The sequence below is a fragment of the Salvia hispanica genome, chromosome 2, assembly GCF_023119035.1.
Source record: "Salvia hispanica cultivar TCC Black 2014 chromosome 2, UniMelb_Shisp_WGS_1.0, whole genome shotgun sequence".
Taxonomy (NCBI): Eukaryota; Viridiplantae; Streptophyta; class Magnoliopsida; order Lamiales; family Lamiaceae; genus Salvia; species Salvia hispanica.
Window position 1 is genome coordinate 12024889 of NC_062966.1, and position 69382 is coordinate 12094270.

Here is a 69382-nt window from a genome sequence, read left to right on the forward strand (position 1 = left end):
TATCTCCGATGAAAGCTCGTGTCTCCTCTCCCCTGCGGCAAATGTGTGAACCCTGTTCCCTTCCTCCACCCAGCTCAAACCCGGCTCCTTCTTCTGCCCGCGGTCTCTGAGCATCTTCCTCGCCCTTGCAGCCTCTTGGAACCTTCCAGAAGCCGCATAAGCATTGGATACTAGCATGTGTAGGCCCGGGCTCACATGCCCTAACTCGAAGACCCTATCAGCCACAGAGCTTGCCAGCTCTGTATTTCTATGAATCCGACATCCAGTCAAGAAAGCTCCCCAAACAGCCTCAGACGCCTGCACAGGCATCTTCTCGATTAATTCCAATGCCTCCTGCAATTTCCCAGCTCGGCCAAGCAAGTCCACCATTGATGCATAATGCTGGCTTCCTGGCTCAATTCCGTAGTCCTTCATCTTTGCAAAATAATATTTTCCTTCCTTCACTAGGCCGGCATGGCTGCAAGCATAGAGTATACATAAAAATGTGATGAAATTTGGCTTTGTTCCCTTATTCACCATTTTCTCTAACAACTCAAACACCCTCCTTGTATGAGCATGCTGCGCCCAAGCAATCATCATCGCGTTCCACATCCCCAGATTTCTGTCCGAAACCTCGTTGAACACTCGAGAGGCATCCTCTATCACGCCACTCTTTGAGTACATAGAGATCAAGGCACTACCAACAAAGCTAGTTTCATAGTAATACATCTTCAAACATAAAGCATGCATTTGTCTCCCTAATTCATACAAAGTCGAATTCCCACAAACTCGAATTACACTCGAGAATGTGAAGTCGTTAACATCCAAACCTTCCCATAATGCAGCCTTGAAGAGTCTCAAGGCCTCTCCGTCCTCCCCTGTTTGGGCATAGCCGTATATCATCGTACTCCAGGATACCACATTTCTCACAGGCATTTCGCTGAACACCTTCCGCGCATCACCTAAACTCCCACATTTTGCATACATATCAACAACAGAGCTCCCCACAAACACATCCGCATCAAACCCAGTTTTCACCGCGAGACAATGAACGGATTTCCCCATGAACTGATCGTTACTCATACCACAAGCTTTCATCACACACGGCAAAATATAATCATCAGGAATCATCCCATCGTTGCGACGCATCAGCTTGAAATACTCAAATCCGTGAAAGGGAAGCTCATTTTGAGCGAAACATGATATGATTGAACTCCAAGTGGTGGAAGATTTGAATTGAGTTTCGTGAAATATTCGCTCCGAGCAATACGGGAGCTGGAGCTTGGAGTAGAAGTTGATCAAATGGTGGCAAACGAGAGGTATCAAATGGACCCCTGATTTAACGACGTAGGCGTGAAGGGATTGGCCTTTGAGGAGATTCCTGCCGCGAGTGAATCCGAGGAAGTGATTGCATATGATCCGGTAGTTTGATTCAAAACTGAGTTGATTGAGTGCATTCTGGGGATATTTTTGGTGAAGCGGCGGCGGTGGCTGTGACAATGGTTCTTCATGTGAAAGGCGAAGCATTTAGGGCGATTTGGGCGTATTCAAGTAGATTTTGGGGGTTTAAAGGTGAAGCTTATGCTGTAATATAGTTCATCTTCAAGTTCAAAGAATGCATGCGTTCCTAGTTTAAGCAGCGACAAATCCTCACACAGCCCAATCACGTGAAATTCTACGCAACCGTATATCATCACACCACCCTTCTGTCAGGAATTTCATCAAACACTCTATTCGCATTGCCCAGACCCCGAATTGAGGAACGCATTCGCATCAAAGAGCGTCTTCACCGCTGGACAATGAACAGATTGCCCCAAACTTAAGTCTTTGACTTTCGCACACGAAATTCACATCACGCCGCAGCATCGACTCAAATACCCGAGTCCGCAGCGAGGTGTTTATTCAGAAATCAGACGGCGGAGGATTCACTTTTTTGTTTGGGGGCGGGGTTCGGTGTATTGTTTAAATTTTCAATTTTTTTATGTATATTTATAGTGATTATCGTAGGGAGGGAGTGTTATTTTGCTAACTCAATACCTAATTGCTAATTACAATTAAATAATAGTCATTAGATATTCAAATTAAAGGCCTAGATCATCAATCAAGAAATATCAATACGATCAACAAAAAACGTCAATAAAGTCATAGGATTAATTCCATAAAATATCAATAGGGGTATTAATGCCAATTAACTACATGTTTAGTTATAACTAACTTTTAAAAGAAATCCCAAAACTTTGAATTCATATAACATATATCAAATTAAAGATAATTTTATAAGGATTCCAACGATATCATATATGCATATGTTCCGACGTCAAAATTTGAAAAAAAATTCAAAAAATTTTCAATTTTTTCGTAAAGCAGAAATGTCAACATACTATATAAAATATGTCAATATAATACATGTAGAATGTCAATATAAGTAATGGGTTAACATTCTTAAAGCATCGTGTTGACATTCTCAAAGCATTGTGTTGATATTTCCGAAACACTATATTGACATTTTCATCTAAAACCCTAATTTGACGTTTTTTTTAATCTTTTTTGATTTTATTAATAAAAACGAAAATTACACGTGACAAATTGTTGACCACACGTTTTCTAAAATCCTATGGCCTTAAATTATTGTAGTTAGCAATTAAATGATGAGCTAGCAATTGATCACTCCCCTATTAGATGTAAATTAAAAGTTTTCTAAATAAATATTCCACTAATAATAAAATGAGGGAACATCTTTTTAGGTCCACGAACTTTGCCAGAGTATTATTTTAGGTCCGTGAACTTTAAAAATATCATTTTAGGTCCGCCAACTGCAAATGAATATCATTTGAGGTATTTTGAACTTTTTCTGGACGAAAATGCCCTTAAGACATTCAAAGGTTAATTTGAATAATTCTTTCACCACTCATCTTGCGTCAGAGACCTAGAGTCCAATAATTTTTAACGGTAAATTTTTATATTTAAATTCAATTTGGATGTTAATTGATCTCTATTCTGAAATTCATATAAATAATCTGTTTAATTTCAAAATATATAAACTAAATATAATTCACAAATCACCTATAGTAAATTTTTAAATTTTGGATTAGATTTAAAAAATATTAAATTTTAGATTAGATTTAAAAAATAAAATAAAGTATCAAGTTCCAATTCACCATCCCTAAATAATTGGTTATCTAATAATTGAAAAATTAATGCATTTTCTACGGCAAATGTTAATTATATTTAAATTCAATTTGGAGGGTAATTGAATTAAATAGGATTAAAAAAAATTATTGGACTCTAGACCTGTGACGCAAGATAAGTGGCGAAAGTATTGTCCAAATTGCCTTTTGAAGGCCTTAAGAGCATTTTCGTCCGAAAAAAGTTTAAAATACCTCAAATGATATTAACTTGTAGTTCACGGACCTAAAATGATATTTTCAAAGTTTACGGACCTAAAATGATACTTTAGTAAAGTTTGTGGACCTAAAAAGATACTCCCTCTAATTAGGGGTGGGAATACGGGTATCCGTGGATATCCGACCCGAAAAAACCGGGTATCCAAACCCGAAAAACATCTAAATGTCTATCCAAAACCCGATCCGATATATTTTCGGGTACTCCAATACCCACCCCGAATATCCATACCCGACGTATCGGGTACCCAAATACCCGATTCTTTACATGTGTTAATAACTAATAAAAAAAATTCAAATTTATATACTAATATAAATATAGAAATATTTAAATTGACTAATATATTTAATGTTGCATATATTTTGTAGTATAACACTATTAAAAAAATGAGTCACTTTTATTTTAGAATATATGATTATATTTATGGGGATTGGTTATGCAATATGAGTCGGTTATTCAATACGTAAAACTTGAGAGTTTGGAGAAGCCGTGACCTAGAGTAAGAGAGATTGACTTATTTATATAAGTTTAGAGAAAGTCAACCTATTAATTTTTAATTACTAAATAAATTAGCCTAGCTCTCAAAGCCCAAAATGGCTAAACCTAATTTAAAAATTGCTTTAAATAATAAATTGGATATTCGGGTAATATCCGATACCCATTCAGGTTACCCAATACCCGATTTATTTTAAATTTCAATATCCGATCCCATAAAATTGGATATTGGGTATCCAATAATCGGCAGATATCGGGTCGGGTATGGATAAACCAAATACCCGATATCCGTATTCCCACCTCTACCTCTAATAAAATATAAGTACTTAGATACAAAACTGGATATCATTATCAAATAGTATAAACTAAATAAATTATTCTAAAATAAGAAAAATATTTATTAGCAAAGTTAAGAAATTATGAATCTTAGAAAATTGAACTATTTTCTTCAATGTTTGAATTATGTACTACGATTTTATTGTATATTATCAAATTTATTTTGCAAATCAGAATATGTGCCAAATAAATAGTACTACTATGTTCTTGGTTATTGAAAAACAATCTAATTTTGCTAATTAATCTTCCGCTTTAAGTTGTTTTCCCCACTTTATCATATCTTACATTGGTTTCTAGATTTATAACAATAAAAAATTCAAAATTAAGTTTATCTACTAAGGGAGCATCTGGTAGTGGGTAAAATATTTAACATGGATTTATGGTAAATGGGCTTTAATGATTTGGTGGATACAATTATAGGGTGTTTGGTTCAGCCCAAGCAGGATGTTTGGCCCAATTTCGATTGTTTGGTTGAAATGGAGAACGAAGGAAACAAAAAATGCCCTGACTAAATTGCCCCTCTTCTTTATTTTAAGTTGCTCCAATAAGTTGCTCGAATTATTAGAGAAAACTAATATTCACTTCTTTATTTTAATACTGATCCGTTGAATCTTCAAATTTTTATCACTCACACAGCCACACGGTCAGGAGTAAACCCTCCAGTTGCAGCCTTGTACTCAAACCTACAAAAGTAGTCATCTATGCCGGCATTTTCAAGCTTTGTGTAGTTCTTGAAGGAATGTACAATGCACTTTCCTTGGGGAAGTGTTAGCACTCTGCACATCGAAGTGGTCAGATAAGAAGAGCTCCTTCGCGCCATGGAACTGCCTGCGACCCCTGATGGATTCCTCAGGGCGGTAGTACCACCTGACCCATACTTTCACATTGTTCCTATGATCAGCTTCGATGTTCTCCACTTTGGCCACATATGGAGTCTTGTTTGAGTCAAATGGTCTCATCAACACACAATCTCCCTCTACAACAACACCCACATGTTTTAGTTCAACAAACTCCAAGATTTTATCTCGAATGATGCAAGATATGCATACAATGCACATGCGTAAACACATATATATCATTATAGGCATATTGTACCCAAAAATGAATACGACCCAGGAGTTGAAACACAACAAGACTAGTTTTTTTACAAGAAACATGAGTCAAACAAACAGACAAGACCATAAATGCAGAAACTATACAATCAATAACCCCGAGATTCAAACTAAACTCTGAGGCATACACATGTTATCTGCACGCCTGGTTAATGTCCTCGATCATGACTACTGCGGCCTCGACCTCCTTACGTTTTCTTTGTCTGGGGTCTTCCATACTGAAAATGGACAGATGGAAAGTGAAGCATCAAGGGACTACAACATGCAATGAGGAACAAAGTTTACTACAAAAAACAATGAAAAATGAGAGCTCGAACACAGAGGGGGTAGCTTGATGGAACTGAGGGAATGGAGTGTAGATGAAAAATGTAAAAAACGAATAAGGACCACATTACTCACTCTCGACTCACACCATTCATAACTCCGAAATCGAAGAGGTCAGATAAGTAGAGCTAACAAAATAGTCACTGTACTCAACAAGTCAACCAGTATCCGGCTGCAAATTTGAAGCACAGTCAGCTTATGGCAGATGCACAACAATCTCCTCACCAATGAGTAATAAGTTTTTTGCGGAACGAAATCAATTATGCAAGACAACCAAATCGAAACGCAGAAAATAAAGCTACAGACGCACACCAATATTGGCTCAAATCAGACCAAATTCTATTAAGCAACTAGACCAAATCCATCTTCAAAAAATAAACCATCAGATCGAACTCCCAAAAACACCATAAATCGACACTACAAACAATAATCGAACATTCGAATCAAAACATACCCAGACTACGGTAAGCCCTCAAACGCCGATCTGAATTGAGTGGAACCGGGGAGAGACAACTGTCGAGCGTTGAAGTCCCCTCGACGAAAATTGAGTGACCAACAGTAACAAAGATGAAACGGTTGAAAAATTCGGAGGGCAAAATCATACAAATGAAACGTTTTCAGCCTAATCGTGAAAAGCCCAACCCTTATACTTGCTCACCACCGTGATGGAGTTGACACAGAGAGGCTGATAGTAGTATATGTAGGGATGAAACCTGACGTATGAATCCCGGATCACTGGAATGGTGTTCATGCTACCAAACCACAGAAATGAAGGGTAGAGAATAGTGTTTCACGCCTTTTATGGGCTACCTGACGAGCCCTAAATTAAAAGGAAGGGCAGTGAATCGCGCACCAGCACATTCCTGCACCCTATCTTTGACAGTTCCTTGCACCCGACTTGTCACGCCCGCACTACCTAAGGATAGTATAGTACGAAAATTCGTGACTAAAAGGGAAGGGTTAAGAGAAGTGGGGATGAGAAATAGGAATGAGCAATAACAAGTACAACTCAAATTGGAGATTATCAAAATATCATGTACTATATCCTGGAATACTTGAGTAGGGGTTTATACAGGACCAAAAGATAGAGCTATGATGCGAAATAGGATTAGTAGTTCTAGCTTTCACAACGGAAGTAAACAACACGGTTTCATGTATAGAGACATGAACCCCAGAGGTCTTATTAGATCAAACTCAAAAAGAACTTTCTCTCAACACCCTTGTTTCACCATTTTGCAGCTCAACCTGCACATTTAGAAATACATGCATGGCTGAGTACAAGAGTACTCAATGAACACAGGGCCGAAAGATACAATTATACATTTGAAAGTATTGTCAAGTCATCACAACAACACTCATGGATTTTCACTTAAAAGTCCTGAGCTTGCTAAAATTCTATGTTCAACCACGGTCTAAGTTCCTTTACCATATCTTAACATTTGTGTACCGGGAAGATGGCCACCTTCCACGACGGTCACATGACCGGCCAACGGCTCACGATCCATTTGAGTACACTAGTCCAAGCAAGGTTTGCAGCCTTACTTGAACCCGAATTCGATTATAACATATTTGGCATAACCAAGGCAGATAGGCATAAATCATTTATGACGGGACAATAACATTTGACGAGCATGAGTTTGGATTTTCACAAAAACTCATCTCAAAATTACTTTGGGATTTTTATCCACATTAGTATGTAGGATAGAAAGCTCACCTTATTCACTTTCCAAGATATTGGAAATTACTCTTTGTCTCAATGACACTTTCCTTCCATTTCATCCCTTCTTCTCGTTCTAGATTTCAAGGAGTTATGGTATATTTTGGAAATTTAGATGATGTCTTTTGTTCTTTTTTTTTTTTTAAGTCGGGAGATGAGGGACGTATACATATATATGTACAAGATTTTGATGTTACACGTAGCTTATGCATGGTTGATATTACTACGTGTATATTATTTGGTACCTTTAATAAGCATTGCATAGTTATGTATAACGATGGCTTTTTTTTATCATTATCCTAATTTAATATTTGATGGATGTATGAGTTTTGTTATTCCTTCCACTTTTTATATTTTATGTCTTTTTTATATTGAATACTAGAGATTATCTAGATTCACTATTCATCACATTAATAATATTGTTGTTCAATTTAAAAATATATCGACTACTATATTCGATGCTTAAATTTGGCCAACAATTTTTTTTTTTCAATATTTAGTCAAAGTGTTGGTGTATATATATATATAAATAAATAGAGGTGTGCATATCTAATTGATTTATATGGAACTTTCGAACATGTATATGCGAGAGTTATATTTTTCTTTTTGGGGTTATTATTATTTTTTTAGAGTTAAGCATTTATTATAATTGGTGGCAACAACTTCCATAACTAACAATTGACAACGAAACTTTCTACATGGCTCGCCCTGAACTCACAACTTTATCATAGAACTATATAAGGCTTCAAGTTCATAAAAAACAAAATTCAATTTTCAATTGTTATTTATATACTTATTTAGCCGTCACTTCTTACATTTATAATATCAAAAGTTCGCGTCGTCACACGACTCCAACCCGACAATAAACTTGAGTAACATTATTAGGTACGGACACCCAATAATCCAGTGCAATAAAATTTGGCAAATAGCAACTAAGAATGGCATATAATAAAACTAATGCAGCAAAATAAAAAGTTGGGTATAATTAAATTCAATAGCCCAATTGATGAATTCAGAATTCAGGTAGCGTTTAAGTGAACAAGTATTCTCAATAAACAAACTTAACGAAATGAAGCGAGGGTTAGAGATGGCAAGTCGCGAATAGGGGTGTCGTTGCGAGGTGAGGGTCGCGACCAAGAGGTTTCTACATGAAGGGTCACCTAAAGGGGCCACAGGGCGAGGTTGGTGGCAACGAGTGGAGGGTCGTCGGACTATTAGAGTTGTCAATCTAGTCTAGGAACTGAAATGACCGAGCAACGAGCGAGCAACTGAACAGACTTCAGAGGTCGCAAAGGGGCGAGGTCGACGATGCGAGGCAGATTGTAATCAATGCTCTATAAGTGAAAATATAAAACCAAATTACTTCAATCCTAAATGAGTCGGTAATTATAGCATGAATTAGGTATGATCGTGTCACGACCGCATTTTGCTAAGGATAGCGAAAGCGGGTAAACCGCGACTAATAAGAGGGATTAAAGAAGCGGGGAAGAAAAAGGGCAAGAACTTGAGAATTTGCACAAAGGCCAAGTCAATTTATATCAAAGAAGCCGAGTATTTCATTACATGATCTTGAAAACAGAATAAACATCTCCTCAAATAAATCAGAGTTGGTGGTGAGATTCTACAATTCTCACATCACAAAAGAGCAGCGGAATAAGTCCTTACTAAACGACTTCGTGTATGAAGACACGAATCGTTGGGAGATCAACTTGATAACATCGACTCCGATCATCACTCCATCCTCTTGACGTTCAACCTGCACATTTATAAATACATGCAGGGCTGAGTACAGGAGTACTCAGTGGACACATGCCGAAAACAAAACATACATTATATAGTTGTCAAGCCATCACAGTAACATACGTGGGTTTTTCTTAAAAGGCCCGAGCTTACTAAGTTATTTTGTGAGCTAAAAGTTCGTCTCTAGACTAAGTTCTTTCATAAATCATCATTCATCATTAATCATTCATTCCAGTCAAGTGCTGCTCCAACGGTCACCCATCATTCCATGACAATCCATAACAATCCATTCCATGACAATCCGTGAAAATCCATGACAATCCATTCCATGACATTCCGTGAAAATCCATGACAATCCGTGAATATCCATGACAATCATCAAAACAAAACATTTTATGGCATGACAACAATTTGAAAAGAATCATAGCTCCATAATTTCGCAAGTATTTGATTTATATCCACACTAGTGTGCTGGATAAAGAAAGCCCACCCGATATGTTTATTCTTCAATTCGATTATTCGCTTTGACTTCACTTGCCCTTGAGCATTTTATCCTCTCCTTGGCGATTCTCGTTTTACGGCTGCCTCCGTGTTGCCGCTGCCTCTCCTCGCCCTCCTCTCTACTTCTCGCTGAAATTCTTAAGTTGGTGAAATTTTGGGGTGAGAAAGTGGTGGAGGAAAAAGGAGTGGGGAGGCAGTTTATATAGGCCTCTTGTGTTGGAAACTTGGGGGCAAAGCCTCCTTTTTTTGGCTGCCAGCTCCATCTCTTTCTTAGCATCATGTTTCTTTACTTAATTGTGCAAGTCTTAGGGGCAAAGGCTCCTATTTTTGGGGCTGCCAGCTTATCTCTTCTATGTATTACTCCAATTGTTGTTGCCTTTTTGGTGAAACTTTGGTGAACTAGATTCACTCACTTGGCCTCGATAATGGGAACTCTCTACTCTTTCTCTTTTGAGCTTGTGTCTCCTTCCTCTTTACTTAGGTGTCCTTTTTCTAATCCTATTTTCATGTCAAGTGCAGGAGCTTCCTTGGTGTCCAAGGCTGTCGAAATTTGGAGTCTTATGGGGAGCATTTTTCGAGAAGGATGGGGAAGAGAAAGAAGAAGGATTTTATTTCATTTTCTTGATTTAGTTCCTCCAATAGGCTAGTATCCAAGTACTCTAGTTTGGCATTTTTGAAATGCTAAGTTGTAGCTTCCACTTTTGTATTTCCACATGTAACTATTATGTAGCAAAATCTCACACATCTCAATAAGATTGTGTAGTCCTTTTCCATCTATCTCTCCAAGATTTGAAATTCCTCAACACAAAGTATTGTGCTAATTTATTCTCTTTTTCTTCTCCAATAATTGTAGTTTACAAACATAAATTTCCTCGCACTTTAATTCCAATCGTCTTTTTGTCCAATTTATACTCTAAAACTAGTGCACGAAAACTCGGGGTGTTACAGATCGATACCTAATTTTTTTTAGCATTTTCACACTGACCCCAATGAATACATGTAGGTCGGATTGGATGATAACATATTGAAAAGCCTCTCTAGTGTACAGTGTGTTCAAAAGGAAATAACAGGTTCCCTAGGTCCAGCAAATCCACTAGATCATGCGGTCTAGGAACTCGTTGGTCGCAGGAAATCCCGGTCGTCGGACACACAGAGCACTTTTTTTCAAAAACCCCCAACCACTTTACTAAACCTAGTATAGGGAAGTAGGGATCGATCCCACAGAGAAGGATGCGTAATACTCATGTTCAAGGATTTGGGTGTGTTTTTGGTGTTGGCTGCTGCCACGCATTTTTCTTGGGTTGAGGAAAACAAATTAAACTTGACTTGGGAATCTTTAAAACTCCTAAGCTAACAGCTAGACCTAGGCGAAATTGTAAGAGAACGTTGCAAAGGAAATTAACTGCTCAACACTTGATCTAAGAAACTACTTCACTACTAGACCTAAGAAACAAACCGACTGTGGGGACCATGACTGAAAAAGCAAGGTACGAATGAAAAGCTGACAGAATAACTAACTCTCGTACTAACTAACAGCGACATCGTCTTCTACAACCAAATTGCGTAAAACTCATAAGAAATTTAACATGAACGAAATCAAAACAGAGCAACTAATTTTAATCAAATTTATGCATAAACAACGAAGAACTAAACAGATCTGCAGACACTAGACGAAGCAAAACAGAAAACAAGAAGAAAACTCGAATCCATCTAACAACTATCTTTCCTCACGTCGAATCCAACCTCAGACGCTAAATCCACTCCGGATCCAAGCGTCCAACACGAACTCCAACCAACAGAAACTCTTCATCACTTCAGATTTGAACAAAAACCTCCAAACAGTCAATAAACCACAGATCTATCACCAAATTCCCATATCAAACACCACAACATCAAAATAAAACAGAGATCGACATAATACTTGTAGAAATAAACTACCAGCAAAGAGATCTACGCAAATCGACTTGAAATTCAACTGCTAAACGCAAATCAACAAAGCGGAAAGACAATAAGTATCATCAACAACCAGGTCGACTCCCAAAAGTGAAGTTCGACAGCAAAAACGAGCAAAACAACGGAAATTAAAAGGAATTGTATCTTCGTCCACACTCGGACGGTGTTACCAACCGCGAAACTTCTAAAGAAAGTGACCTTCGTACCCGACTACCCCAGATCTCCCATTCCCAAGTGTGTGTAATGTGTGTGAGCTAAGAAGAGTGAAAAAAGTGATATCCCCTTGTGCGTTGCATGCTCTTCTATACATATAACCGATGCATGAAATTAGCCTTATCACCTATGGGTGGGGATCCTCTGTTGTGCAAGTTTGCACAGCAGTCCCTGCTATTACATATTTGATTTTATTCATATGAGTGTAATAGCAGGGGCTGTTGTGCAAACTTGCACAACAGAGGATCCATAACCTATATACCTAGGGGTGGCACGGTACGGTATACCGCACCGAGAATATCATACCGCATACCGTACTGCAAATTGCGGTATGAGAAAATGCCATGTCTATACCTTTGTCGAATTTTTTGGTACACCGCAATGCGGTATACCGAAAAATTCAGTATGTTATTTCCGATACTGTTACCATACCGTCTACGCGGTATACCATACCGTTTTACGGTATACCGTACTTTTACGTTATACCGAAATAAGGTATGGCATACCGAGTACGGTATACCAAAATAAGATATGATATACCGTTATACCTGTGTTTCAGACCAAAAAAAATTCTATTATAGCAAAAAATTTAAAATAAAATTTCACCTATTTAAATAATGTTCAAAAGATTAAAACTACACCACAGTCAAATCTATAAAGTGGACTTGATTTGCATCTCTACGTGAGTGTGTTTGGGGTTGGGGGCGGCTGAACTAAAATATGGAAGTAGGGTTAAAGATTTTAACATATTAACTACTCTCTCCGTCCCATTTTAGGAGTCCCGGTTGAGTTCGGCACGGATATTAAGAAATATAAAGAAAAGTTGGTGAAAAAAGAAAGTGGAATGTGAGTCCTACTTTTATATATTAGTTTTATAATAAAATGTGAGTGGAAAAGGGTGAGTGGAATGTGGGGCCTATTACCAATTATGAAATACTCCAACTGAGACTCCTAAAGTGGGACATCCAAAAGTAGTAAACCGGGACTCCTAAAGTGGGACGGAGGGAGTATTTTTATATAAATTTTAAATACTACATATATATCAAATTTTTTGCAAATATCGTAAATGCGGTATATTGCGATATACCGCGGTATAGGAAAATCTATATCTTTACCGTACCGAAATCTATCGGTAAGGTATCATACAGTACCGCAACTTGCGGTATGCCGCAAAATTCGGTATTTTCGGTATTTTTTCGATACGATAAGTGTGGTATTTCGGTATATATTTGGCCTGCCCTATTATACCCACTAATCATTTTGATACCCGTATATTAAATGTTAGTAGTAAAAGATTTAATTAGAGTAAACTAAAGTTTTTAAAATTCGTATTGGGAAATTTGAAGAAAATCTAGAGGACAGTTGATAATTCTGAAAACTTTGAGGACTCAATTTGTAATTTCACCCGCCGTCGATTTTACAAGAAATGGCCAGAATTGAACTTTCACATTCTCGAACATACAGAAATGGAGCTGGAGGAGGAGCGCGAGATAATTGGGCTGAGACCGGGCTCGGGGTCGGGCCCGGTTGTTGCAGCGACCGTTGGCCGGGCCATGACCACTCTACTCAGTTTGAAGCCGAAGAAACTCCAGGACGCCATTTCAACCCTTAATCCCTCTCCCAATTATGCTCCAATCACTGGTAGAAGCTGCAAAAACATGTTCAACGATTTTATTACTATTTTTTTCTTGTGCTTTTTGCCTTTATCAATATTTACCTTGTTGTTATAATGTGTAAGTTTCTGTGGAGCAATCGCTGTGGTTTCTACACAAGTACGTTGGAGAAGCTGCCGAGAAAGGCGATCATTTGGACCATGTTCTTGTTCCCATGTTTCAGCACGTAAGCATTTGTTTCTTGTTTTAATTCTTTGTTAGTTTTATTGATCGTTTTTAATCTATTAGCATGAGCTGTTAGGGATATGTTGATTCAACTTGTATAGTAGTATTTGTTTCCGTCGTTTCTCCTGTATAGGTACGAATTTAAGGATATTTTGCATCCTTCCTAATCTAAAGTATGAGCTTAGAGCTCAGGTTTACTAATTCTGGAACAGTTAATGTAGAGGGTTCCGAAGATCTAAACAACTTCATCTCTAATAGTGCTTGAAGAATGGATACTACTTTTACAAGTTAATGTTAGTGTACATAAATTCTTCCTACACCTTTTATTGTTTCTGTCTTAATTTCAGTCGTTGATGGTGAGAGATTCAAAAAGAGGAAACCAGGCTATGATACTTTTGAATTGGTTTTTTCAAGACGAGACTTCTGTAGAAGCAATTCTGAGGAATGTCTCAGACATCATCTCAAGAAGGGATGATCATTATGTCGCGCTTGGGTGGTGCATTCTTGCACGCAGTCTCATTGAATATGAGAATGTCGTAAGCGATATTACAACAAATGGTAATTTTGTTATTTATGTCTGTGCAAGTGTTTTCCTGTGCACTCTTTTTTACTCAACTTTCTGTGTGATGTCAGTATATGTTACTTATGTATGTTTTCCTTTCTCCCATTTTTATGTCCCTTGTGATTTTAAGCAGTGCCAAATGCCTCATCTTTGCTCCTCTAATAACTCTCCAAGTACAAGAAGTTGGTAGAAACTGATTTGTTTGTACTTGTGCAGCAATAAGGCAGGCACATGATATGATATTGAAGACATTAAGTTCTTCTATTCCCCATCTCTTATCCAAACTCAGCAACGGAAGGTATGTTGTCCTTGTATCAGCAATCATTCAGTCAAATACTCCCCAGTATGATATTGTGAATGGTACTATCATTTTGTGGACTATACAGATTTCAGTAGCTTCAGCTTTTCATTTAATGGAAAACGTAGTATGTTAAAGTGTCTCCTAAATAATGTTTCTGCTGTTGACTGAATGTTTGATCATCTGATTTGCAGCATTATGCGGGATGGATTCGAGTTGCCAACTCGCCTTGCAGTTTCTGCTGCTGATTTCGTTTTATCTCTTACTGTAGCATTGACCAGAAAGGATCCTCCCTCCAATGGCAATAACATAACCAAAAAGCTGAAATCATCTTTCATTGGTGCTAAAAGTCAGCCTTCCAATTCGTTACACGCTGCTACTATTGATAGAAATGAGAATGCAATAAGGGAAACTTCCGAAGTTTCCTCCACCCCGGATTTGAAGATGCTTCTTTGGAATAATCTTAATGAGCTTATAACTCTTGTGAAGAAACTTGCAGATGTACAATCCCAGTCTTTTATTTTCTTCGATTCACCAACAAGATTTTCCTTTTCTGATATTTGAAGTTCTACTTATTAATTTGCTGATTATCTGTGCTAAAATTGTTTTAACATCAGTTTGCCCTTTTCCTTTTCTGATGTGGATCTACATTTTTGCTTTAATTGGTTGTCTACTCACTTAGTCTTTTATTTTTGAAAAACAATCACTTAGTGGAGCAGGAAAAGCCGTTATTTGCATGGAGAAGGATTAGAGAGGGTATGTACATGGCTGCAGGAGCTGAATCAGCAGTATGATTGTTTTCAAAAACAGGCAGGTCTTACTTCATGTTATCTGTATTTCTTCTGTATCTTTTGCTCGACGTTCAGTTCTTATATCTTATATTTCTCATTGAAAGACAGAGTTGCATATGTTGAAGACTGGTTCTTTACTTCTCTCTTCTTGTTGGAAACATTATGGAATGCTTATGTTCTTAGAAGACAGCAAATTCTCGCAGCAGTATAAAGAACTATTAGACCAATATTTATCTGGTATAAAGGTAAAAGTATTTCATGTGGGCGTTATGTTTACACTGTTGCTGTTGAGAAACGTAGGCAAATTATTATCAGTCTTGAACCGGATTATGTATTACTCCCTCCGTCCCAAGGAAGATGACCCATTCTTTGGGCGGTAAAGGAATTTATGCAACTTTATTTTGCGTGTGAAGTGGAGAAGTAATGTAAGAGAGAGGAATAAATTAGGGATAAAAGTTTTCTATTTTTAATGGGTCATCTTGGTTGGGACAAACCAAAGAGGAAAGTGGGTCATCTTCGTGTGACGGAGAAAGTACCTTTTTGGCTATCTTATTGATGGTTAAAATTTGTATTACGATTTCCTTTACAGGTATTGAATCTTCAAATGTTTGAATCTCATTCATCCTTCATATTCTTATGAACATTTGCAGTTTTACGCTGAGAACCAAGCCGAGGAACCTGATATTGGCAAAAGCAGCAAACTAGAAACAGTTAATTTTTTCCTGAATTGCCTTATGCTTTTATTGGGCCGACTAAATGGTCAGCAATTTGAGAACGCAATAACAGAATCTGGGCCTCAACTTTCTGAAATTCTCATATCTCAGGTAGTGTAGTGAACTTCTATATTGAATTGTCTGCATTTCTGATCATTTAGTTTTAGTGCTATCTTGCTAGAAAGTTCCAACTGGAAATATCTCCCATTTGACTCTCGCATTACATTTGATTTATGTTAGCCTCATTTAGTGCCAATGATGTTCTACAGCTGCGATGTGCTGATGAGGACGTGATTGATGGAACTACAACCATTTTTAAAGCTGTCATCTTGAACACAAATCATATGTTATCCAGGAGAAGTCTTAGAGATGATAGACAAATAGATGCTTTTCTCCCAACATTGCTTAATCTTTTGGATGAGCAAGATGCAGCAGCAAAAGCTATTGTTAAGCTTCTTGCAGAATATTGCTCAATGTATGATCGATCAAGGGCCCATGTTGTGGTTGTGTTTCATTTTTGTTTTTTCTTTTAATAATTTATCTTGCACAAAATCTCCGAATGTTGTTTAGCGCATTTTAAATTTAAGAGTAACTCTAATTGTTATGTGACAGATGTTCAGATAGAAAGTGCCTAAATGAAGTTCTAAAGCGCATTTACTCTAAAAATTCAGTACAGAGGAGAAATGCAGTTGATGTTGTGGCATATCTCATCCATATAGCTTCTGGATCAGAGGACACACTTTCAGAGGTGGAATGGTAAGTTGGTGAATTGGTGAAATATGATTTTTTTTTCTTGACTTTGTATTCCTTTAATGTCGTCGTATTTCTGAATTTTCTCGTTCAGGCAAGACATTGCAAACCAGTTGTTAAAATGCTTTGGAGATGAAGATGAGGCCATACAGAATCAGGCAGCCAATTTGATTCCCAAGATTGGTTAGTTACATTAAGATAATTATAGGATTTTCAGACAAACAGTAACAGAATTGGGTAGAATTGTGCGACTTACTGACAGTAAATTGCAATTTACATAGTCATATTATTTCTCGTCAGCACATAAATAAGTTTGTCTCCTATCACTAGTGCAACAAAAAAGATTGTTAGAAGTTATTTTAACGTGCTCGTCATAATCACTTAATACTATATACTGTTGCAGATCCTCGTTATGTTTTGCCTAGGCTTGCTGAGCTAAGTTGTTCATCACATGAAAACATACAGACATCGGCGGCTATCACCCTTATAACCTTGCTAGTCAATCACAAAGAAGAATCTGACATCTTGTGCATGCTTCTTGACTGTCTCAGGTACATTGGCAGTTTGGTGATTATTGATGTTAGTTTGTTTTAATTCTACCCCAACTTATACTTGAGAGTAAGATTTCAGTTCAAACCGATAGGACTTCGTAGGATAAAAGGAATTTGGTAAATTTAAAAGAATAAGAGAACGTCAATGTCTTATCTATACTACTGAAAGGGAGAGTTGGATGGAAAGTCAATATTGCCCTTTTTGGAGGGAAAATATAAAGCTATTTTGTTTACCCTTTTGGTCATTTTGAGAAATGACAACTATTGGATAGAAAATTGGTCCAATTAAATGTTAGCTTCTCAATCAAGATTTGGAACAATTATAATAGTATGTATTTTTAAAATTAAATTTATTTTAATTTAATAACTGATTTATTAAATATTTTTTATAATCCTTTAGATATTAAAATTATCGTATGCAATCTTAAAACTAAATTTATTATTTATATTTAATATTAAAGCTATATAGTAGTATGTAAATATATTTACATTTAAATTTAGTGTACATAATTACAGAATAAGATGAAATTATATATATTTAAAATTAAATCTAACTTATAAAGTTTGTATAACTTCTTAATATAAATAGTAGTGTAAATTGTCGCATTATTCAAAACAACCAAGATGCATAAAATATTATCGTAATTTTAAGTGATAATTTATTTTTTATACGTATATGTGGCGGGAAGTAAGAAATTTATTATATCTGATATTAAAAATTCATTTAGTCTTTGGTCATGTATATCAAGTTATGCTATGGTCCGAAATTAAACAGAAGAAATAAATAATCAACTGAAGTTGATTATTTGATAATACAAATTTTTCAACTCGACTTCTCAAAGAAGTTTTAAATTATTCATATATTTAATGTGGATATGTTTAATATTCCAGAAATTTTTCAATTAATTTTTTTTAATTAGGCTATTAAATTTTAATTTACCTTTTATTTGGACTAATGACTACCATAGCATTATCAATAAATATTTTTACTCACACATATTTTCTTTATTTGTATATCTTATGCTAATTAAGTCATATTCTTTGAACATAGTTACACATTTTCTTTTTGTCCTTAATTTTTATTGTTTTTACTCCATTTAAATTATAAATTAAAATTGTATAGATATTTCATTCTTTAGGAAGTTAGTAAATTCTTCATTTAGAGTTAAACAAGATAAATACATTTCTATTTTTTTAAATCATCACATTGATTAGAATTTATATTTTCTATATATTTGTTATATTTTGTATTCATTATTTGAAACTCTTTATGTCCTGTGCATAGCACAGGTGTTAATACTAGTACTATAAGAAAACTACAACCTTGTAACTAACTATATTTACATTTTCTTTTACAGCAAACTTGCTCAAAACACAGATTCTGATGCTTCTGTTGTTACAAAAGCAGGTATGCTTAAACATCTAGAGCATACTTTTTGATATTTAACTACTTCTGGTAAAGGGCAACCGGTGCTTAGTGGTCTTTTATAGATTAGTTTTCTACCAAAAACAAAGAAAAAAGAGAGAAAACGAGAACTTCCTTTTTGCATAAAATACTAGTACTCTATTTAAAATGGAACTGCTTTTCAGGACTAACGCTGGATAGTGATAGGCTCCTCAAGTTGCTCCCAGAGTGGGCAAAACATGTAAGTTGCGTCTCCAATACAATTCAACGAACTTATGCAGTGATATTCTAGACTACATTTATCCTGTGGCTGATATCTGTAAAGATTGTATTGCACATTTTATTTGGAGCATTTGATCCTTAAGAGAGAAACCTTCACTAGCTAAAACTGACTTATGTGAGTTAGCTATGTGATAAATATCCCAAAGTGAATGACTCATTTGTTGCTTGATGTGATTCTGCTATATCATATTTAATACTTTGGCTGTTTCATTTGGTTGGTTTTCAAATATAATATGCTAATGTTAATTTTCAGGTTGAAGATTGGCATGTAATTGTTGGCCCTTTAGTTGACAAGATGTTAGCTGAACCATCAAATGCTGTTATCGTCAGATTCTTGAGCCATATAAGTGAATACCTGGCTGAGGCTGCGGATTTAGTCTTTAATCGACTTATATTGTATATGAGTGAACATAATGAGTGAGTAGCTTTGCATTCCAATCCTCCTGTGTTCATGCATTTCTATGTTCTTTAGATTTGTGAATGCTTGTACCTTTTCTGAGTTATAAAGCAAACAAGTGTGAGCACTAACCAGTATTAATTGATGAAAAATAGAAAATAGTTACATATGGCATGTGTCATATGATCCCATTTATTACTTTCTTTCTCTTATGCTAATTAATTTACAATTTGTTTTCTTGGGCAGTGTAAATGACTCCTATTCTAAAGGCAAAGGGGAGAGTCGGGAGACAGATTCAAACACTGAGGCTTTGAAACATGAGAATCTGTTTATTCGCCTTTGCCCGTTGCTCATAATCAGACTGCTTCCTCTAAAAGTTTTTGATGACCTCAATGCCCCTCTTGTATATGGCAAAAGTCTAAATAATTCAGAAACTCAAGGTATATGTCTCTACGTTAGAAATTGTTAGCCATTTTTTTTGTTCCATGATAGTCATCAAGGGGGTGTTCGGTTGGCAAGACTAAATCTCATGATTAAATATGTATCATGTTTGGTTCATAAGATTGACCCCCTCAACTTAATCCTAGATGGATAGTCTCATGATAATTAGTCATAGCCTCCCCCTCCAACTAAAATAATCCCACAACTTAATCCTAAATGGATAGTCTCATGATTATTAGTCATGACAACCGAACGCCACCCAAGTGGATAAATTTCAAGAAATTATCAATAGAAGTTTTGGGTAGTAGTACATAATTGTGAAAGTATGTTTGATAATGGACACAAAATGGTAAGCATGGTGTTACAATATACATTTTCTGATCCAATAACACTTTCTGATTCAATAACACTTTCTGATCCAATTACACTTTCTGATTCTTGATTTCATATACATTTGTTCCCTCTTTTACATTCGCTTGCCTTATACATATGACTGCTGCGTGCTGATCTTCTTGTTGCTCTTGAAACCCGGCATTTTTTCATTGAAGACACTGGATGTATTACTGCTTTGATGATTAACAGGTCTGTCTGACTAATGAAAGTATACAACACTTTTAAGGTAATGGTGTTTCAGAAAAGTATCTAACATTGGCGTTTAATATTTTTCTTAGGGCTTTGAGTAAATCTGAATTTGAAGATGTTCGGAAGCTTGCTGCAGAGCTTTGTGGAAGACTTCACCCCGAGGTAGCCACAACTTCGTACTCAAACTGATCTTTCAGCTAATAAAGGAAATATATCTTCACTCACATAGTCAACATCTCCTTAAAAAGTGAAGTAAACTCTACATATATATCATATGTGAGGAAATTGCATATACTGTCTGTTCAGTTCTACCGGTTACAACAGTGCCTATTTAGTATAGTAATTTATATGATCCGAAAACTTGCTCAACTAAGATAAATTTACTTGTTTTGTCAATTGCAGGTCCTTATTCCGATTTTGTCATCTCAGTTGGAATCTGCTACTAATGCTAAAGACACGTTAAAGATCAAAGTTTGCCTCTTTTCCCTTTGTACATGTCTTATGGTAGGAGTTATCTCATGCATCCAATTTGTTATGTTATATACTAAAACGAAAGTATGCCTTTTTATCTCCAACTATGCATTCACATTAACTGCTTGTTCACGTGATTAGGTTAGAGGCAACAATGCTTATAGACATCCTGATTTACTCAGAATAAGAAAAACAATAACAATTGTACTGTCATGGGTATCAGCAGACGGAGATGAAAGTAAGCAAATACTTTACCTTCTTTGCTGAGTTTCTTCCTCACTCTAACAGATTGCTTTAATGGTTTTCTTCAGTTTCAAAAGCACAACATGGCTGCATTGATTCTCTGGCTCTGATGGTGTGCACAGAGCTACAAGCTCCAGAATCCTCAAAAGGCATAATAAACTCAGAGAACACAGTTTTATAATTCAAGAATCTCCCTTTAACTATCTCGAGTTTCATTCATAGTTCTGAAAAGCAAAGAACATTTGGTGCAATATTGCAGGCACAGTCATTTCCGGTGATTCTGTAATTGCATACGTGATAAATCAGTTGACCGATGATAAGGAGCCTATTCATGCTGAATCTATTGGTGTTGTTGGGAGGGAAGATGCAGCTACCCGCCTACTCACATTTCGACTCTGCATGGCTAATGTCCTTATAAGCGCCTGCCAGAAGATACCAGAAACTGGGAAAAAATCATATGCTAAGAGAATCACTCCACGAGTAATCCGTTCAATCAAGGCATGATACTCTTTCTATTGTCGAGATGAGTTTCTGGCATGATTTGCTCTTGCTGCCTTCGTTAAGTCTAATCTACTTTTTTTTCAGGTGGTGAAGGATGCAGAGATAAGGGCAGCATGCATCCAGGTTCTGTTCACAGTGGCATACAACTTGAAGTCTTTAATACTTCCATACTCAAAGGACCTTCTGAACATCGCCCTCACTTCACTGAAACAGGGATCTGAAAAGGTAACTAAAGTTGGTTTGTGTTAAATTGTGAGAAGTAATTAGTGTTTGAGAGACTCATGTTCTTGGGTTGCAATGGATCGAGGACTTGGTGTTGACGGTGTTGTTGCTGTTGTTGACAGGAGAAGATGGGCGGTGCGAAGCTGCTCATGTGTCTAATGGCGAGTGAAGAAGAGGTGGTTGAGAGCATATCGGGTGGGTTATTAGAGGCCACCATGTTACTCAGAAATCTATCTACTACGGATCCTTGTGCACAAGTAAGGCAAATGTGTCTGCAGCTTCTTGTATGTTTAACTTCTCTTTAGATTTTCATTTTCATCTTTTTACTTGAATCACCATATCTTTTTTGAAGCATCAACTTTCACTTTTTATAAAATACTCCTATAAAGCTATTATTGAGAGCTTTTTGTCAGAAAACATAATCGAAACTTTACGGAAAACAACATGAAGTCATCTTTGGGAATGATTTTCTGTTTCTATTGCTACATAGTATTTCTCAAACTAAGCATCATTATTATAGCCTTACTGCCTTAAGTCTTAAATTAATTTTGGTATACAAAATCAAATACAATCAATTTATTTCATCCTTTCATGCTTTTCCTTCTTTCAGTGATCTTCCTACATATCTTCCATGATTTCCTCTTGATTGATTCATTCGGATTGACTCATTCCAACACTCCCCTCAGGTTGAGTATCGAGCTTTTCGATACTGAACTTGCACGTTATTCAGTTTGGTAAATAGTTAATACTCGCAGTCAGGAGGCCTTCAATTGTCATTGACAATTTATGCTCGTATCATAGAGCTTCTTCAATTCATCATTGATAGTTTAGATTCATATTAAAGAGTTTTTTTTTTTGCTTCATTGAAAGTTTAAGTTTGTTTCAGGGAGCTGCTTCAATTTTCACCGAAAGTTTAGGTTCATATCAAGGAGTTCTTCAATTTTTGCTCGACAGTTTTTACTCGCGTCAAGAGATTGACTTACAGTTTTTGCTCGTATCCGAGAGCCACTTAGATAGTTTACGAGCACTTCAGATTTTTTTTTTCTTTCTTCACTGTTTCAGAAATCTGCATTTGAAACAAGCAATAACCACCATCTTCTTCTTTATCTCTTTTTTGGTTGACATCGCAATGACCTTCTTGGTCTTGGCAGCCATTACAATGACGACCATCTTCTCGATGGTGATTTGGGCTCGTCTCTTGTCTGATCTTCCTTTCTTTATCACCTCTCTCTCGGCGGTCTCTCTAATGCTCAACAAATATGGGAATTAACATCTCTTTAAGACCTTCAAACTCTTCAGACTGGACGTCTGCAACTTCATTATCACTTTCTCCAAACACGAGCTCTCCTTCCATAATAGATGTGGATAACACACCAAGAACATCACTCGAGTACTTCGCCAATATGATCTTGAGAGAACCATGTGATCGAAGCCCCTTTCACGGCAGGCCTATTCTTCTCGACCATGTTCCATCTCTTTTTCACCTAATTCTCAACGAACTCGTCATGTAACCAATTGGTACAAAAATGACACAAAAATAGACTCCAAATTATTAATCTCGACACTAAACATATCATTTAACTAGTAAAAAACATATAGTACAAAATAACGATGTTATCATAACCACAGCCACACGATTCACCGCGTGGACCGGAGTGTCTAGCCGAAGGGGAGAAGCCAACCCCTGCGGGACGATTCAGCGCATGGACCCAAGAAAGACAGTGGTGAATCGTCTAGCGGTGGATGTCCTCTCCCCTTCATCCAGACAATTGATGAAATCTCTTTTTTTCTTTTGTTCTTTTTGTGTTTGATAGCCATGAGGTTTGGTTTGATTTGATTTGTGGGGGGATGATGATATGATAAATCGTAGTGGGTGTTGGTGGTGAAGAGCACTAGAGAGGTTTTTTTAACCGGTGGTTTGTTGCTCCCTAACACCAAATTAAACACGAATCTGAATGAAAAAAGAGCATAAATCTGCGGAGTTCTTTTGATAGGTATGTTAACAATTGGTTTTAAAACAAACTAACAAATTAGGAATCGTTAGCTGCTCTATTAGCAAACACAATCGAAACTTTGCGGAAAACAACATAAAAAGGAAGTCATCTTAGGGAATGATTTTCTGTTTCCATTGCTTCATAGTATTTCTCAAACTTATACAGTACATCATCTATAAGTTATTACCTTATGCTAGCATGTTTGGTAGGGGTGAATCGGGTGATAACTCATATAGAGATGGAAATCTATTAACAAAATAAACATGGCTTTGTCTTAAACTAATTATGGTATACAAAAATCAAATACATTCAATTTATTTCATCTTGATACTTATTTTCTTTTGGTGATCTTCCTTGATATATCTTCCATGATTTTCTTTTGATTGATTCATTCGGATCGACTCTTTCAACACTTATCAATGGTACTGTTGAATTCCATCGGATTTCGAATTTTTTGGTTATTAACAAAAAATGTGTGGACACGTGTCATATTAAAAAATTAAAAACTCTATAAACAAACATTAAGTAATTTAAAAATAAAAAATTACATACAATGAATCTTTGTAAATTCTAATTGGGCCGCTGAGTTGGTATATACTACAATCTGGACCCGATATGGGATATGGCCAGTTTAACAGGCACTGAAAATAATTAGCTCATAGACTGAAATAAGAGCATCTGCAATGACAATAGTTCAGTCATAGATCAGTAATAGCCTAACCAAAAAACTCATCCTGCTATATCATCAAGGACTAGAAACTGTCTTACATATCATCAGGACAAGAAACTGGACAAGCAATAGTCTAGCCATAGACCAGCAAAATTATAAAAAACAAATAAATTACATTCACGCAAATATGGAATTAAATTTTACGGCACAAATACGGGGACAATACAACCATTTTATTTAAATTAAAAAAAGTACATCCTAAAAAAAATTACATAAAAAAAAACTATCGCCGCGCAGTCTTCCGCGCCCACAACTCTTCAATTAAATCCTTTTGGAGTCGAATATGAGCATCTACTTGGCGCATATCGTTATGTGCCTTGAGGCGGTCAGCTTCATCGTGAGGTACCCCCATTCGTATGTTGGGGGTGGCTACGTCGTGGTTTGGACCAGCTGCATCAGCATCGTCGTTGGCCCAACTAGTCAGTTGTACACCTTCATCTTCGACTATCATGTTGTGCATGATAATACATGCGTACATTATATCAGCATTGCAGTCGACATGCCACAAACGCGTTGGACCTCTAACTGCCGCCCATCAAGACTGGAGCACACCAAATGCCCGCTCCACGTCCTTGCGCGCCGACTCCTGCCGTTCCGCAAAGTAGGCCTTCCTTTCATCAGCTGCGCATCTGATCGTCTTCACAAAGACGGGCCACCTAGGGTATATCCCATCCGCCAAGTAGTAGCCCATATCATGCCGTTGCCGTTGGCGACAAAACTGATGGTCGGACGATGCCCCCACCGCACTGCTCGTTGAAAAGGGGCGACGAGTTGAGGATGTTGCGGTCGTTGTTCGACCCGGCTACGCCAAAATACGCATGTCAAATCCACAGCCGGTAATCAGCTACGGCCTCGAGGATCATCGTGAGATTCTTTCCCTTGTAGCCGGTCGTGTAGAACCCTTTCCAGGCGGTGGGACAGTTATTCCACTCCCAATGCATACAGTCTATGCTGCCCAACATCCCTGGGAACACATGTTTCTCCCCGTGCATCTGCATCAGATCCTGGCAGTCTTCGAGGGTAGGGCTTCGAAGATACTGCTCACCGAATATTTCAATGACGCCCCGACAGTAATACTTCAGACAATCCAGGGCAATCGTCTCACCGATTGGAGGTACTCGTCCCACATGTCTGTCGAGCCTCCGTAGGCCAACTGCCTGATTGCTGCAGTGCACTTTTGTATAGGTGTGTGGCCGGGCTTGCCAGCAGCATCGTACCTGAACTGGAAACACAGATATCGATGCTCTAAAGCATCAACGATACGCATAAACAATGGCCTACGCATCCTAAAAAGCCGCCTGAAATGGTTGGCCCCAAACCGCGGCTCCGGAGCGAAGTAGCCGTCATATAGCCACCGATGTGCATCAACGTGATCCCGATCAACCACATATCGGCGGTGGACATTGGGTCGAGGTATCACCGGCTGCTGCGGCTGCAAGGCCCTTTGTATCAGCCGATTTATCTCGCGGGACGTATAGGCCGCCAACTCTTCGTTAAATCGCTAGTAGAACTCCTCAGCATCATCACCACTACCACCCACGCCATTGCCACCCGCATCACTCATTTCGCGATATTGCTCTTGTACAGAAATTAAGAGAGAGAGAAACTCGTTAAAATAAGTGGTGCGAATGAAAATGACGTTAAAATCGCGTATATATATAGTTTCGAAAATATATACTCCCTCTGTCCCACTAGAAATGCAACGTTTTCTTTTTGGATTGTCCCATTAAAAATGAAACGTTTTTTAAAATAGAAATAACTTTATCTCTACTTTTCTCTCTCTCTTACTTTACTCTCTCTTCTATAACTCACAATACAACACTACATAAAATCCTGTGTCGAAAAGCAAACGTTTCATATTTATCGGGACGGAGGGAGTGTAAAAAAAAACGGGGCTGACCGATCGCTAGCCGATCGAAACCCTACAATGGCGACCAGCCGACCAGCTAGCTAGCGCCCGCGAATCGGCGTGGGCTAGCTGATTTGCCGCTGGCCGGTCCCAATGGTCGGCTAGTGGACCGGCCAGCGCCCGCGAAGCGACTAGCCGGCCCGCTAGCCGCCATTGGAGATGCTCTAAATAGGATCTATTTTTCCATTTTGGTCTCTATTAAATGTTTCATTAATTTTTATTATTTTGGATAATTGTGAACTTGACACTACATTAATTTATTTGTTCACAATTTTATTACTATAAAGTATGATGGCGAGTCAAAAGGGGACCATAATGGGGACGGAGGGACTAGGGTAGCTATAGGCTAGAATTAACAGGCGAGGAAGAAATTGAAGCAAACTAGTTGCAATGATGTATTTAAGGTTATCAAAAAATATCGAGAGAGATGCATGGGATAGAGGTGATGAGGAAGGAGGCAGGCCGTGAAAATTCCGTAGAAACATGTGAAATCTGCCAACCTCGTGAATGTGTTTGTGAGAGGTGCTTCCTCTTCCAAACTCATTAACCCACTACTGTCCAAAACCACACCACATTTTCAAACTAAACTCATCTTTCAATTTATTCAACTTTTTTTCAGGATTTTAAAAAATATTAGAAATAAAAAAACCTTGGATTCTTCCACAGTCGGTCATAACACCCTAGCTCAACTCAGCAAGAAAACTCATACTTGTCACGTGTTTGCATGGCTGCACTTGTCAATCCCACAATGTGAAGTGCATTATTACATTTGGTAAAAATCAATTTCTCAGATTTTCAAGTAAAGTAGAGTTGAAGCAACCAAACAAGTAGTGCTTTACATTGATATTGTCTTAAAATTTGATATTCTCCCATCCCATTAATGCCGTACTAGTTGTATGAGCATTGAAGGAGCCAAAATGTGTAATACTACTGTATTGTATTTACATTTATGTCTGATGGATAATTGATGGCACAAAATACATGAATAACAAATACGATGAAGCCAACCTTAATAGCTAACTATTTTAAACCCATCTCTTATTCTCCGCAACTGATTTGATACGAAACAAGGCTAGTTGAAGAAGGCATGGGATGGGACTTTTATCAACCAAATTAGGCCATCAGAGATGGGAGCCGAAATTAGAAAACAGAAAATAGAGAAACATGTGACTTGTATAGCTCTAGAATGACACTTGACATTAACAATGACCAACAGCAAACGGTCACATGGGGCTTCAAATTCTTTTTCCAAACGTGAACACATTTAAACCAAACACAGCCTATACACTATACATACCCCGCGCCACTCATGTAACAAACTACTCTACTCCTCACTCACTCACTCACTCACTCATGGACAACTGCAGGAAATCCCCCCTCAAGCCATGGAAGAAAGGCCCCGCGAGGGGTAAAGGCGGTCCTCAGAACGCCACCTGCGAGTACCGTGGCGTTCGACAGAGGACTTGGGGGAAGTGGGTGGCCGAGATAAGAGAGCCCAAGAAGAGGACCAGGCTCTGGCTGGGCTCTTTCTCCACCGCCGAAGAGGCTGCCATGGCTTACGATGAAGCCGCAAGAAGGTTATATGGGCCAGAGGCGTACCTTAACCTGCCCCACTTGAGATCCAACTTCAATCCATTGAGCAAGTCGCACAAGTTCAAATGGTTCCCTGCCAATACCTTCCACTCGAAGCTGTCCACTACAGGACTGCTGAATTTGAATGCGCAGCCGAGCGTCCATGTGATCCACCAGAGGCTGCAAGAACTCAAGAAGAGTGGCGTTCTTGGTCAGGATTATTCATCAAGTTCATCATCCAGTGATCCCAAAAACGACGTGCAGGTTCTAAGCGAGGAGCCACAACTAGAAATTCATGACGCAGCGGAGAAAGATACCGAGTTTTCATCTAAGAGTAAAGTGATTACCTCTGAAGAGAAGCCGCAGATTGATCTCAACGAATTCCTCCAGCAGCTCGGAGTACTAAAAGGAGAGGGACATCAGCCATGTGAGAGTGATAACGCATCAAAGAATTTCACGGAGATGGAATCATTATCATTCAAAGATGATGACGAAGATGCATTCGGTACCTGTGCAGCTAACCATTTTAACTGGGATACACTGAGTGAAATAGCTGAAGCAGATATACATCTAGGAGCAGAAACCACCAATTTCCATGTACGTGATAGTAACGAAGAGATGTTTTTTCATCCATCAATCTGGAACTTTTAGGGGAGTTGGGGATTTTTTTTTGTCATCACAGGTTTCAATACTATAGGAATATTTCCCTACATAGCTTAGTTTAGCTCATGTGCAACAGCTCTGTTTTGTAGTATAATATAGCAAGTAAAAGTCCCTAAAACACATGACAGCACACCGTGAGACGCTGTGTCTTAGAAGTAGATGTATGACTTAGCTTTCCCTGCCTTTTCTAGCAGTTTCATTGGCTTTATACTGACATACAGATGAGATGACGCAAACACTACCAAACAACAGTCTGTTTCACATGTTCCAAAAGCGTATTTTGATACACACACAACGACACAATGGGAGACAAAGCGAACCTCCTGAGAAGCAGCTTTCAACTTCCATGCTACTTTGATAAACTGTGACAAAATCATTAAGTGAACATGGTGAAAGAGAAGAATAACCATCCCCACCCCAGGTATATACTTAGCTAGTAAATAAACTTGTGTATCTGTTCTTATACAAATCAATAGAATGATATGATATCCTCATTAAAGGAACTTCTGCACCATGTATTTCTAGGTGCTACATGATCTACTCATGGCATGTAACATTCTTAACAAAATGGCTTCAGTTCATCGAACGCAACCAACTCGCAGAAAGTTCCTAATTTATTGTGTGCCATACTCTGAAGCACTCAAATATTCGCCATGTTCCTCAAAGTACTCAATCAAACGCTTCAAGAATTTATCTCCAGTGACAGTCTCCGTGTCACAAATAATGCAACATTGCCTCCTTGCTCGCGTCACTGCCACATTCATTCTCCTACGATCACTTAAAAAACCAACCTAGAAAAAGGCAAATCTCTGTGTTAAAATCTTAATGCCTTTGATTGTGTCATTTTGCGATTGGCACTAGTATTACCTCTTTCTTTGAGTTTGAGCGGACCATTGAAATGATAATTGCTTCCTTTTCACGGCCTTGAAAGCCATCAACTGTAGAGATTTCCATATCTTTTAACTTGTCTTCTTTGCTTCTCAACATTTTCAGCAGCACAACCTGAATGGACAGTAGAAATTACTTTCCTGTTTAATTAGATAAAGATAAAAAAAAAAATCACGAAAGTAAAATACCTGTGCTGCATAAGGTGCAATAATTCCTATATTGGCAGCTTGAACTCCACTCTCCACAAGTCTCTTAGCATGTGCTATAGCGACGGCAGCTTCCCCTTCATTCAGTGTGCTATCTTCTTCATCCTTCTTCTCTTCCATATCACAACTGAAAACAATGCTTGCCACATCAATAACAAGGTGACCCACTTAAACATTACAATGATGGAAAAAGCAAGATCCTCTGCATTTAGCTCGCTATTCTGTTCGCTCAAGATTTCTAACTGATGAAAATAACACTTTACCCTGCTGTGTCAATAAGAAGAATGGTTGGTTCTGTTGATGATGTTTTATTGACACCCTCCAGCTCATATAAAGTATGGGCTGCAACACTTGAATGGGCTTGAATCTGTCATGCAAGGTGAAGTAAACAAGCAGTGCACTACTTAATCACGAACTCTGAATTACAACAAAGTTTCGAGAGATTGTCTTTAAGGACGATCTTGATAAGAGAGAGAGAGAGAGAGAGAGAGAGAGAGAGAGATGTATCTGAGCACCTTTCCTTGGTAGAGTTCTTCAGATGACCAATTCATAATAAGTTCATGCATGCGGTACTGAACAGTGAGCATAGACATGACATCATCTCCATACAACTCTGCAAGACGTTCAAATAGGGTTCTTCCTAACCCTTTCGTCTCAGCTTCAACACTCTGGATTGTTGGGGGAAGCTGGAGGTGATCACCTACTAATATGCATCGGGAGCCCTGGAAGGGACATTAAGTTTTAGTGAGTCCCAGAACAAAACATATTTTGTGAACTACAAGGAAGGAGACATCGTAGCTCAAGGGCTCCAGCCATGGGTTGCCCAAAGTTATTGACCAATCTCAGTGAACCAAAGTAAAAGAGCACGTCATCTTCTTGTGCTGACAAGAAGTATATGTTCTTTCTTACTGGTCAATATCATGACTAAGAAGCATACAGACATATTTCAGATACACCCGTCCCACTATAGTGGAACTTTCTTACTGTCGGAGTATAAGTGGAAAATGATGTCAATTCTAGTTCAATTTTCACAGGCCCACTGTAATCTACTAAAAGATATAAACTCTGGCAACTTTCTTTAAAATCTACAGATAGATTCAGCACCTATAATACCTTCAGAAGAGCTATCCAGCATGCTATTTCTAATGCTTGGGCAGCTTCATCAATTATAACCAAATCAAAGGAAAAGCCATCCAGCTTCTTAGACAATGCACCAGTCAGTGTTGTTAATACTACATCTGCATTCTTAATCACATCAATCACTGCCAGCTGCTGCCTTTTACGTTCCTCTTTTGAGAGAGTCTTGAGTTCCTTTCTAATATCTCTTTTAGTATTTCTATCTTTGGCTTTTAAAAGTTTTCCATTCAAAGCCTGCAGAAATTAATGAGACATTGACAAAATTATCGAAGATTACTTAGGTCAGGTCAGTAATATATCAATATTCGTTTCATAGGAGAAGGTAATATATATTGTTTTATCATGTACCTTCATTTCCTTGCGAATATCATTTGCAAGTGCACTATTATCCCCACGCAGGACCTATATGAAACCAAGAAGTTAATAATTCGTTCCTCTCAATAAGACTACAAAAAATCACTCATTGATGGATGAGCAATTTTGAAACTTGAGTAACAATAGGCGGAACACATCTCAAAAGAAAGAGAGATAATTTCGGCTTATTACAAGTCAACACATTAACACTCTTGAGTCCAGATTTTGGTTACAGGATGGTACAAAAACTACCTGAGCATCTAAAGCAGTATCCAATACTTGAGGAAGTAAGCGAGCAGGATGTCCCACTCTCACCAGCTTAACTCTGTTACATCCAAAAATGAAGTAAGTAGCTTTGATGATTAGGATGCACTGGTCACATTAGAAGCTTGAACATGTACCTATGAGGCACAAGTCTCTCCACAATGTTATCAACTGCAATGTTGGAAGCAGCACAAGCAAGAATTTTCGATCCACGCTTGACTTCTTGCAGAATAATTTCAACCACAGTCGTAGTCTTCCCAGTTCCAGGAGGTCCATGCAGCAAAAAGAGCTCTTTGGATAATAGAGCCTTTGAAATAGCACCTTTCTTAAAATGAAGACAACTTATTTAGTCAATATTAAGAAAACTCTATAACGTGCTGCAGGATAGGAACACAAATTTAGAAGGCATCAACACAGATGACCTCATTAGTACATGTTATAAAACTTGCAACTAATGCAAATCAAAGAAGAAATAATATGCATAATTGCTGCAAATATAAGGCTTTTAATGAGGATAGTTTTTGGGATACCTGTGAATGATCAAGGTTTGAGTTCAAAGGAGTGAACTTGATTTCCTTTTTCAACACAGTTGGTGACCTCTCACCAAACAGAACAGGAATTAGATCGGCAGCAGGACCTGTCGGTACACCTTTGCTTAGCTGAACCAACGTTTCCTTCATCCTACGATAAGTTACCTACATAACACCTATGCCTAAGGGTATCTTCTAGATGCATATACAAAACCATATGATCAAATAATACAAGTACAAAACCTCATTTGCCACTTTTTCAAGGCGTAGGGGACTATTCAAACCTTCCTCCGGTATGTCCTCAAAGGCAACAGTGATTGACGTGTCCTGCTCAACAGAAAAAGGTGCTTACACTTAAATAATCAATTTTAAGGATGTATAGGATAACCTTAATATTGCACAAGCTATATTATACCTTTATTCTGTAAACAACACCTTGCCCAAGGGGAGGAGACCCCAAGTCCGATTTGTTTGGTTTCAGAACCACAACATCATGAGTTCCAAACTGTATGTCAAAGACAAAAGAAGATAGTCAAGATGCTTCCAGAGGACAGATTACTTTTCGATATGTAAATGAACCAGAGGCCCAACTTTTTTGGCATATGGTAAGATACATATGTTAAACAAAGGAAGGCCTTCACACGACAAAATAAAAAGTAGTACTACTAGAAGGTATTTTACAGCAAACATCGGTATAACACTTGGAACTACTCCACAAAAATTGTAAACTGCTAAGCTGTGTACTGAGATAACCAAGTCAAAGGAACACCACAACTAGTCAAACAGAACTAGAATACATCAAAAGATAAAATATACTCCTAATAAAATGCATCAGTATTAGATGGATGAAATTTGTAAGAATTGCATTTGAACTATCATCATCATCATCATCATCATCATCATCATACATTATGCATATGATATAGAAATGCATTACCCTATAGATATGAGAAAAATAGTTGACTAAATAGACCAGCAGTACCTTGTGAGGAGGAAGCACATCCCCTTTATTAGATTGAAACTCAAGAAGACTTTTCCCCATCAACCCTGTCTATAAAAACACACATTCAGATTAAAAACAGCAAAATGCAAAACCACATTTTGAATTACTATTACCTGAGCATCTACACACTTCAAATTGAGAATGGTCGATCCCTTCTTTTGAGCACTCTCCAAACTTCTGGTTGCGCCGGAGCTCACAGACTGTGATATCTCGGCTTCCTAAAACAACCACAGTAATGGAAGATATTTTCATCAATGAAGACATAATCATATATATCACCACAAAATTAGCAAGTGATTAGGTTAAAACAAATAAATGAAACAAAATTGGTCTCAAATTAATCATTTTCAATCATCACTGAAACAGAAGGATATATGCATAAAAAGAGACGCGAGAAGGATAGGTTGAAGTACTTTTTCCAAGTCTAGAAGAGGAGCCGTAATGGAAACGAACTGTTGGAGTGATATTTTTCCATGTGAAGGATTGTTTCTGGTCTGCTTTCCTTTCTCCTTCTCCATGTTCGGGGCTTACCGCTACTTACCGACTACTGTGTGTGAATGTGTGAAATTGAGTTTTTGTTACCGATGGAGAAGACGAACAAACACGCTATTTCAATGCTGCCCCGATTTCTTCAGTCTTATTAATTCACAGTTTAATTTAATCATTTTAATCTTTTCAATAAAAACAAACATTTTCTTTATTTCACTCTCTCTCTTTTTTTATTTTACTCTTTTCAATCCATTAAATACAATTTTCTTAAATTTCATATTTAAAAAGAAACGGTCCAGTTGCCTGTATTGATTTTAACAAAAAAGGTTAGTATGGCTATTTTTTGTTGAGGGAGCAGTAATATATAGTATTTTTCATAATTTTCAGTAAGTTGATTTTGAAATCCATTTTTCAGGTACTGAAATTTCAAATTCTCAATACCAATTTCAAGTTGACCACCTTAAGAAAAAGAAAATAAACTGGAGTAATATATGTCGAGATATTAAACTAATATTGGATTCTGATTTTAGCAATGTACTTATGTACCATCCTCTTTTTACGCTTTCCTTTTTGTCGCAATATTTTTTTGATAATTTTGTCACTTCATTGCAGTTCGCATTTATATGCTTACATAATTTACATCATATTCATCCTTATCATTGGAGTACAATAAATATTCCAGCCTCATATAATAAAAACTAAAACATCCATAGAATAACAGATATACACAATTCATTTCACCAGCTAAATAGAGTACTACTACTAGTTAAGTAGTGGAGTATAGAAATAGATATAGGTACAGTTACATGAACATCACCAAAAAAAAAACCCTACTTCATACCAACAATGTGTAATAATACCATTTAATTTGTCCATGCAATCTATCTCATTTTTTTTATACTACCTTTTTCAGTAGAAGTTCTTCTGTACATCATCTCGAGCAACGATGAGTTCTACTAGCCGATCAGCGTCCCCGGCATCGGTCGGCACCAAGATGTCATCCTCCGTCGTGAAATCATAGCGCTGCCCGACGGCTCTAAGGAGCTGATACACTTCAAACATGGTAGGCCTCTCTTTGGGGTTGGCTGGAAGCACACAGTTACAAGCAATTTTCAGAAACTGGAAAAGCTCGCTGTCGTAACCCTTACCCACCAACGACTCATCAATGGCGTCGTTAAGCTTAGACGAGGCAGAGACTTCCGAAATCCAGTCCACCAGGCTGCCTCTGAAGGTGTCCGGGGCTCTTGCCACATGCGTCGCTTTCTCGCCGGTCACCAACTCCAGCAGCACCACTCCAAAACTGTAGACGTCCCCCTTCGGGGTCGCCATCAGAGTTCTCGCGTATTCAGGAGCAACGTAGCCCAAATCTCCAAATTCTCCATTCACGAACGTGCTCAAGTGTGTATCGATGGGATTCATGAGCCTAGCTAGCCCGAAATCAGATATCCTCGGTTCGTAGTCTGCATCGAGCAAGATGCACTGCGAGCTGATGTTCCGGTGGATGATGCGCGGATTGCACGAGTGGTGGAGGTACGCGAATCCCTTTGCTGCCTTTATTCCTATCTTTAGACGAAGAGGCCAATCCATGACTCTAGTGCCTTCATTCACGGGATGTAGCCTGTCGTGAAGGGAGCCATTCGGGATGTGCTTATAGACCAAGAGGCGCTCCTTCTTCGCCAGGCAGAAACCGAGCAGTGGAACCAAGTTCCGGTGTTTGATGCTTCCTAATGTAGCCATCTCCGCAGTGAATTCATTCTCCGAGTGTTGAGTGTCCAGTAATCTCTTCACCATAAGTGAGGTCCCATCTTCAAGAACCGCCTTGTAAACTGTTCCTGTACGTCCCGACCAAATGATATTCTCATTGCTGAAATCATTCGTCGCCTTCATGAGATCTTTCAAATTCATTTTTGAAACTGATTTCTCGAACATCGATAGCTGAAAACAGAAACAATTTTGAGAAAACTATCTCCACAAAAGTTAACAACGTGTGAGTACATGCGTTTAAATAAAGGGTTAATTGCTTCTAAAATCATTAACTTTGGCTATTGCTTGTTTTTGCAATGAATTTTTATCTGTAACACTAGTAACATGAACTCATGATCTGTTGCAAATTTCCACCAAAATGGATATTCGCCTAAATCAAACTCACAATGGGAGGAGTTCAGCCTTTAGAGCACTACCATCCATCACATATGGTTTATACAGATGAGGTTTTTAGCATATTGCTAGAACGTTTTAGAATAATTTGGTCAGATATCAGTTTTAGGGGGAAATTGCAACAAAATATGGACAAAATTCATGATTTTAGAAGAAATAAACCCTTTGAATAAGTATCTATTTCTCAGATAACAGACGCATGTACTTGCCTTGATGCGTTTGGCGCCCTTGATGCTCTTGGCCCATTTGTTGCCGAGAGGATCTTCTTCCTTCTTCCTTCGAGACATCTTACGCATGTAAAAGAACAAAGCAATAGCGACACCGAGAGCTGCTACAGTGATGCCACCAACTGCTCCTCCAACGATTGCAGAAGCATGAGATTTCACTGAACCGCCACGACAAGGAGACAAGGGCTTCCCACACAGACCTGCATTTCCTTCATAGCTCTCAGCAGAAAAACTGGCATTTACAAAAAGGGGAATTGGACCGGTCAATTGGTTTTTCGCAACACTAAATGACTTGATCCGGTTGAGTAGACCAATCCGTGGAGGAATTTGGCCGGTCAACTGGTTGTTGTCGAGTTTAAGCACATTCAGAAAGCTGCAGTTCGAAATATCAACTGGGATTTCTCCGGAAAATTGGTTGGAGGAGAGATCAAGTGTAGTTATGTAGCCAATTATCTTAGAGATGTTACTCGGAATGTTCCCACGGATGCTATTGCTAGAAAGATCAAGGCCAGTCATGGCAGCACAACCGGCAATGCCTAGTGGGAACTCACCCTTGAGCCCCATGTCTGAAAGCCGGATATTCAAGACCTTGTTATCATCCTCGTGCCAACACTCTATCCCAGTGAACTTGCATATTGATCTCTGGGAACTGTTATCAAAAATCCACGTTGCTAGGTAGTTGTTCGGGTCTTCCAACGAGTTCTGTATCGATTTCAGGCATTCAATATCGGAGGGAGTGGCATGGCCAGGGGCGAGCAGACAAGCAAAGATAGTAATGAGAACAGAGGCTGCCCTAAAACCCGACACCATGCTCGTTGATTATAAGGTCGAAAGACCAAAGAACATAACCAAATTCAAGATTGCTGGTACATAACAAGACTCATACTTAACTTCCTGAAACATCAAAAGGGGCAAATCACTTACAATAAAACACTTTCTGCATAATCTAAAGATCATAAATGGTAATAACAGAGGTGATCAAACACTAAACATACAATTCTGCAAAAAAAGAGACTAATGTACAGTGCTTAGAACTACAGAGAAACCCTAAACAGGACTACAAATTCCAAGCATAAGAAACGACAAAAAGCATGGAAATGCATACTTTTTTAAAAATTAAACTACACAAACAAATCGAAGCTTCAAATTTCTACCTTTAATGGAATCAACGCGATCATATAAGCAGATAACAGAGTACTATCTACTACCCAAATCATCCAATTCCACAAACAAAAAGAAAAGAAAAAAACAAAAACAAAATCCAAACTTTGAGGTTAAACCCCCCCAAAAACACCACAAAAGCAAACTACAGACGAAAGGAAATTACCCAATCAAGACACTCAAACTTCAAGAGAAGTAAAAAGGAAGCCCTTTTTGAAAAAAATTCACAATAATCACCAAAATCTAGCTAAGAAAACAATAAAAAAATTGAGAGAGAAGCTTCACACTAAATAAATGTTGCATAATCCAGAAAGAAAAAATCAAAAGGCACGCACAAAAAAAGGAAATTCTTACCTTTTAGAAAAGTTGGATCTTCTTTCCACATGAAGACTTCGGGCGTTTTCGGGTCGTATAAGGAGACAACTATCAATCTTCCAGCAATTATTTTTTCTCTGTTTTTTTTCACTTTTATTTTCTTCTCTTTCTTCGCTATTTAACTGGGTTATGCTTTTTGGCAATTTCTCGGTAGATCGATCTGAAGACTGAAACTCTGCAGAGAGAGAGAGAGAGAGAGAGAGAGCTGAAGACTTGACTCAAAGAGAGACTTGTGGGTGGAGCTGAAGAAGTGTGACCACGAAAAAAAAAAGAAGAGGAAACTTTAACAGCAGTAACGACCACAATGCCTCCAATTCTTCATTTTTTTTTTTTTTTCTCAATTTTTCCCAGTGGGACCCACTGGGAATTTTCCACTCGATTATTGGCAAGATCAAATCATAAACAAAGAGCAGATTTGACGAATAGCAAAGAAATTCGTGAGTTGGGATCAATTGGAGGGGGGAAAGTGAAGATTTTGATCGGATTCCCACTACATTACATTACAAATTAACCAACTGAATTAAAACAAGAAATCTGCAATGGAATTGCTGTAGAAATGGCCATCCAATTTCATTCCATAACACTATATTACTTTATTGTTTATCATCAACCATAACAAACAAATGAATCAAAAAGCTTATTCTACTTTTTGTTAGTATATTGTTTCTCAATGAATAAGAACTCTTATCTCCTACTATGATATATGCAAAATTCAAGAACCACAGAAAGTGAAACAAAAAATCCCTTCTTCTCTACATATACATTTCTTTCCTCAAATTCTGGCTTTAAACTCAACTTATTTGTGGCTCCAACACAGTTCTTGCAGAGACGTCGTGGGAAGAGTTAGCAGCTCGATTTTGAGCTATGCAGCATTGCCACAGCTTTTCTCTTCTGATGTCTCATGCAGTTCATGGTGATGGAGGAGTCATCAATCATTCATTTGGTAGACCAAAGTTTTTCTTCTGGCGAGCCGAACGTCTCCAAGGATCATTATGCAGCTTATAGTGTAGTATCTGTGATTGTTCTAGGAAATTTAGCTCAAAACAACATACTAATATCCCTATTTCAGTTGCTAGAGAGTCGAGATTACCTGCACTAACGTGGTGAAGGCATCGTCTCCTTCAATTTCTTTGAATTTTGCAGCCCAGTCTTCAGTGAGGCCAATTGTGGCGTTCTGCCTATCAGCTTCTAGCATGACTGAATCGCAATACAAGAATCTCTGCCAGATTTTTCTCACATTTGCCAATTTGAGTTCTATTTCAGCTTCATTCATGCTCTGGTACCAATAGAATTTGCTGTTAGTCGAGACGAATGCATCCAAATTCAACATCCAAGACTTCAGTAAAAAAGCATTAACTACGTACCCGAAGAATATTTATCAGATTTGGGATCTCATCCTCTCGTATCCGAACAGCAAAGCTGTCGTAATTGAGAAAATTCTCATATGGTAGGTAGATTCCATCCTGAAAAATTGGAGCAAACAAGATTTAGACTCAAAAGACTGTCTTGGTTTGCCTGATTCAATTGGGCTAGCTTAAACCTGAATAACGACGGGGATGCACCCTTGATGTATACTATCTTCCATCCGACCACTCCACCCGTCTCCCGGCATAACTCCACAGAAGATGGAGCTCGCTATTTCTAGATGATAATCCTCAGCTCGTTTGGATGTCACAACTACATCTTCTGCATGCTGCTTGCCAAGCTTCCCTTCCTTATCCGGACTCGACCCGAACTGCTCGGCCACCTTCTGCCTTATGCCCATGCTATACCTGCAACCGAATATACAGTTTCAGTGGATCCATCTATCAATTAGATAGCTTTGCATTCTTAGCATCTTACGTAGCTTCAGGCCTTCCATGCTCGTATGCTGGTCCCAGATTTCCGTTGAAATAGAACAGCGTCTTTCTTTCTTTACGAGGCCTACACGAATGAAAACCATTAGTGAAATTAAACCACAGTGGTGAATTACAGAACAGACATGAGTTTATAATTATGAAACATGTGAACCTAGTCCAATATTTTGCAGTTAGAGAGCCCTCATCAGGGCGTTTCCATGCAGGAAGCACAAGATCTTTCTCTGGGTCGAAACACGTGTGGTTTCCTCTTCTCTCGGAGGATATGGTACTCCAGTTATCAGCCCAATACGCTGTTGTCGAGCCATTATGCTTTGAATTTGTGTTACCCCAATGGACTAGCATCATACTATTCCATATTTCCTTGGGAGCATAGCAAGCACCTTCGTCCCATGAAAAGAACTGCCTTAGAGAGAGACGTGGGAAAATATTGTTAGCCCAGACAATAAAGGATCGACAGACGGAGAGGTAAATTTGTTTCTCAAATTATTCAATATTCAGAGCTTTTATGTTAGTAGCACATCACATACCCAGATATGATCCTTTCCTTCTGTCCGGTTCCAGTACGGATACTGCAGCATAATGTGCTCATACGCATTCTTATAGAACTCGAGTGTCAAGGAACTCCGCAATCCATGGTGATCCTGAACGTTGACAACATCACAGATGATTTGGTATCTTCAACAGGATGCATAAATCCTTCACATGCAGTCAAGAAAGATAATGTATTTACCTTCATGGTCAAGTGAGGTGCATCATCAGCCCTAGTTATGATACAAGAATCGAGCACTGGAACGAAGAAGAAATCTGCTTCATCACCATTTAGGGTCCTGTGAGGACTTGCAAGCATACTTTCATAGATTGCCATCTGTGGAAAAGGAACCATAAATTGATTTGATGCCTAAGCAAAAGAAGTATAGTTGGCTATGTTGTTATAAACGGCACTTAATACCTGAGCACCATACAGTTGCTCGGTCCATATTGTTGCATTTCTGTCGTCATATATTCTGTTAACGCACTCCATCTTGAAATGCCGTCCCTTTAGTGGGAAGAAAACAATGAAAACCCGACATTCTTTCACCAGAAACAAGAAGACACTACTGGTTGGTTCAATGACAACTTACCTCTAGGAGAAGACTATTGAAGTCGGGGGGCAAATCGTATACATATATAAGAGGTCTTTTCTTCTCAACTACAGCATCAAGATCGAAAAGAGTTCCTGTGAGCTGTGCACTGTCTGGAACATCGATATGACTAGGTCGAAGCCATTTGGGCCACTCCCCAATGGATGATAAAACAGAAGGAATGCTACAATCTACTCCATACCAGCCGTTTTCACACTGCAGATATAAAATATGAAAGAAATTCGAATCGGTATAAAAACAATCCAATTTAGATCAGATAGCAAAAGGTTGAAGCATTTGTGGAAAAAAAATTAAATAATCGAGTATACCTGACAAAAACCACCACGACAATGTCCATGCCCAGAACATTGGTTAATACAAACACTTTGGACGGGTGTTTCACAGAAACGGCCCCAAAGGCCATCATACTTGCAGTCACATTCCTCTTTTATGCTGACATTGCCAGCATAGCCTTCAGCCGGATCGACATTACACCAACCCCGGATACTACTATTTGTGGTGAAAATATCCATATCAGCTACACCCCAATCAGTCAGACGTGGGCCACCAGGTTCTGTAGGTTCGCTGAAATATTTCCAGCCCAGCATAATATAATAAACCATTTACAGTTCAAATGATCGGGAAGTTAGTCTGATAGCATTAGTATTTAGTATTGTTGAGATCGCATGCTTACTTTATTTTAAATCCACATGACTCAGGAGCAGGCCGTTTTGGGTACTTAGTACCTTCTCCACAGAAACACATGGCTCTAGACGTGTCACAATCAGCTGGACAAATAGACACAACCCAGTGCCCGTATGGTAGATTTTCAGATGCAGGATAGTTGCAGCTCAACTGCATTTTCTCGGAACATCCTTCCCCTGTCTCAATGCATCAGTTCAGTATAATGAATGAACAATTATATTGTAGAGATTAACAAGTTTTGGAACAAACAGTTGCACCAAAAAAAGGATTTCCTTTGACTAATACTCAAAACATTTCTTATAGATAAGGCAGTTGACCACTGATACATACTGACAGATGATATCATAGAAAGAAATAAAGGAAGGAAAATTATACACACAAAAAAAAGGATGAAAATCAACACAAACAGTGGATCACTAGAAGAGCCACAAAATTTTTTGAACATACTTAGTTTGAATTTCAAGCCAATTTGAGTACACAATCTCAGAATCACAGTAAAACCAATCCTATACATGTTCTTGAGGTAACATAATTACATGAGTGAGCCAGAAAAACAGGAGAATACAACTCAAATAAGGTCAATATAGACTCACCGCTAAATCCATGAAAGCAGTGGCATTGACCCAAATCTCGATTACAAATGCCTTGACCACTACATTCATTTTTGCATCTCTTGCCTCCAATTTTCTGGTATCAATCATATCTCATAAGAAGATAAATCCTTCCAAAAAAAATTAATAAAGCTTAACATCAAATTGTTCTAATAAGCTGAGTAGATCCAAAAGAGCATATCTATTAGAATTTTCCACCAAATTAGCATCATTGAGATAATTAAGAACAAGACCGAGGATAGCAACCAAAATGGAGAAGGTATATAAGATTATTATACAACATAGTACCTCAATAACTTTAACTGTATTCACATCAGAGTCGCAGCCAGATAACCATCGGCCAATCTCAGCCTTCCATGGAGCACCACGGTATGTGACAGCTTTAAGAGAATCAGCCGGATACAGAACATTCAGGTCCACCACCGGGTGAGGATCTTCCTTAGGATGGTCAGTTATCCCTTCTTTCGAATCCATTCCATTGACATACTTTTCACCACCTCCGGTGGATCCATTTATAGGAACACAGACACTCTGGGCTTGACTAATGCTCAAATAATCCAAAGGAGGAACCAAGGGATACAGAAATAGATGAACAACTGAAACCACTGCCAAAGTTGCAGCAACCGTGGCAGCTAGGGACCATGAGCACTTCCACTTCTGGAGAGAGAACATGACCCCCACTAAACCTCCTCCTCACCTTATTCAAATCAGACTACCAACACAATGCTTTTCCCCTCACTCGACTATTTCTTGAGGGACTATTATCCAAAGATCATAGTCCTACAGGAAGGTCAACAGAGCCATAAAGATCAAGATCCCATGAAAGTCAAGAAAATTGTTGCTACTAAAACAAAATAGTGTAAGTGATAACACAGCTGCAGAAAATCATAGATGCATCACGGTAAAGGCCCAACCTAGAACCCCCATTTTTGACATCCCAATCAAACCTCCACAGAGATCATATGGAGTTTGAAAAGTAGTACATCAAGATTCAATTAGCCACTACAACGTTCAGAAGTAAATAATGAACCTAATACAAAGTCAACATGGGCAAAAAAAAATAAGAAAATTTGATTAATTCAAGAATTGCAACCGAATAATTCAAGAATTATGAACTGTTCAACCAAAACATACATCAACACGTCCAAACTCCAAAATGTTTAAATCAACTAATACGACAGTAAATCATACAAAGTTGATTTAGACGTAAATGGGCCACATTTCCCTCGCCGGAAAATAACTGTTTTTCAAAGCCGGAGAGCATAAAACTAAAAACCAAGAGCAAATTTCAAGAAAATTGAATGCCATCCTTCACATACATGAGAGATTACTAGAGAGGGGAGGGAGAGAGGGGGGGAGTACCAACTGATCATGCAGCTGATGATTCCTAGCTGCCAGCTGAAACCAGATGGAATATTCACCGAAACGCATAAAAAAATGAAATCTTTAATACAGGGCCTGTGTGCGTCTGATTTTTATAAGCCGTCATGTTTTGGGCTGGAAATGTTGAACAGAGCTTACATGAACAGTGAATTTGACCAAATGGCGGAGTAATTAATTGAGATATGAAATGGAATAGAGGTAAAGAGTTGAAGACAACCGACTGAATAAGGCTCTTAACCGGAAATTGAGATTTGTGATGTTTCTCAACACATTTGCAGTGAGGCCCTTTTTCTACTACTAATTTAAAGTAAAAATTAAGTGGTTAAAATCATGCAAAAAACAACTAAATAAACTTAATAAGGTAGTAAAACCATACAAATATGAAATTAGTTTAATATTTTAAAATATTTTTATTAGTTCCAAACTGCTACTATTATTCTTAAATGCGAAATAGTAAGACTTAGTGTGGGTAGGTACGGTATACCTTACCGAAACCATCATACCGTATACTTTACCGAAAATTCGGTATGAGAAAATATCATACCTTTATCTTACCAAAAATTTTCGGTATACCGGACTTCGGTATACCTTATTTTCGGTATGATAAATTTCAATACCGATACCATACCTTATTTTCAGTATGTCGTGCCTAAATTCGGTATACCAGTGTTTTACGGTAAATCGGACTACGGTATGAGATACCAAAATCTCATTATTTTGTAAATAATTCCAAATACTAAAACAAAGAAAATAATATTTCAAAATACTTAGAAAACATGAAATTTAATCAAACTCAAACATATTCAAATAATGTTAAAAAAAACTGCAACAATTAAACTCCACTCAATCACACTAATTTAACTAAAATATTAGCATATTTGTTTGAAACTAATTGATTTAACGATATCTAGTTTTCCTAATTGAGTTCATTTGATTTTATATTTAATTACATGATTAGCCGACAACTATAATGAGGCAAGATTTGATTTTTACAAGTAAATATTTATTTGTTTTGGTAAAAGTATGAATTTACTTGATATAATTTGGCATATATTGATATCGGTATATACTGAAAATCACGGTATACACCCAAAATTACGGTATGTACCTTATTTTCGGTATACCCCGTTGTATGAAAATTCATACTGTTACCGTACCGAAATAAATCGGTAAGGTATCATACCTTACCGAAAATTGCGGTATACCAAAAATTCGGTATTTTCGGTATTTTTTTGATACAATAAGGGCGGTATTTCAGTATTTTTACCCAGCCCTAGTAAGACTTAAAAGATGATGTACTATATTCGTTCTTTCATAATTGAGTCGTTTTTATAGTTGAGACATTTTTAATTTATGGTAACAATTAACTCACATTTACTTTCTTATTTTATTCGCTCTCTTACTATATTTTCTCTATGTTATTCAATTTTCTTTTTTCTATCTCTTATTTTATCTACTTTATTACTTACCCACTTAAAACTGAACATCCATTTCTTAAACTATGGACTAAAAAGAAGTGCCTCGACTATAAAAGAACGAAGAATGTACCAGATTATTATTTAACAATATTTTTTAAATCACGTGTTTTTTAAACTATAACTTATAAGAAAAATAAAAGAATTTTAAAAATAAGGAAAGTCATGTACTTTTTCAAAATTCTAATTCCTATTTTTCTTAAGTATATTCCGAGTTTTAAATTATTACATAGGTTGGTATTTAATACTAGTATATTATTTTATTTAAAATAATAATAATTTAATAATATTATTATATAATAATAAAAGTTAATTATTATTTTTATGTTATCAATTAATGATTTATCAAGTAAATTTTAAAAAAAAAATTTAAAAGTACAAACCAAACTTGAATATAATTATTCATTGTTTAATAATATTTACATTTTTCTATTTTGACTTGCCTATCGGTATTAGCCTAATTTTTCTTTAATGAAACTTCTTCATGTCTTTTTCTCTCACACACATATTTTACACACTTTTTTCTCTTCCTATTTCATATTTTTACAATTGGCCCAACAAATACATACATCGTCTGAGGGGTGTGATCAATTGCTTATTTTCTTAAATTGCTAACTTGCTAACTCATCAATGTAATGTGTTAAAAATGTCAACACATGATTTTGTTGAACTTCAATATAATGTGTTGATATTATGTGTTGACATTTTAATGTAACCGTGTTGACATTTTTAATACACTTCATTGATGAGTTAGCAAAGTTAGCAACTTAAATAGTTAGTAATATAATACACCTCGTCTGAGGGTATGTTTTATAAAAGAAAATAATAATAATAACAATAATAATAATAATAAATTTAAAACTCTAATAATTTTCTTAAAGTTTCCAAATATAGAAAAAGTAATTTAGAATCACACTATTATGAATTATATTATCATAAATCATATATTTGAATAATACTTTTGGACAAAAGGATTGTCTGTAACTAATGTAAAATAGGCGAAATTAAATGGGATTTGTACACATTGTAATTCCTTGGACAACAAGTCAACAACCAGATGAAAAAACTCTAGTAGAGAACAATGATGTTAATTTACTAGTAATTTCTACTTATTAAGTATTATATAGTAGTATAAAATAAAAAAAGTACTCGGGTGGCCTTAAATCCATTATTAACCTTTAATTCTCATTTATATTATATTTATAATTTAATAGTTAGTCATTTTAATTAGAGCTTATTACTCGCCGATTACAGGATCTAATAGACGCTAGCTAGCTATTAATGAAGTCAATATTATTATTATTATTATTATTATTATTATTTGACTTTTTGATTTAGTAGTCTCCAAATAAATTTATTAATTGACTTAATTAAATCAAATTATCGATTAAATAAACAAACGTAAATAAAAAAGGAAACGGCCGACCGAAAAGGAGACCACTAGTTTTTAATTTTAGTCATTTTCAAAGAAGAACGAATAAAAATATAAAATAGTTTATTGACACTCAAAGACAAATTTCTGAATAAAATAATATCTTTACGCGTGTATACGTTTTACTAAAATCTATCAATATTCAATCCGTGTTGTGTCTCTGTCATATGAGCAATGTAGGTTGCGTAGAATTTTTTGCCTTTCCAAGAATCAACCAATAATAATTGAATGAGACACTTCAACCATGACTGTGTTAATCTATATATTATATTCAAAAAATAAAACATAAATAAGGCATTTATTGACCTTGAAATCTCGATCAAGATCTGTGATAATCTTTAAATTGGTTTAGACCTTAAGAAGTAGTACTACTATTTAAATAATGAATTTTATACGAAATCCTTGGACTTGTAAAATTACCAACGGAATCTACCTTGATGAATGACATTATGACAATAACATTTTTGTTTTATATTTCGGCGCATTTATGGTCACAACTCATAGTTTTAGTCTACTTATTTAATCTCATAGGTCAATGGTTTTAAGTCTGCAAAAAATAGTTTGGCAAACAACTCTTAGCCAATGAGGCGATCGCTAAGCGAAGTCAACTACATAATATAGAAATTTTAAATTTCGGGTTTATGATAACACAATTTCATATGACAATTTTATTTAGCAATACAAATCCAGTTAAGTTGGAATAGACGGAGATTTCATATAAAAGTTTCACAAATCACAATATAAGTACGATCTACATAGAGCAAAACTGTCACTTAGATATGTTACATTGTTATATTATGTTTTTTTTTATGGATTAGGACTTTACAAATTTTGATACTAGTATTGCTTTTGTAATTTCATTTGAAGATGACTAACATTTCATTACATGCGTGTTCAAAATGTATGAATTTTTGGTGCAAGACCATTAGATATTTTGAATTTTTGTATATTGAAGTTTGGCATTTTATTCAAAAAAGAGTTGTAATTTTGTTGAATGCAGTATGGATTTTGTACATGTGAAAATGTAAGTTTATATTTAAAAAAGTACAAATTTTAAGTTTTTAAAGAATGAAAGTATAATTTGCAAATAATGAAGATGAAAATGTAAATCATAAATATTTGTAGTTAGAAAATATAAATTATATGTGGAAAATTGTAATCATAAATATTTATAGGCTCCATTTAATGTATATTCAACTAGAGTAAGTTAGTGTGGTTTTAGAGGATATCTTATGTCACTTTCTAGTTTCCAGTGACACAAAATTAGTTTTTCCATTGACAAATTTTATGTGAAGTGATAGAAGCGCTATCTTTACACATAATTTATTATTATTATTATTATTATTATTATTATTATTATTATTATTATTATTATTATTAATATTATTATTATTATTATTATTATTATTATTATTATTATTATTATTATTATTATTACCCAATCTAATATTGAATCTTTTATCACATGTTACTTTCAACGACGTTAGCAATCCTGAAAAATAAAAAAATTCTAAAAACTTAAATTTTATGATAACTTTCTCAAATTAAATTATTTTATCACATGCTATATATACAAGTGGAGTATTTTCTATTTGACACGAGATTTTTTGCAATTTTATTTTATAAGTTGAGTGGAAAAAGAATAAAGAAGAAATAATGATGTTTTCATTTTAGAATATGTGTCCACTAGAGTGCGACATCCAAAAACGGAGAATATGCAACTTAGAGTGAGACGGGGGAGTATGATAAAAGGAATTTTACTACTCACTCCGTCCCCAAAGAATATGCACTTTGGGTTCGGCACAAGTTTTAAAGTAAAAATTGATAAAGTAAGAGAGAGATAGAGAGAACAAGTAATTAAAGTATTATTAGTGGAGAATGAGTCCCACCCCATTAAAGAAAAAAAAGTTTTCAAAATTAGAAAGTACATATTCTTATGAGATGGGCTAAAAAGGAAAAAATGCATATTCTAGTGGGACGGAGGGAGTATGATTTTAACGAAATCTTAATTGCAACGTTGGACAAAGAAATTTGCAAAAAAAAATGTAATTTGGATATATTTATAACAACCTATAGTATAATGATTTTCATTGCATTGCTATGATACATTAGGTCAATGTATAATGTCCTAACTGTAACGCGTATAATGCCAAAAAAATGTAATGTTTGAATTTGTTTTTAAAAATTGCAAGCAGTTGTGGTTTATTGTAAATGAACTAAGTGCAATGTTATAAGTAAATAAAAAATTTATTCTCAGCTATCTAGAAAAATTACACATTTAAATGGGTATTTCCTTCGTCCCACCATAAGCAATTTGTATTATCTTTTAGACATCTTATCGAAAGTGTGCTATTTTCTTTTTTGACAAAATATAATAGTACTTCCAATTTATTCTCTCTCCACTTATCTAATTAGTTTATTATCTTGTCTATTTTATTCTCTATCCACATACTCTTTAAACATCATTTCTTAAAGTTTATATTCAAAATAAACGTTTTGTATATGTAGGGACGGAGGAAGTATTATATATTTATTGAAACCAGATAACAGTCACACATATGAATGCACAATGTATATTTTATAATTAAATTATACTCTTTCCATCCCCGAAAAGTATAAACTATTTCCTTATTAGTCTGTCCCTAAAAGTAAGAACTTTTTAATTTTGAAATAGTTAAAGAACTTATGTCATTACACTACACAACTAATGATGTTGGAGCCTACTCTCCACTACCACTACTTACCATATCCATCTCTTACTTTATCATCTTTTACCATTTTTTATTTCTTCTCTCTTAACTAAGAAATAACATCTCTAATAATTTATCCCATCCCTTAACTTTTCATGCTTCTTTATTTTATTTTTTCCAACAAATTTAATTTCAATTAAACAATATATTTAACTTATTAAAAGGACATTTATATTAGAAATAAAATTGAATAATTAAAATACTAAAATTACCACCTATTGAAAGCAATAAAATACTACATAATTTTCGTGGAATCGCCTATTTGTTGCCAATTCTTGCTCAAATGTGTTTGACTAGATATATTTGATGAACCGGAGGATAACAAAAAAAAATAACAAAGAAACAAATGGTAATAAACGGTATATCAATATTTTTCTATTTTTTTCAAATTTTGCTATTTTTATAAAAACAATAAAAATTTCAACGGTAAAAAAAATTCCCACTCGCGGGAGCGATTAGGCGACGCTGCCCTTTCCATAGCGCGCCATGTGTGCCGGGTGCTAAGTCTCCCCAGAGAATTTTCCGCGCCAGCGGCTCGTCCCGCTGCGACTAGCGATCTCGCTGCGGAGACCAAGGGGACACTTTTTTTTTTGGCAAATATTAAGGTCAAAACTACTTGGCCACTTGCGCATGACGTTCTAAGATAAATATAGTCATATTTATGATGATTGACTTAGTTGTATGTACTTACTAGTAGTGATAAAATCTTTTCGCCGTCTTTTAAATTTTATTTTAACCCCAAACTATTTTCGCAGTCCTTTAAACTTTATTTTAACCCCAAGTCAACCATTAAAGCAACGACTAATTATTCAAATTGAGGTAGTACATTGATTCCAGTTCAAATATCTTCATTCATTATTTTCGTTAATTACGTGGGAGTAGTACATTTCCTATTTTTCTTTATCGAACTCTATGATATTAAAAACTTAGCAATAAAATGGAAACTTAATTTATTTACTCTTGTAGCATCACTTGCTTATATCTTCTCAAATATCTTTATTCTTGTAGTATTATGTATTCTACCACATTATATACTCGTAGTGATCTAAATCAATATTCGTAACACTTGAATAAACCAAAAATACAATTTTTTATGAAATACTAATATCTAGTATTTGGGCTTTTATCTATTTAACTAATGAATAAATACTTCCAGTTAAGAATTGATAGTAGCGGTATACTTAGAGTATCTCTAAGAAGGAAAAGTAAATGAAAGAAATATATCATCTATTTACCTTCTCAAAAAGTGAAATATATCATTCTAAAAAAATAACATATTCATTTTCAATCAATGGAGAATTTTGTTGATCAACACTATTCGAAGCATAAAGCCGCAACAATAAGTTTAGCTACAACAATACTTATCTGGAAATTAAAAGACAAAAACAACAAAAACCGAAAGCTAGAGTTTAGCTAATTTATCATAAACGTAAAGTAAGGACAATAACATATGGCTCTTAATACCAATTGATGTGAACTTGACTTTTCCATTGCAAAATCGAGCCTCAAAAGAATTGTCTGAATTTGCTTTTGCTCTGATAAACCAAAAACTAAAAGGATACAAGAGGTTCACCCAAAAAAAATGAATCCAAAAATAAGAGGATGAAGACGGAAAAAGTCTTTAGAAGTATGGAATTTCTCAGGGGTCTTGGACCTTTTCCAAAAGATGAAGACCACCTATCAATTACTTCCGCCGTAACAACTCACCTACATTCGTTCAAGTACAACTAATAACACAAAACATACATTTACTCAATGCTATTATAAATAGTACAAGCAACCAAGTGATATTCACTAATAAGACAATATTGTTCATACAAGTCTTCTTGAAAAATGAAAATTCAAAAGTCCAATTTATGCATAGAAGTGTAAATGAGGTGAAAAGTCACAAAAGAAGGTAAAATCCACCCTCGGTGTGTCACACCCGGTTGGGTAGCTAGTGCGCAATGAGTCACCCGGTCAGGCAGAGCCCGCTGCAAAGTCCGTCTGCCATCCAATCGGGTTGCTTGGAGTCTCAAGCCACACCCGACCAAGTATACCCCACTAACGCCCCATTCTTCGCTACCTAGTCGGATCTTTCTCACTCGATCATCTGACGTCTCTTATGAACTTGATTCTTAGCATTTCCCTTTGCTTATTGGTCCGTAATCTATCTATGGATCTTTGATACAATGTGACACCCGGCGCCAATCACATGTGTTCGATCGTTGACGCTTTGATAGTATAATTATAGTACTCTCTCAGTCTCACTCAAAATATCTATCTTTTTGGCAAATCACCTTCAAGATTTGAATTTCAATTTCTATATTTGAAAATAAATTACTGTCTCCTCTATCCTTATTAACATAAGTTCAAATTTATCCCTTTAACTTCCAAAATTCGAATAAAAACCACAAACTTCCATTTTTTCCCCCCGAATATTTTCAAGATCTCATAGTTTTGAAATCGCTTGAATTCGAATACCAAAAACTCGAATAAAATATGCAATAGATAGAGTGCAAATTCACAAACAACAGGGGTGTGCCTGAAATTAACATAATTTAAAAAGGAAATTCATATAAATCTACCCGCCAGCCATCCTCCCCGATCTCCGCACCTCGCTTGCCCTAATTTGAGCGTAAAGAAATTCAAATTCATAAGGCCGATTTTCCTTTCCCCCCGTGGTGTGCGTGTTGGAAAATTTTGTAACTGTTTATAATTAAGAAAGAAAGCATAACGGAGAATGAGTCGGAGCTTAGGAATTCCGGTGAAGCTACTGCACGAGGCGTCGGGGCATGTGGTGACGGTGGAGCTGAAGAGCGGCGAGCTCTATCGAGGAAGCATGATTGAGTGCGAGGATAACTGGAATTGCCAGCTCGAAAACATTACCTACACTGCTAAGGTAACACTTATGAGCTCTCTGTGTTTTACCGCATTTTAGTGAATTTGTTGCTCGATCAGTTTACTTTTTCTGTTTTTTTTAAATTTCTGGAGGCTATAGCTCGTTGGTAATTGATATGATTGTGGTTTATGTTGTGCCTTCTCAAACCTTAGATAGTGATTAGTGTGCTAAACGCCTAAACCCCGATGAAGATTATATAAATGGAGGTGGTAACTGTTTTCCTCCTTCCTTCGTTTGCATTTGATTTTGTAGGAGCGGAGAAATATCTTGATCTTAAAACCTTGTTGGTTAATGGAGCTTGGAAAAAAAAATCTTACTATAGTTGTTATTTGGTTGGTTTGTCTGCTAAAAGTATGTTACAGTGTGTTTCTATTGCTAGATTTCAGTTTTAAGTTTGCCGTTGTAATGTGTTTGGTGAGTGGCAGTTTACTCTTGTAACTCTAGGCTTATTCCCAATAAGATTTTCAGTATAGATGCAGTTTTGATGCAATCTTAATTCTTAGGTGAATGTGAAAACTTGCAATGCTATGTTTTTCCTGTTTTGCCACAATGAATGTTGTTATTTGTTCGATTTTCTTATATTAGTTGCAGTTAATACGTACTACTAAAGCCCTGAGTCTATCTAATAGATGCACACTGTCGTTTCTGTTTGAGTTGATTGTTTTTCTTTATTCTCACTTTACCTGGAGACTCTTTTGGTTTCATATTTGGTGTTTGGTCACCTGGGAAAAACCTGCGAAGATGTCCTGAATCTCTTTTTATGAGTTTAATTTTGCTGGCAAAGGAAATAAAATTTTGTACTATAATATTCAGCCCCTTTTTTTATGAGTTAGGGAATGGGGGGAGGGGAGAGGGGGAGGATTCTTACACTAGTCTCAAAACTTGGTGCAGCATGCAGTGAATACACTATCTTCTGTCTTTATAAGGAAAAAAGACTGAAATATTTGTATCTAGCATTTGAAAGATTGAGGATGCAGTATGCTGTTTGAATCCCATCACCAAATTTGATGGCTAAAGTCATCCTTGCATGTATTATTAATATTTTTTGTATCTCGACTACCTTTTTACAGGATGGGAAGGTCTCACTGCTAGAGCATGTTTTCATCAGAGGCAGCAAAGTCAGGTATATGTCTATCTTGGAAGTGTTCGCTTGCATCAATTTGCGTGGTGATTACTAATCCTCAATCTTTTTCTGCTAGGTTCATGGTTATTCCGGATATGCTCAAGAATGCTCCGATGTTTAAACGCTTGGAAGCTAGGATCAAGGTACACTATCGACCTGACATGTTTATTCTGGTGTCTCCTGTCTAAATATTTACTCATCCATTCTATTTCCACCTACAGGGTAAGGGCTCAGCTCTTGGAGTCGGACGTGGTCGTGCAGTATTTATGCGAGCTAGAGTAAGTTACTTCTTGTTGTTGAATGACACGCTCTGAGAACTATGCTTGATGTATGCCTTAAAATTTCATATGGTTGAATCGCGAATTCTTTTTATCAGGCCCAGGCTGCTGGCCGTGGAGCTCCCCCTGGTAGAGGTGCTGCTCCACCTGTGCGGAGGTGATCATGTGTGGTAATTAGCATAACAGTGGCTCTATTACTATCTATTGGTCATACGATGCTTGATTTCAGTTTCTCTGTTTCCCTGCTTAGTAGTATTGTAGACTGGAATGATTGATATATGCTGGGAGGTGGCTGTTTTTCCAACGGCTGTAATTGCTGCTATTGCTCATGATTTGTGTAGATCGTAGATGCAATTCATGCCTTACTATGGCGCTTATGTCTATCTTTCTGCCCTCCCTCTCTCAAGAGTTTTATCACATTGGGTCCTGAAGAATGTGTTTCTGCAGGTAATAGTATGAAAAATCATTGAGTCTATATCTCTCTATAAAACTCTCTCCATCTCTATCGCTCTTCAAATCCATGCTAAATGGTCCATTATCTCGTCGACGACATCTATTTGAAGTGGCTCACCTCCGTGAACACTATTTTTGGTCCCAATAGGCCGAAAAAGTTCATTCGCCCTTAGAGCGTCTCCGGTGGCGCCCTTCCCACTAGGACTTCCCACAAAAACCTCCTGCCACGTCATCACTAGGACTTCCCATTCCACTGCTACATCACTAGGACTTCCCACTAGGACGTCCACTAGGACTTCCCGCAATAAAATTAAATTCACAATTGAAATTAAAATTTACGGAATTAAAATTCGACACGAATACGAACGGGGAAATGCGAATATTTCATTAAAAAAAAACATACATCATAAAAGGAAAAAAAAAATTACATAGTAGATAAAAAAAGCAACCACATCAACGAACCTTATTTATAGAGTTTTTTTTTTTTTTTAAATTTTTTTTAAAACTCGGACGTCTGACTGTCGCTACAGTGGCGGACGTCCTCCCGCCCGTGGGTCGGACGTCCAAGCCCATCCAACGGGCATATGGGACAGGCGTGTTCGCCCTTCGTCGCCACTACGGCGGACGTCCGGGACGTCCTACTGCGACGTCTGCCATTGGAGATACTCTTAGAATGCACAAAAACCAAAAAGCATTCAATATCTTATAAACCTAAAAAGTTATGGATGTTAACCTGGCTAACACGTTTGAGTTGTCAAGCTATCAGGCTCTCACTTGGGTTATACTCTCTCCGTCCATTAAAATTTGGCACCATTTGACCTAGCACGGGTTATAAGTAATGTAATAGAAAGTGGACTGAAAAAGTTGGTGGCATATGGTACCTACTTTCATATATTAGTTTTAAAATAAAATGTGAGTGGGGAATGAGTTAGTGGAATGTAGGGTCAACTACCAAAAATGGTAAAAGTGAAAGGTGACGAATTTTTAGGGATAGACCAAAAAGGAAATAAGTGACAAATTTTCAGGGACGAAGGGAGTAGTAATTTGTTTTGAGTTATAAATTGTCAACCTTAACCTCATGTTTGTGTTTGGGGCTAATCCATTGAGACAATCGAATTTAAAAAATTATTAGAGTATGAATTTTTAACTAATATACTTATGTTGATAATATAAGGGATGTATTCATATCTTTTTTTTCATCTTTTGTTCTATTCTCCTTCTCAATCTCGGTCCTCCACTATCAAGATCTGATGGCCGAAATTAGAGCTTGATTTATTCTATTTTATTCATTAAAAAAATCGATAAAGGCCTTTTTGGTATACACATTTGAGTAGGTTATGGTAAGTTGCTTGATTTTCTCCATCAAAAGATTGCGGCGGTTTTTTCCAACGCTTCTAGAAATCTTTTTTCTCTTTCATCGTTTATTCTCCTAACATTCTCCATTGAAGACAACTGTTGTTTTTCAATTTCTGGAGAAAATTTCATTGGTTCTTTCTTCTCGTGCAAAATCCTTTTATTGGAGCAGTCGTGTATCGTTTTCGTTTTCTTCAACAATGGATGAAGGTAATCTAAGTGGTTTCTATATTGATTATTAATCTGATTTGTTGACTTGAAAATCGTTTTGGTGGTGGGGTTTTCATTCATTGTAATAAGGTTTTCTTAGCCTTTTTTGTTTATTTTTGTTATACAATCCTAGGGTTTTGTTTACGATTTGTCGTGTTTGATTATTTGGCGCACGTTTCATTTATTTCCCAAGGGTTTAGCAATCCTTGGGGCTAGGGTGTAGTTAGTACCACAACCGTTTCCAAAGTGAACGAGTTTAGATAAAGTCTCGCCTAGGGTTTAGATATCGTCTCTGATAGGGAGTAGTTTTAACTGATAAACATAATGTATATATAGTACTGTGTAATGGTTATTATTGACTAATTAATGAACGATTTCTGATCTATGATAAATATGTTTGCTGAGACGTTTTTGTTGTGATTTTATACAGTTTTGGTTTTACTTGATTGTTCTCCAGAATTGAAACCTGTCGTTGGTCAGAAGTTCCAATTCCTAGATTTTGCTTTCGCGTTTTACGATGTATATGCCCGCGCTGTTGGTTTTGATACGCGCAAACAAGGAATGAGGAAGACGGACGATGTTACTACTTGATATTATGTTGTATGCAATAGGGAAGACAACAAGAAGTCGAACGAGGATGACCAAGTGAATGCACGTTCTGGTTTTTCTATGAAACGCAGACGGTTATCCAAGCGTTGTGGTTGTAAAGCGAGTATATCATTCAAGTTCTTCTCCGAAGGAGGACTTCCAGGTTATATTATTCAGGAGTTCAACGAGGTTCATAACCATTACATGGTTGAATCAATGCATCAGAAGTTTATGTCACTTAATCGAAAGTTGGATGATGTACATCACCAATTCATTCTTGATTGTTCTAAGGCTAATATAGGCCCCACACTTATGTTCAAGGTGTTGAAGGATATTCTCGGTGGATTTGATCTTGTTGATTATTTTCAAGGCTCCTCCTGATATCCCCAACATTGCAACCAATAAGATCAAATCCACCGAGAATTTCCTTCAACACCTTGAACGTAAGTGTGAGGCCTATATTAGCCTTAGAACAATCAAGAATGAATTGGTGATGTACATAATCTAATTTTTGATTAAGTGACATAAACTACTGATGCAGAGTCAACCATGTAATGGTTATGAACCTCGTTGAACTCCTGAATAATATAATATGGAAGTCCTACTTCGGAGAAGAACTTGAATGCTATACTCGCTTTACAACCACAACGCTTGGATAACCGTCTGTGTTTCATAGAAAAACCAGAACGTGCATTCACTTGGGCATATACATCGTAAAACGCAAAAGCTAAATCTAGGGATTGAAACTTCTGACCAATCAGGTACAACCAAAACTGTATAAAATCACAACAAAAAAAGTCTCAGCAAACATATTCATTATAGATAAAAAATCGTCCATTAACTAGTCAATAATAACCATTACACAGTACTATATGTACATTATGTTTATCAGTTAAAACTACTCTCTATCGGAGACGATATCTAAACCCTAGGTGAGACTCTATCTAAACTCGTTCACTTTGGAAACGGTTGTGGTACCAACTATGTACAACACCCTAGTCCCAAGGATTGCTAAACCCTTGGGGAATAAATGAAACGTGCACCAAATAATCAAACACGACAAATCGTAAACAAAACCTGTGATTGTATAACAAAAAGGCTAAGAAAACCTTATTGCAATGAACGAAAACTCCACCACCAAAACGGTTTTCAAGTCAACAAATCAGATTAATAATCAACATAAAAACCACTTAGATTACCTTCTTCCATTGTTGAAGAAAACGAAAACGATGCACGACTGCTCCAATAAAAGGGAATTTGTACGAGAAGAAAGAACCAATGAAATTTTCTCCATAAATTGTATAATAGCGGTTGTCTTCAATGGAGAATGTTAGGAGAATAAACGATGAAAGAGAAGAAAGACTTCTGGAATCGTTGAAAAAAACTGTTGTAATATTTTGATGGAGAAAATCAAGCAATTTACCATAACCAACTCAAATGTGTATACCAAAAAGGCCCTTATCGATTTTTTTAATGAATAAAATTGAGTAAATCAAGCTCTAATTTCGGCTATCAGATGTTGATAATGGAGGGCCGAGATTGAGAATAGAACAAAAGATGGAAAAATGATATGAATACATCTATATATATATATATATATTAAATATGGATTGTGATCAAATGCAAACTCTAAATATTGTACAAATTCCAAACTATGATTTGGACCGTTAGAAAATATCAACAGATGATAAAATAATAGCAACAAAAAATGTCACACAATATCAACGGTTGATGCCGTGTTGACATCAAAATCTTGAAATTTTACACTGTGTTGATATTGTGTAGAAAAGTTTGGAGCTTGTACAATATATGAGTTTGCATTTTATCACCACCCTATTAAATATACTCCATATTTTTTTTCGGTTTTTGAAGTTCGATTTTCAGTTTTTCGGATTCGGTTTGGATTTTGAACTAAATTCGATTTTTCAGTTCGATTTGGGCAAAAAACCGAACCGAAACCGGAATGCTCCCTCCTATTTTATACTACTACTATTTTAAACATATGTCATTACATATATAAAAGTTTAATTTTCATAGTTAAGATTGAATTTTATAATCCGTTAAAATTTTTGGGTCCCATAACCCATACTTGCAGGCTGAACATAAATGAATCAAGACTAGTGAAGTGGCTCCAATTTACTCGTACACATTTGGAATTTGATATCGTTCTCAACATCTTTTAGCTGTGTTGAATTCCTCTGTACTTTTGACAAATGTTAGTTAGGTTGCGTGTTGGCATGTGATTGGCTCACAAGCACATAACAGATAATCATCCGTCAACAATAATTGGTGTGGCCTTTTGACAATGCTGATAACTTGAAGTTCTTCCCCCTTTAATCGCTGCTCAATTTACACATGATAAATGTTTATATCTATCTCTAAAATCTTTGTACTTGCAACTCAACTCCAATACGGTCTTACGTCCTATATATATAACAGTAAATCAACCTACACACTAGTTTAAAATTTATAAAAATCAATCTTAATGGAACATAATTATCCGACTCCAGACTCTCTCCCGCTCCAAAGCCAGCTCCAGCGCATTCTCCAGAGCCAGAGTGAGCGGTGGGACTACGCCATCTTCTGGAGCGCATCGAGAGGCGTGGACGGCGTCTTCCTGTCGTGGGGCGCCGGCTACTTCACCCCTACAACCACCAAGCCTGAATCCGAGTGGTTCTTCATGGCCTCCATCACCAGACTATTCGCGGCCACCGAAGACCTCGTCTACCGAGCTCTCGCCACGGCCTCGAATATCTGGCTGGTCGGCCACCAGCAGCTCAGCCTCTGCGGCTCCGAGAGGGCCAAAGAAGCTGAGCTACATGGAGTCAGAACCCTCGCTCTCGTACCGACTTGTAACGGCGTTGTCGAATTAGGCTCCTCTGATTTGATCAAGGAGAACTGGTCGCTTATCTACATGGTTGCCAACTCTTTCGATCCTCAGATTCAATCCGCCTCATCAGGGTCGTCTGAGAAAGAACAGACTCCGGAGATTGACAGATCTCCAGCTGCCGAAAGCCGAAAGGCAAAGGTTCCGGTGAATCATCAGGCGGCGGAGAGGAAGCGCAGGGAGAAGCTGAACCAGCGATTCTACGCTCTGAGAAGCGTGGTTCCGAACGTGTCAAAGATGGACAAGGCCTCGCTGCTGGTTGACGCGGTCACCTACATCAACCACCTCAAATCATCGGTCGCTAGCTTGGAAGCAAAATGTGTCAAAATTAGGAACACAGCAGCATCATCCGCAGCCAGGAGCAGAGCCTACAAAATGGAGATTGAGGTGAAGATGTTAGGAGCGGAAGCGTTGATTCGAGTCCAATCCGACGATGTTGATCACCCCTGCGCGGGAGTTATGGACGTGCTGAGGGAGTTGGGGTTGAAAGTGAATCGAGCGAGCTCCTCAGCAGTTGGAAATGTTATGTTTCAAGAAATTGTTATTAGAGTTAGTGATGGTTTGTGTAGTGAGGAAGCTATTAAAGCAGCTATACTTGGGAAATTCTTACCCTAAAACCTAAAATCTACTGCACATCTTATGTAATTCAATGTTATATTATAGTACTATGACCTCATGTTTCATTCTATCGTTGGATTAATTACATGTACTAATACCGTCTTAATTAAAAGAATTGAAATTTTTGGTTATTAGCATCACTAATCACTATTACCATCATTTTCTAGTCAATTTCAGTAATATTAATATTGTGTGGACTTATTCTACTGTAAGCTTTTATAGAAGATTTTGTTAAAATAATATTGCAGTAGCTAGCCCATTCAAAAAATACGACCACGTATGATTTTACATTTAGGTTGAAAAGTATTTTTTCCATAAAAGTGGACTATTTTTGTTCCCAAAATTTTGTTGCATTTTTTAATACTTATCTTTTCACCTACAAAACAAGACACAAAATAACAAGAAATCAAAAACAGCAAAACAAAAAAAAAATTGAAAATGGAAAGATACAGAGTTGGATTGCCTCACAACAAGTAGTGTTAATTAAATAACAAGATATCAAAATCAGTAAAGCAAACAAAAAAATGAAAGGTACTAAGTTGGATTGCCTCCCAACAAGTAGTGTTAATTTAATTCAAGACATTAATTAAATCCAAACATCAAAATCAGCAAGGCAAACAAAAAAAATGAAAGGTACTGAGTTGAGTTGGATTGCCTCCCAATAAATATTACTCCTCAAAACAAAACACAAAATAACGAGCAATCAAAAACAGCAAACCAAGAAAAAATAAAAATAAAAAAAATACTAAGATAGTACTGAATAGCCTCCCAACAAGTACTACTAATTTTACGTTGTTTGTTAGCTTAACGAGTGCATGATCATGAAGACATACCAATGATGAGGTTTTGAGCCATCTTGGCTCTGCTTAAGTTCATATATAAGTCCTATAGGAATCAAGAATAAAACAATATTTAGCTTAATATAACTAATCGTATCACAATATCAAAAACATGAAAATAATCCTAGACAATGATATTGCCAAAAAAATGATACACTATTTATTACTACTAAGTTATAATTTTATTACAAGTGGAGAATACAACTACTCCATAATATAGCAATGATCACTAAAAGTTCATATCCACAACCTATTTATACTATCTAGATGACACATTCATTTTTAAGTCATTCCATATATATACTATGTTCACATTATTTTACATCAATTTTCAACTCACTAGTCACTAGTACCCTTTCCCAAGTCAAAGCTGATTTTCCGATTAAAATTGTTCGTACACAAAAAAATCTTGGGCTCAGGGCCCATTAATCAGCAACCAATGTGTGGGCCCAATAAAGAAAACTTGCTGAATACTTTGGCCCAATGAGGAGAGTGTTATACCCTTGTAGGTAGGGTTTTGGCAGCAAGAGAGGGAACCGGAGCGCGACGAACATTTTGCAGCGATTCCACCACAAGCAGCAGCAGCCATGGCGAGCACCAAAGTTCAACGTATTATGACCCAGCCAATTAACCTGATTTTCAGGTATCTTCAGAGCAAGGCGCGAATTCAGATTTGGTTGTTTGAGCAGAAGGATCTGAGGATCGAAGGCCGAATTATCGGGTTCGACGAGTACATGAATTTGGTGCTGGATGAAGCTGAGGAGGTCAACATCAAGAAGAACAGCAGGAAGCAGCTCGGGAGGATTTTGTTGAAAGGGGATAACATCACGCTCATGATGAATACTGGCAAGTGATGCTCAATCTCCAGGTACTGAGTGTAATTTGTTTTTTTGATTTATTTACTTTTATTTGTTCTGGTTTGACGCGGAATTGTTAGGGTTTATGATGGTTTCACGTGGCCTGTTTGGTACTGTCAAAGTGTTTGATGAAATGTCCCAATTGGGAATTGCAGTTACATGGTTATTGAACTGTACTTGAGTAATGGTTGTTTGTTAGAATGGCTTATTTATGGAATACCTCATAGTTGGCATGGTGCGTGCGAACTGTTAGTTGTGGTAAATTTGTTTTGGAGAACTGGAAACAGGGTTGTTTTGAGCATGTGGCACCCCAATGACAGTAGTTTTAAAATTGCCTGCATTAGAATTTAGATATGGGCGTGTAATTATAGCTAGTTTGTATAGGATGATATTGTGTTGGATCAGGGTGAGTTGTTTCTAAACAAAGATTAGAGAGATAGTCATGTCTTTGTGTTAATACTAAGCAACCAGTCCTAAGACATGATCATTTTTCATCATTTAACTATTTTGTCCACTAACTCATACTTCCATGCTTTGAAGGTCTTACTATGTTTGAGCTGTTAATGATTCTTACTATGTTTGAGCTGTTAATGATGCCATTTTCTTTTCCAACACACTTGGCTGATTCATCCCTAACATGGTTATTGGTTATTGTGATGAATATGACATAGGTTTTCACTCTCTTGAATTTGCAGGTTAAAAGACTAATGAAGGGGCTGGGTTCTTGTAGTTCTTTCAGAATGACTTCGTCTGGATTTGTCCCGTTAGGGTGTCTGTTTACTTATCCTGGATTTCACCCCACCTCGTGCATTATTTCTCTCGCTATCCTACTGTATGCTACTGTGTTTCTGTACCGAGATTTACTAGTATTTGAAGTTGGATATCCTGTAAAGAATAGAATTTGCTTGAATCTGGCATTGAAGAATCGGAAGTATTCATTCACATATTGGACCCTTGTCCAGTCTAATTTGTTGTTTTTTTCTCATAATATCCTTACCTTATTGAGATGATTCTTCATGTTATGCTCGTTGATGCTAACAGTATGCTGCCAATTTGATTGGAGCCATATGCTCATAATATGACTTGATAGTTGATATGTAAAGTTGCTACTAACCTCAGATAGCGATTATGTTCAGTTTTCCTAGATGTGAGACTGTTTGGTGGCCCTTGACCAGACTCCCTTGAATTTAGAATCACACTTTGCTGCTTATAGCAAATAGTGTGAATGATTATATCAGGGTGAGCATGGAATGTTTGTTTTTTTACTGCTATGCTACTTATTTGTTGTGAATGTTTTCTTCACTGTCCAAACATATCACACTACCAAAACTTATTTAATCCCTACATCTTCTCTTTTAGAGTCTTTCATCACATGGCATGTTCTGTCCATCAATAATGTGTTTCTTACCGAAGTCTGTATTTCATGAACGTGTACTGTCGATTATCCTAATCCCTAGGAAAGCCGTCTTTATTCTTGCAATCATGCTAATTTCGTCTACCTCGAACTGTTTCATACTCTTGCTTTGTGAAATTTACCATTTTAGGAACTGTTTATTAAGGGTCTTGTTACCCTTAGGTTTATCTGATTTGCAGTTTATACATGAATTTTTTGTGATTTTGCAAATTTAACCCCCTCCCTTATATTTTTCCAGCCCTAGTTTAGAATATAACGATGTTATACCTAGTTTTTGAGGTGGTGTTAATAATTTTATTCTGAGTTATCAAGCCTTGTTTACCTCGATTTAATATACTCTACGTTTTGATATTCAAGATGCTACTGACATTTTATAGAATGGTAAAAATTAAATTAGGCAATATTGAAATTTTACAGAATGGTAAAAATAAATTAGACCATGATATGATGCAAGTGTGGTTCCATATATGTTTTTTTCACAAAATTTATGATAGATATGGATTGATCGTTCTCGTTATAAACCATATGAGTACTTGATATGAGCGCTCTACGTGAGGCCAAAATTTAATGGTTAATGGAGTGAGATAATAGTAACTTTAGATCAATGAATCAATGGAAAGTCTATGATTAAAGAGAGGGTAGATAGCATTTATTCATGAGGTTGTTGGAAAGATTATCCTAACTTTATTTATTTTCATGTTAAATGGCTTTTTGTTTGACGTTACCCTTAGAAAATGACCATTATTCTTGGTTAGGATATGCAGGAAAACGTCAGGACTCGATATTTTAAGTATTCCCTCACACCAGATAATTTTATTCATTCTTGCACTCTTGCAGATTTTTTTAATATACTTTGTACATACACAAATTCACACGTAATTTGATTCCTCCTTAATAAGTTTATCAGTCGCTTACTTAGGAAAATATGAGGACAAGTTCAATTTGGAAATGAATAATGTAATGTTTTATTGTTGAATTATTTGGAGTGTTCATTTGTAAGGGCAGAAATGCGATTTTAAAAGAGTTTGACAAAATTATTACAAATTAAAGACTATGTACGAAAAGAAAAAACTTTGAAAAAGACTTATACTAGTTTGAATACAGACAAGTCAAATTTAAGAGGATATATTAAAAGCATCGTAAATGCTTGATTGAATTGAATTGTATTGTTACTATGTGTACTTAGTATTACGATAAAAAAAATCATTACAGAAGTATAGTGTGTATTAAATCCGACCTAAAAAATGAATGATGCATGGAAATTGCTGACAGCAGAATTTACCCTATAGTTCAGCAGACAATATTGGAAATGTTTGAAAAGACTTTCTTTTTTGGTTCTTACAATCGTATTATCTACAGTCAATGTTCACATTAATGAATAATACAAAATATAATATCTAGGTTAAAGAGAAATCAACTTATATCCAATGTCGTTGCCCAACAATTTGAATAGGTTTTGCAGACTTTTTAAATCAAACCAAGTTGCATGGACACATATACTAGTATAGTAACCCATCCGTCCCGCAATATGAGTCATATTTGGTTGTAACACGAGATTCAAGAAATATAAAAAAAAATTGTTTGAATAAGTTAGTGGAATATGAGTCTCACTTTTATATATTAGTTTTGCAATAAAATGTGAGAGGCATAAATTAATAGAATGTGAAGCCTACTTACCCTTTATGGTAAAAGTAAAATAACACTTTTATCGTGGGACGGACCGAAATGATAAAATAAGACTCTTATTATGGGACAGAGGGAGTAGTATATTTCTATCACAAAACATAGTACTATAATATATTCTATTTATATGTTACTTCTATAGAAATGCATATTTTTTTTTACCATTTATGATTATATTTATACTAATATCTTTGTTTTTCTAAATTTTTAAAGATATTATAGTTATTTCATATGTATGTATATTTGTATAATGTTAACTTTTTTTTTTCCTCAAAAGGGTGATAGTTGTATGATTTATCCATTTCTTAATATATATGTATGAATTGTAGTAAAATTTTGTTGTGATCAAGTCACTGATCTTTTGGAATGATGCAACACTAATAATACAAAATGGGGATACATAAAGAAGGAAATCCAATGATTTTCCCCAGTTATGGGGTAGTAATAAAAAAGGTGCATCCTCAATACTCTTTTCTTAAATTTGATTCTTTAAATCTAATCATGTCCCAAACATCACCTTTAAATTACATTATATACAACATATCTCTTCTCTCTCTCTCTCTCTCTCTATAAAGGCAAGGTCCTCCAGCCCACCATTTTCCTCTCCCACCTTTTTCACAATGACTGATCCCCACTCAAATCTCTATGCTCAATGGCTCTTCAAATACAACCATTTCCCCACCTCCAATCCTCCCCACCACCACCACCACTCCTTCCTCCACAACTACGGCGCCGCCAATAACGAAACCCCTCCTCCCTCCCCTCCCCTCCGCGAGGCCCTCCCTCTCCTCTCCAGATATGAGGAGCAGCAGCAGCAAGAGCCCTCCTGCTCCGGCATGGATCTCGACAAGATCACCAAACCCATCCCAATTGATGATGATAATGGTGTCACCGTCGCCCTTCACATAGGCTTGCCAAACCCTAGCGCAGCTGATCTCGCCTCCATCTTGGTCTCCGCCGACAAGGATCAGGAGGAGGAGGAGGAGCCCTCCGCCACCGCCATCACCAGGCTCAACAAGGGCCAGTATTGGATCCCCACTCCCTCGCAAATTCTCATTGGCCCAACCCAGTTTTCATGCCCGGTTTGCTGCAAGACCTTCAACAGATACAACAACATGCAGGTTTTTTATTCAATTCTCACGTGCCTATCCATTCATTTCTCCTTTTTCTTTCCTCAATTTCTTTTAAGTTTTCACCTTTTTCGAATTTCTTGATTTCTATTAGTAGTATAGGAGTATTTTTTTTAAAAAAATACTAATAATATGTATATGTGAATGAATATGTGATATATTGGGGTTTATTTATTTAAAAGAGATTGGAAATTGAATTATATTGCATGGGTTAAGGTAGAAGAAAATTGAGTTTGTGAAGTGTGATGGTGATCAGACTTCATTTATGTGATTGAACAACTCAGGCAATGTTCCTTATGCTTTTTGCAAATTACCCCTTTGAAATCTGTGCTCTGGAAAATTGGTAACTGTGTTGAACTGAAACTTCAACAGTTTCTAGGGATTCAGATTTGATCACTCTCTCCTTCCACACAGTCACACTCACTCAACTGTGTGAATCTCAATCCCATACCTAAACATTGATACTACTCCTACTCCTCCTACTACTACTACTATCATCTCAAAATTAACAAGACTAGCCCAATAGTCTTGTTAATTACTTTGGGAATTGTTGCTACTCCTTTTTTCAACATTTTACTTAAATTAAAATTGATGATTACAGATGCACATGTGGGGCCACGGGTCTCAGTACCGGCGAGGCCCGGAGTCGCTGCGGGGGACGCAGCCAACGGGGATGCTGCGTCTCCCGTGCTACTGCTGCGCCCCCGGGTGCCGCAACAACATCGACCACCCGAGGGCGAAGCCGCTAAAGGATTTCCGAACCCTCCAAACGCACTACAAGAGGAAGCACGGGATCAAGCCCTTCATGTGCAGGAAATGCGGCAAGGCCTTCGCCGTCAGAGGCGATTGGCGCACTCACGAGAAGAACTGCGGCAAGCTCTGGTACTGCATTTGCGGCTCTGATTTCAAGCACAAGAGGTCCCTCAAGGACCACATCAAGGCCTTCGGCACCGGCCACGGCGCCTACGGCCTCGACGGCTTCGAGGAGGAAGACGATCCTGCCTCTGAGCTTGAGCAAGATGATGACTCTTGAATTAAGCAGTAATTTTTTTCTAGGGTTTTTTTTTTTTTTTTTTGGATTTGGATATGTTTGGAACTCTAATTTTTTTTCTAAGATGGGTTTACACCAGCTAAGCTTATGTAATGATGTAAATCGTTGTTTTCTTTTCTAGCTAATGTATCTCAAAGAGAACCTTTGAATGATCATGCTAGTGTTTGATTAGTCCTAGAATATTCTACCATGATAATTAAGAGACAATTAATTATGATAATATTTTGATTGCACACACTTCTGGCTAAGTTTAGAGACAGTGGACATGGGAAACATAGCCCCATAAAGTGCGGGAAAGTATATGCATTAATTGCGGTCTAGGCAATTTGATCAGTGAGTTGTTTCAAGATACAAAAAAATCAGTAGAATTTAGGTTTTTTATTTTCAAGATTTTGTCACTAGATCATGAAAAATTGTTCATATATATATGAGTCAAGCTTTGATCGGATACGTACTAGCTAGTGGTTGAATCTTTGTTTTAGGGTTGAGGATATGTTTGTTTTATCATGAGAATCATGATCAGATAGTCATGGGGTTTCATTTCAATTCAAAAAGAGAAAGAGAGAGAGAGTGTGTGTGTGTGTGATGATGATGAGGTGTTTCCAGGTGTTATGTCTTTCAGTTATTCTGTTTGAGAGTCTTCACTAATCCAAAAAGAATCAAGGAAAGATGAAGAGAGAGATTATATATATGCCCTAGAAAAATGGCCATAATGTGGATAGGCTTTTCATTCTGCAAAACACACACCAGCTTTTGGGGTGCATATGAATATGATGCCCTTTTGATTTGGCTAGTGGGAGATATAGGTCTGGTCATGGATGGAACATATACCATTTCAGATTCACTTCCTTTAAAATAATGCAAACCAAATGATTAGCCAACTCTCTCTAGGTTTCTCTCTCTCTTTGTGAAGAAAGAGAGAGAGAGAGAGTCATGATTTAAATGTAGATGAAATTGATCAATAAGAGTGTTTGAGATGTGGATAGAAAGATTTAATGTACTACTACTAATGTTTAAAGTTTAGATGGAGTTAGAATGAGAAAGATAAGATGGAACAAGAAAACATATATACTTTGGGAAAAGTATATCAATCAATCAGTGTACATGAAATTCATAGTTACCCTAGCTAATTTGATAAAGAAAAACATAAATTTGTTTTGCAGTATACTACTTATAATAAAAGAGGGGCCATATACTGTTATATTCTTATACTATAACTTTCAACTGTAGTTGAGGGTATTTATTCAGAATGTAAGTCTATATGAGTATCAACTGTGCTACATTAATCAACAGTGCCATTAAATGGATATTGGTGGGAAGGTATGAAAGATGAGAGAGAAAGTGAGAGCATGGGCAAATTAAGGTGAAGAAAATAGCTAGTTCAGACAACTTTAAATACTGTGGAGCCAAAGCTTCTATTTGTTGAGGTTTTATGTAAAAGCCTCCAACAAAAACACTGTAGCCCCCAACAGATTGCCCATACAATATAAATTAAATTATAAAAATTGAACTGTAGATTGAAACGACATGTCAATGACTCTTTTGACCGCTCTCTCAATATCTCACACACAATCACAGTTGCATTTAAAAACAAAAATATTGGTGGGGAATAATACTCCCATGAAGTAGTACTAGTACTTACTAAAATGCATTTACACTTTCTCAAATTAATAACAGAAGATAAAAACAGCATCCCGGGTAAAGATATCATGCAAATTCAATTAATTTATTTTTCATGGTGTGATATGGAAATGGTTCGATCGATGATCACGATTGTGTTTTGAAGTTCGAAATTACGGTATGAGGAAAAAATAAAATATTAGTACTAATATTTTTTGAGATACAAGGGAAGGTACCATGGTGTAAAACCATTAACCCTTTTTGAACGCTGTGTGTACATCAATCGAGTTACTGCACCATAAATCAGCTGTAGTTTTTTTGTTATATTTGATTGTTATATATTTCTCTGATTGAAAATAGTTTCTCTATATGTAGCATATATTTTCACCTAAGTTAAAAGCACTAGCTATCCTTGCATTCCAGTCTTTATCTGAGCACTGTTTGGACCGACCCTTTTGTTCATTTGTCTTTATGTTGGGTCAAAAGAATTTCTCATGAAACAATTAATTTAGCTCACATTAATTATAATCATCTACCCAATAATTTGCATTTTCTTTTCCCATTTGCTCATCTTTTTTTTTTACTATTCAATCTTGAAGTAACAAAGTAAAGTCTTCCTCTTCATCTCTCAACCTAATAAATATTCTCAACGTCCTATTCATTTTGTATTTTCTCACAGTCTTAAAATCCCAATGAGCATTGCTCTATTTTCCTCATGGCCATGATCTTTTCCCATGTAAGATTGTGTGTGTATTTGTGTTGACATAAAAAAATGTACATGGGAATGAATGCAGGGAGACCAAGAATCCGAACAAGAAGGAATTATGCGTATATGTTTTATCCTATCTTTGTATTCATATTCCTCTACAAAGGAGACAGCTTTGTCCCCTCACACCCTCTAAAATATAATTATTCTATTATTTATTTTAACTCAATCCCAAGATATAGTATATAAAGCTCACCCCCCACAGAAAATATAATATACTAATACTAATGTATATTTATAGTACTAGTATTTATTTGTTTGTGTGTGTGTACTTACACACGAGTGGTGTGTTGGGTATGTGCCTTGATACACGCACGGGTGCATATATACAATATGACATTGAATTCCTTTTTCGATGTTTTGAATTTGATGTAACAAATATTGTTGTGTATGGATACACTACTATTTAAATAGCACAGGCAGGAAGTTAAATTGGTGCGTGTTCATATTATGTCGAACATATGTACTTATATAATATAGTTCGTATGATTTAATTAATTGAAACTTGGTCCTTCAATTTGTTCTTCAATTTGCATGGATGAAGTTCAATGGTTCACATTTTATGTCCTACTTTTATAGTAGTATACATCTTTTACTAATTTCACTTTTAAATTATAATCTTGTTTGTTTTAATTGGATTTTGTATATTGCACCATATTATGTAATTATTTTAAAATATTATAGTAGTAATTTATAGTAATAAATATTACTCCTATTAAAATAACTAATTTACTAATGAGAGGTAAATGAGACAATAAATAAAGAACACTAAATCACATTCGATAGTGCATGGATAAAGAGATCTCATAAATCAAAT

At 36.6% G+C, this 69382-nt stretch overlaps 10 protein-coding genes across 15 annotated transcripts in view; 5 read left to right on the forward strand and 5 right to left on the reverse strand.

Annotated features, from left to right (window-relative positions):
• LOC125204488 (putative pentatricopeptide repeat-containing protein At5g52630) overlaps positions 1-1925 on the reverse strand; it is a 2394-nt gene extending 469 nt beyond the window's left edge. The window contains exon 1 of the mRNA XM_048103151.1: positions 1-1925. This exon is cut by the window's left edge and continues 469 nt beyond it. Within this exon, the coding sequence (XP_047959108.1) occupies positions 1-1506 (1506 nt within the window). The 5' untranslated portion in view covers positions 1507-1925.
• A 2915-nt stretch (positions 1926-4840) lies between these two features.
• LOC125206289 (chromatin remodeling protein At4g04260-like) lies at positions 4841-7153 on the reverse strand. Its single transcript, XM_048105564.1, has 3 exons — positions 7096-7153; positions 5041-5188; positions 4841-4988 (listed from the first exon to the last, which is right to left on the reverse strand). Exons 1-3 carry the CDS (start codon positions 7151-7153, stop codon positions 4841-4843), a joined length of 354 nt encoding a protein of 117 aa, XP_047961521.1.
• A 6085-nt stretch (positions 7154-13238) lies between these two features.
• LOC125207088 lies at positions 13239-22655 on the forward strand. The gene is made up of 25 exons (XM_048106296.1): positions 13239-13413; positions 13511-13611; positions 13958-14168; positions 14389-14470; positions 14665-14971; positions 15182-15280; positions 15366-15506; positions 15912-16085; positions 16244-16449; positions 16587-16730; positions 16819-16907; positions 17128-17275; positions 18634-18683; positions 18866-18921; positions 19216-19379; positions 19606-19799; positions 20325-20382; positions 20472-20544; positions 20785-20886; positions 20995-21091; positions 21165-21245; positions 21356-21594; positions 21682-21822; positions 21942-22076; positions 22506-22655. Exons 1-25 carry the CDS (start codon positions 13239-13241, stop codon positions 22530-22532), a joined length of 3294 nt encoding a protein of 1097 aa, XP_047962253.1. The 3' UTR covers positions 22533-22655.
• Positions 22656-27651: 4996 nt separating this feature from the next.
• LOC125208048 (DNA-binding protein SMUBP-2) lies at positions 27652-33695 on the reverse strand. Of its 5 annotated transcripts, none has more exons than XM_048107594.1 (17): positions 33483-33695; positions 33183-33287; positions 33049-33117; positions 32482-32571; positions 32310-32393; positions 32067-32231; positions 31674-31861; positions 31525-31597; positions 31267-31320; positions 30895-31152; positions 30297-30503; positions 30045-30148; positions 29764-29908; positions 29555-29689; positions 29318-29478; positions 28372-28426; positions 27652-28204 (listed from the first exon to the last, which is right to left on the reverse strand). In XM_048107594.1, the coding sequence occupies exons 1-17, from the start codon at positions 33585-33587 to the stop codon at positions 28031-28033; spliced, it is 2172 nt and encodes a 723-aa protein (XP_047963551.1). In that variant the 5' UTR covers positions 33588-33695; the 3' UTR covers positions 27652-28030. The 5 variants fall into 5 exon arrangements, with proteins under 5 accessions (XP_047963551.1, XP_047963553.1, XP_047963554.1 ...); XM_048107596.1 differs by lacking the exon at positions 27652-28204 and adding an exon at positions 29008-29049 and having other exon boundaries at positions 33483-33694; XM_048107597.1 differs by lacking the exon at positions 27652-28204 and adding an exon at positions 29008-29049 and having other exon boundaries at positions 28418-28533; positions 33483-33694.
• A 552-nt stretch (positions 33696-34247) lies between these two features.
• Positions 34248-37740, reverse strand: LOC125203163 (probably inactive leucine-rich repeat receptor-like protein kinase At5g48380). The gene is made up of 3 exons (XM_048101464.1): positions 37458-37740; positions 35925-36836; positions 34248-35493 (listed from the first exon to the last, which is right to left on the reverse strand). The coding sequence occupies exons 2-3, from the start codon at positions 36750-36752 to the stop codon at positions 34468-34470; spliced, it is 1854 nt and encodes a 617-aa protein (XP_047957421.1). The 5' UTR covers positions 36753-36836; positions 37458-37740; the 3' UTR covers positions 34248-34467.
• Positions 37741-38023: 283 nt separating this feature from the next.
• On the reverse strand, positions 38024-43389 carry LOC125203162. Of its 2 annotated transcripts, none has more exons than XM_048101462.1 (15): positions 43137-43389; positions 42063-42554; positions 41757-41850; positions 41153-41339; positions 40788-41043; positions 40459-40674; positions 40287-40373; positions 40068-40202; positions 39865-39978; positions 39489-39736; positions 39321-39401; positions 39019-39250; positions 38843-38941; positions 38569-38754; positions 38024-38491 (listed from the first exon to the last, which is right to left on the reverse strand). In XM_048101462.1, exons 2-15 carry the CDS (start codon positions 42444-42446, stop codon positions 38411-38413), a joined length of 2400 nt encoding a protein of 799 aa, XP_047957419.1. In that variant the 5' UTR covers positions 42447-42554; positions 43137-43389; the 3' UTR covers positions 38024-38410. The 2 variants fall into 2 exon arrangements, with proteins under 2 accessions (XP_047957419.1, XP_047957420.1); XM_048101463.1 differs by lacking the exon at positions 43137-43389 and adding an exon at positions 42966-43084.
• A 7961-nt stretch (positions 43390-51350) lies between these two features.
• LOC125204574 (small nuclear ribonucleoprotein SmD3b-like) lies at positions 51351-53479 on the forward strand. The gene is made up of 5 exons (XM_048103260.1): positions 51351-51695; positions 52766-52818; positions 52895-52961; positions 53040-53096; positions 53195-53479. The coding sequence occupies exons 1-5, from the start codon at positions 51537-51539 to the stop codon at positions 53255-53257; spliced, it is 399 nt and encodes a 132-aa protein (XP_047959217.1). The 5' UTR covers positions 51351-51536; the 3' UTR covers positions 53258-53479.
• A 4410-nt stretch (positions 53480-57889) lies between these two features.
• LOC125207977 (transcription factor MYC2-like) lies at positions 57890-59275 on the forward strand. Its single transcript, XM_048107505.1, has one exon. The coding sequence runs from the start codon at positions 58186-58188 to the stop codon at positions 59200-59202; it is 1017 nt and encodes a 338-aa protein (XP_047963462.1). The 5' UTR covers positions 57890-58185; the 3' UTR covers positions 59203-59275.
• A 1275-nt stretch (positions 59276-60550) lies between these two features.
• LOC125204068 (small nuclear ribonucleoprotein E-like) lies at positions 60551-61868 on the forward strand. Its single transcript, XM_048102612.1, has 2 exons — positions 60551-60912; positions 61597-61868. Exon 1 carries the CDS (start codon positions 60632-60634, stop codon positions 60896-60898), a length of 267 nt encoding a protein of 88 aa, XP_047958569.1. The 5' UTR covers positions 60551-60631; the 3' UTR covers positions 60899-60912; positions 61597-61868.
• A 2706-nt stretch (positions 61869-64574) lies between these two features.
• On the forward strand, positions 64575-66350 carry LOC125207801 (zinc finger protein WIP2). The gene is made up of 2 exons (XM_048107301.1): positions 64575-65119; positions 65730-66350. The coding sequence occupies exons 1-2, from the start codon at positions 64619-64621 to the stop codon at positions 66159-66161; spliced, it is 933 nt and encodes a 310-aa protein (XP_047963258.1). The 5' UTR covers positions 64575-64618; the 3' UTR covers positions 66162-66350.
• The last annotated feature ends 3032 nt before the right edge of the window (positions 66351-69382 follow it).

Excerpts from the sequence above, each read along its gene's own strand:
- LOC125206289 (XM_048105564.1), bottom strand. The coding sequence starts at position 7,153 with ATGGATCGTGAGCCGTTGGCCGGTCATGTGACCGTCGTGGAAGGTGGC. Across the intron at positions 5,189-7,095 it reads GGAAGGTGGCCATCTTCCCG|AGGGAGATTGTGTGTTGATG; the intron begins GTACACAAATGT and ends GTGTTGTTGTAG. Across the intron at positions 4,989-5,040 it reads GAATCCATCAGGGGTCGCAG|AGTGCTAACACTTCCCCAAG; the intron begins GCAGTTCCATGG and ends TTCGATGTGCAG.
- LOC125207088 (XM_048106296.1), top strand. The coding sequence starts at position 13,239 with ATGGAGCTGGAGGAGGAGCGCGAGATAATTGGGCTGAGACCGGGCTCG. Across the intron at positions 13,612-13,957 it reads TTGTTCCCATGTTTCAGCAC|TCGTTGATGGTGAGAGATTC; the intron begins GTAAGCATTTGT and ends TCTTAATTTCAG. Across the intron at positions 21,595-21,681 it reads GAGTAATCCGTTCAATCAAG|GTGGTGAAGGATGCAGAGAT; the intron begins GCATGATACTCT and ends CTTTTTTTTCAG.
- LOC125208048 (XM_048107594.1), bottom strand. The coding sequence starts at position 33,587 with ATGGAGAAGGAGAAAGGAAAGCAGACCAGAAACAATCCTTCACATGGA. Across the intron at positions 31,862-32,066 it reads CAAACCTTGATCATTCACAG|AAAGGTGCTATTTCAAAGGC; the intron begins GTATCCCAAAAA and ends CTTCATTTTAAG. Across the intron at positions 28,427-29,317 it reads GAATATTTGAGTGCTTCAGA|TACTCCGAGCTGCTGGAGGA; the intron begins GTATGGCACACA and ends CTCTCCTTTTAG.
- LOC125203163 (XM_048101464.1), bottom strand. The coding sequence starts at position 36,752 with ATGGTGTCGGGTTTTAGGGCAGCCTCTGTTCTCATTACTATCTTTGCT. Across the intron at positions 35,494-35,924 it reads AGGGCGCCAAACGCATCAAG|CTATCGATGTTCGAGAAATC; the intron begins GCAAGTACATGC and ends TTCTGTTTTCAG.
- LOC125203162 (XM_048101462.1), bottom strand. The coding sequence starts at position 42,446 with ATGTTCTCTCTCCAGAAGTGGAAGTGCTCATGGTCCCTAGCTGCCACG. Across the intron at positions 41,340-41,756 it reads CTGCTTTCATGGATTTAGCG|GGGAAGGATGTTCCGAGAAA; the intron begins GTGAGTCTATAT and ends GCATTGAGACAG. Across the intron at positions 38,755-38,842 it reads ATCTGATAAATATTCTTCGG|AGCATGAATGAAGCTGAAAT; the intron begins GTACGTAGTTAA and ends TATTGGTACCAG.
- LOC125204574 (XM_048103260.1), top strand. The coding sequence starts at position 51,537 with ATGAGTCGGAGCTTAGGAATTCCGGTGAAGCTACTGCACGAGGCGTCG. Across the intron at positions 51,696-52,765 it reads ACATTACCTACACTGCTAAG|GATGGGAAGGTCTCACTGCT; the intron begins GTAACACTTATG and ends ACCTTTTTACAG. Across the intron at positions 53,097-53,194 it reads CAGTATTTATGCGAGCTAGA|GCCCAGGCTGCTGGCCGTGG; the intron begins GTAAGTTACTTC and ends TCTTTTTATCAG.
- LOC125207977 (XM_048107505.1), top strand. The coding sequence starts at position 58,186 with ATGGAACATAATTATCCGACTCCAGACTCTCTCCCGCTCCAAAGCCAG.
- LOC125204068 (XM_048102612.1), top strand. The coding sequence starts at position 60,632 with ATGGCGAGCACCAAAGTTCAACGTATTATGACCCAGCCAATTAACCTG.
- LOC125207801 (XM_048107301.1), top strand. The coding sequence starts at position 64,619 with ATGACTGATCCCCACTCAAATCTCTATGCTCAATGGCTCTTCAAATAC. Across the intron at positions 65,120-65,729 it reads ACAGATACAACAACATGCAG|ATGCACATGTGGGGCCACGG; the intron begins GTTTTTTATTCA and ends TGATGATTACAG.